The 72089-nt window shown below is 42.2% G+C and overlaps 1 long non-coding RNA gene across 2 annotated transcripts; it reads left to right on the top strand.

The window, feature by feature from the left end:
* The first annotated feature begins 38613 nt into the window (after positions 1 to 38613).
* Positions 38614 to 62317, top strand: LOC132379458 (uncharacterized). Of its 2 annotated transcripts, none has more exons than XR_009507432.1 (4): positions 38614 to 38692; positions 50299 to 50341; positions 51427 to 51597; positions 62075 to 62317. It is a non-coding gene; the product is annotated as an uncharacterized LOC132379458 (long non-coding RNA). The 2 variants fall into 2 exon arrangements; XR_009507439.1 differs by lacking the exon at positions 62075 to 62317 and adding an exon at positions 55939 to 56076.
* Positions 62318 to 72089: the final 9772 nt, after the last annotated feature.

Here is a 72089-nt window from a genome sequence, read left to right as displayed (position 1 = left end):
GTGTCTCTGTATAGTGCAGACTAGGGGTTATAGAGGTGGTTTCTCCAAGAGGACAAGTTCCTCCAGCAAGACTTCCTCCCAACTCTTTGTGAATTGTCTGCTTCTCTCCTTTCAACAGTTAGGCCCACTCTGAAGATCATCTTTCCTGACTATCGTTGGACCCCATTGACTACGATCTACAACAGTTCTCTGAATTCTCCGAATTCCATGGAATTAGAATCCCAATCCTAATGCAACTGGAGTCATACAGACATGGAGACATGCAGCATGGAAACAGATTATTCAGTTCTCCCAGCTCTGCCAATTCTCAAAAGCCCATTTGCAGTAATCCCACACGGGACCCATTTTATTCTTTCCACATTCCCATGTAGCATGGAGAACATTCTGACTATTAACTTCACTGTCTGCTATGGAGGCTCCAGTGCACAGGGTCAAAAATTGCTGCAGAGGGTTGTTGACTCAGCCAGCTCCATCATGGGCTCTAGCCCCCCTACCGTTGAGGACTTCCATAAAATATGATGTGCTAAGAAGGTGGCATCCATCATTAAGGATCCAGGACATGCCCTCTTCTCACAACTACCAACAGTGAGGAGGTACAGGAGCCTGAGGATACGCTCAATGCTTTAGGAACAGCTGCATTTCCTCTGCACCATCAGATTTCTGAACATTTCATGAACCCATGAACACTACCTCACTATTTTGCTCTCTTTTTGCACTATTTATTTATTCTTTATATATTTATTATTATTTTTTTATGTATAACACTGTACTGCTGCCACAAACACATTTCTTGACATCTGTCAGTGATATAAACCTGCTTCTAACTGAACTCCCCTCAGATTCCCACAAAAGTCCTGAAGGAACTCAGCAGGCCAGGCAGCATCTATGGAAAACGTACCGTTAATATTACTGGCTAAAATCCTTTGGCAGGACTGGAAAAACAAAGCTGAGGAGTAGATTTGAAAGGTGGGGGCAGGGGAGAGAGAAATACCAGGTGATAGGTGAAACTTGGAGGAGCATGGATGAAGCAAAGAGCTAGGAAGTTGATTGGTGAAAGAGCAGAAGGCCAAGGAAGAAAGAAAAAATGTGGGAGGGGGGTGGGATGGGCACCAGAGGGAGGTGATGAGCGTGCAATGTGATAACTTGAGAGAGAGACAAGCGGATAGGAGATGGTGAGGGGGGGGAGGCATTACTGGAAGTTTGAGAAATCGATGTCCATGCCATCAGAAGGGAAGGGAAGGGATGGGGGGGAGACGAGTAGACAAGGGAGTTGCGTAGGGACCACCCCAACAGCCTCTAGATCCAACGTACACTCTTCCCCTACCCCCCCCCCCCCTCCCAGCCCTTCCCACTAATCTCCCTCCTGGCACTTATTCTTGTAAACTAAACAAGTGCTAACCTGCCCTTACACTTCCTCCCTCACCACCATTCAGGGCCCCAGACAGTCCTTTCATGTGAGGCGACACTTCACCTGTGAGTCGGCTGGTGTGGTACACTGCGTCCGGTGCTCCCGGTGTGGCCTTTTATATATTGGTGAGTCCTGACGCAGACTGGGAGATTGTTTTGCTGAACACCTACACTCCGTCCGCCAGAGAAAGCAGGATCTCCCAGTGGCCACACATTGTAATTCCACATCCCATTCCCATTCTGATATGTCTATCCATGGCCTCCTCTACTATCAAGATGAAGCCACACTCAGGTTGAAGGAACAACACCTTATATACCGGATGGGTAGCCTCCAACCTGATGGCATGAACATTGACTTCTCTAACTTCCATTCATGCCCCTCCTCCCCTTCTTACCCCATCTCTGACATATTTAGTTGTTCGTTTTTTTCTCTCTTTCTGCCCATCACTCTGCCTGTTCTCCATCTCCCTCTGGTGCTCCCCCCCATCCCTTTCTTTCTCTCAAGGCCTCCCGTCTCATGATCCTTTCCCTTCTCCAGCTCTGTATCACTTTTGCCAATCACCTTTCCAGCTCTTAGCTTCATCCCACCCCCTCCGTTCTTCTCCTATCATTTTGCATTTCCCGCTCCCCCCACTACTTTCAAGTCTCTTAGTATCTCTCCTTTCAGTTAGTCCTGACAAAGGGTCTCAGCCCGAAAAGTCGACAGTGCTTCTCCATATAGATGCTGCCTGGCCTGCTGTGTTCCACCAGCATTTTGTGTCTGTTGTATTAGTGGGATGAACACTTTGGGATCTGTGACCCTATTTCTATTAAGTTTTAAATAGTTATAGAAAAAGATGGGACTTAACTACAAATTAAAACCCTATATTAGGCCAAGGGAAGTTTTAAAGGCTTTAGACAGGAACTTGTGAAGGGTGATTGGCAGAGGATGTTTGCAGGTAAAGGGACATTTGGCATTTGGGAGGATTTTTAAAGTGAGGCAGGAAAGTTCATATAAGAAAAAACATGGAACGAATTGCTAGTAGAAGATGTCAAAGTGGGTGCAATTACGATGCTTAAAAGATAAGCAGGATCATGAGATAAGTAGTTTAAAAGGATTTGGACCAAACAGAGGCAAATGGGTCAAACTCAGCTCGGCAACTCAGTTGGAATGGAAAAGTTGGATAGAAGGGCCTGTGTTTATTCTGTATTTCTCTGACTCAAACTTCCTAACACTCACCTCTGAGCTCAGAGGAGATGGAGCATTATGTTGAAGTTGTACAAGATGTTGTGAGGCCAAATTCAAAGCACTGTGTATAGTTCTGATCCCCTACCTACAGGAAGGATATCAATAAGCTTGAAAGATTGCAGAAAAAATTTACAAAGATGTTTCTGGGACTTGAGGACCTGAGTTACAGGGAAAGTCAAGTCAAGTCAAGCTTATTGTTTAACTATGTACACTTATACCGTCAAACAAGATAATGTTACTCAGCACCAGGGTGTAAAGCACGATAATATACATAACACGCAATAGCTTGTGAAAGTAAGGAGAAAATCTACAGCTGGATTACACATAAATAAACAAGCTAAAGTGCATAAATTAAATATTGTAGGGTACAGAACAGTTTAACCAGTGACTCTACAAATGCGATGCAGTTCAGAAGCCTAATGACCTGAGGGAAGAAACTGCTTCCCTTCCAGACCGCTCTTGTTTTTATGTATCGGAGTCTCCTGCCTAATGGTAGAATGTCAAAGGGGATTCTGCATGGACAAGTGGAATCCTTAATAATACGAAGGGCCTTGCTTAAGCAGCGCTCCTGACAAATATCCCTGATGGATGGTAGTGAGACCCCTATGATCCTCTTAGCCATCCTCAGTCTTTTGTAGGGATTTCTGGTCAGATGCTTGCCTGCTCACGTACCAGATGGAGATACAACTTGTCAGGACGCTCTCAGTGGTGCTCATATAAAATGCAGTTAAGATGGGATGGTGGAGGTTAAAGCCTTGCTTGCCTCAAACTCCTTAGAAAGTCGAGGTGCTGCTTTGTCCTCTTGTTCAGGGAGGTGATACTAAGGGATTAGGTGACGTCATCCATGATGTGAACTCCCAGGACCTTGGTGCACTTAACTCTTTCTACGGAGGGGCCATGTATTTGCAGAGGGGTATGGTTCATCTGCACCTTCCTGAAGTCCACAAAAATTGAATAGGTTGTGACTTCATGCACAGTTCTGAATGAGGTAAGTTCCTAAAGATGTATACAAAATTGTGAGGGGTATAAATAGGGTGAATGCATCCAGGCTGTTCCCCCTCAGGTTGGGTGAGACGAGACTAGAGATCATAGGTTTTGGGTGAAAAGTGAAATGTTCAAGGAGGATCTGAATGGAAATACATTCCCTCAGTGGCTGGTGAGAGTGTGGAACAAGGAAGCTGAGAAAAATGGTGTCCCTCCTCCTCCACCTTCCTCTATACCACACTCTGGCCTCTTACCTCTTCTCACCTGCTTATCATTTCCCCCAGTGCCCCCTTCCCTTTCTCCCATGGTCCACTCTCCTCTCCTATCAGATTCCTTCATCTCCAGCTCTATACCTTTCCCACCCCACTATCTATCACCTTCTAGCTGCATCTTCTTTCCCACCCCTTCACCTATCACCTTCTAGCTGCATCTTCTTCCCCTCCCTCACCATTTTGTTCCAGTTTTCCCCTTCCTTTCCAGTCCTGAAGAATGGTCTCGGTCCGAAAGATTGACTGTTTGTTCACTTCCATGGATGCTGCCTGACCAGTTGAGTTCCTCCAGCATGTTGCTTTTATATCACCTTTTACTACATTGGAGGCTCTATATAAGTAAGTTTCTGTGATATTATTATAGAGGAATATAAGGTGTGGAAGAAGCCCTTCAACAGTAGACTGGGGTGAAAACATTTACTTTTGATAAATTAAAGTGAAATATCTGTTCCTTGCTTCAGTGCACTGGCGACAAGGACTTGATTGGCTGGAGACCATTGGAAATTTATGTAAATTTCCATAAACAGCCTCTAATTAAACACTAGGCTGCACTCACACTGTCCTAATACCAGCTAAACACTGGAGGCCATTAAATCATTCACATTAGTGACTCAGCCATGTATAATAACGCTTTAGCTCACTTAATCAGAGTAAGTGCCTGAATATTGTAACTTCTCTGGTTCCAAGGCAACAGATCAATCACTGTTTCCCCAAGGGTGTTTGGTGGCCCCACCATTGTTAGACAATCTCAACCTGAGTCTGATCAGGTCCTATGAACATTAGCCCTCCTGAGAGCTTTGAAGTCAAGCCTCTACAGCTCCATCCAATGTGCCAACCCAGCTCTTCCTTGAAGCCTCTTCTTAAATAGGATCAGCAACCTTATGTTGTTCAAGCCTGATAATATAAGAGCATAGAACAATATAACACAGGAACAGGTCCTTCAACTCACAATATTTGCACTGTCAAATTAAACTGAATCTATTTTGCCTGCTCAAGATCCATATCCTTCCATTCCCTACATGTTCATGTACCTGGCTAATAGTCTCTTCAATGCCACTGTCACATCTGTTTCCATCAGTACCTCTGGCAGCCCATTCCAGGAATCTACCGTTCTCCATGTAAACTTGCTCTACAAATCTCCTTTACATTTCCTTTCTCACCTTAAATATACAGTATGTCCTCTAATATTTGAAATTTGTACCCAGGGGAAAAAATAAATCTGACTGCCTATCCCAAATATCCTGCAATTAATTTTATAAACTTCTATTAGGTCTCCTCCCAGCCTCTAATGCTTCAGGGAAAGCAATCTATGTTTGTCTAACATCTCTTTATATCTTCTACCCCCTAATCCAGGCAGCAACCTGGTCAACCTGGTCAACCCCTTCAAAAATCACCACATCCTTCAAAGTAAAGCTTCCAAGTTCAAAGTGAATTTATTTTCAAGGTACATATATGTCACCATATACAACATGAGATTCAATTACAGTAAATACAAGAAACACAACAGAATCAATGAAAGACCAACAACAGGACAGACAAACAGCTAATGTGCAAAAGACAAAGAGCTATGCAAATACAAAAAGAAAAAAAGAAATAATAATAATCTACAACATTTACAAGAAAGATACAAACTGAAATGCAAATTTTAGAAAACACTATATACACTAGAACACAACTAGAGGGCTTTTCCTGTGAGGAACTGGGCCATATCCATTACATTTTGGAGGTTTTTTCTGTACTCAATCTTATACTCAATGACTCTTATACTGAAACTTATACTCAATGCTCCAAAAATGAAACCTTTCTTTACCACCTTATTTACTTATATAGTCAATTTCAGGGAGCTATGGACTTAGTTTCCAAGACCACTCTTAAACATATTCATGGAGGGTCGAAGGTTGTAACAAGGACAATGGGAAACAAGTGGAAAGATGGAAATTCAGATCAGCTGTGAGCTTATAGACAAGCAGGATAGATTGGAGCAGGACATACTTACCCAAAATGGTCCTAACAAAATATGCCAACATTTTGCCTGCAGCTAACAAAACTTCTAACTACTCTATTATACTATTTCAAGACAATAATCACCACAGTTTTCAATCTGAAATTTCCCTTTGGGAGTTGTGCTTTTGAACCACCTGAACAAACTGGTATTTTTGGAGTAAACTACAGGAGTTGGAGAACTGGAGTGTTGAGAATGCAGGTACAGCTGCAATGGCCATTGCTAGAGCAGATTTTGGGTCAGATTGAAGTGGTGGAGCCTGGTGCCCGAGAACTGTGGAAGGAAACCAGAGTATGCAGACAAACCTCACATATTCCATGGGGAGAATGTACAGACTCCTTACTGTGGACACCACGTTTAAACTCCAAACTCCAATACACCAAGCTATAATAATATCGCACTAACCACTGTGCCACAGAGTCAGTTCAGCGCTGAGGCGAGTGCAGGAATCTTGACTGGCTGCACTGAACTGGCTCCATGGCAGTCGCCTCACTTTATGTTCCATGTATTACTTGTTTACTTCTTTACTGTCTGCACAATTTGTTCTTTTTTTCACACATGGTATTGACCGCCTTTGTTGTGTGGGACTTTTCGTGGATTCTATTGTGTTTCTTTGTTTTGAGGCTCCTTGCAGGAAGCTGAATCTCAAGGCTGTATATAGTATGAGAATGAAAGAACTCTGAACTTTGTATTTGGAATTCCTGCTCCTGCCTTCTACATGTGAAGTTGGGCTCCTAACCATCCAGAACAGCCTAGGAGACATCTGGAATTAAAAATATATCTCCACTCCTTCCCCTCACCTCCTTATACTGGCTATCTCTCCTCTCACTATCAGTTAAATGAAAGATGTTGATCTAAGATATCGACTGTCCATTATGCTCCAGAGATGCTGCCTGAGTTCTTCTGACATTTCAAGTGTTATTTCAAATTCCAACATTGGCAGTGTCTTGTGATTCCTCTCTATCTCTGACCACTTAAGTTTGAAAGGTAATTGGTTTATCATTGCTGCATGTACCAAGTGACAGTTAAAAACTTTTGGTTGCACACCCATCCAGCCAGTTCATTCCATACATAAGTACATTGAGGTCATACAATTGAAAACCAGCATGCAGAGGATGGTGTTACAGCTATAGAGAAAGTGCAGTAAAGGCAAACAGTAAGGTGCAAGGGTCACGATAAGTTAGACTGAGAGATTAGGAGCTTATCTTTGTCATATAAAAGGTCCATTCAAGAGTCTAGTAACAGGATCAATGCTGTCCCTGTACATGTTCCAAACTTGTGTATCTTCTGCACAATGGGAGGGGAGAAAAGGGCAAATGATCAGGGTGTGAGAGATCCTTGAATACGTTGGATGTGTTCCAGATACAGCAGGAATGTAGACAGAGTCCACGGAGGTGAGGCTGGTTGTCAAAATAGACTGGGCTGCATTCCAGCTCTCTGTGGTCTTGGGCAAACTAAGGTGTGGATAAGATACTCTCTGTGGTGCACCTGCAAAAATTGGCAAGGGTCATTGATGGTATACCAGATTTCCTAATTCACAACCCCTGAGTAGTGACATCTTTACTGAGGGCAACATATCCATCCTGTACATCTTATTGATGTACATTAATGTACATTCTAGTCAGCTCATTGGTCTGTGCTCCACAATCAACTTGCCACTCATTCTCCTTGTATGAAACTTTAAAATAGTCTTCTATAACTACAATTCACATGCCCCTGCAACATCCTCACATATTTCTACACCCAGAATCACATCACAATGAAGCAAACTGGATAGAATACTCCATTTGTGGCTCAGCTGGTGTCTGATACACCTTGAACTTCTCTGCCCTTATATTCCATGGCTAAGCCAATGAAATTGGTCCCCATAGCCCAAAAGGATGATTTGGCTCCCTTTCAAAGAAGCAAAGATTTCTTCCCTTCAAGCAGAGATCACTACTTGTGATATTTGCATTGTCTTGCATTTTGTAACATGAGGAATGAAGCCATTGTAAACATTAGATGCAATTAATTTGAACTACTTAACCTCAGCTTGGTACAAAGCCAGCCCTCAAATATCGCTCCCTACAGACTCACTTGTCCACTCGTCCTCCCCCCCCCCGCTATCCCTGACCTCTGATCTCCCTCCTGGCACTTATCCTTGTAAGTGGAACAAGTGCTACACCTGCCCTTACACTTTCTCCCTCACCACCATTCAGGGCCCCAGACAGTCCTTCCATGTGAGGCGACACTTCACCTGTGAGTCAGCTGGTGTGGTACACTGCATCTGGTCCTGGTGTGGCTTTTTATATATTGGTGAGACCCGACGCAGACTGGGAGACCATTTTGCTGATCACTTACACTCTGTCTGTCAGAGAAAGCAGGATCTCCCAGTGGCCACACATTTTAATTCCACGTCCCATTCCCATTCCGATATGTCAATCCATGGCCTCCTCTACTGTCAAGATGAAGCCACACTCAGGTTGGAGGAACAACGCCTTATATTCCGTCTGGGTAGCTTCCAACCTGATGGCATGAACATTGATTTCTCTAATTTCTGTTAATGCCCCTCCTCCCCTCCTCCCCTCCTCACCTCCTCCCCTTCTCCCTTGTTTGTTTGTCTGTTTGTTTGTTTATTTATTGTTTTATATATTTATATTTTTCTTCCTTTTTTTTCTCTCCTTCCCTCTCACAATCACTCCTTGTCTGTTCTCCATCTTCCTCTGGTGCTCCCCTCCCCCTTTCTTTCTTCCAAGGCCTTCTGTCCTATGATACTCCCCCTTCTCTAGCCTTGTATCCCTTTTGCCAATCAACTTCCCAGCTCTTAGATCATCCCTTCCCCCTCCCCCATCTTCTCCTATCATTTCAGGTCTCCCCCTCCCCCTCCCACTTTGAAATCTCTTACTATCTCTTTTTTCAGTTAGTCCTGATGAAGGGTCTCAGCCCAAAACGTCAACTGTACTTCTGGCCTGCTGCGTTCCACCAGCATTTTGTGTGTGGTGCTTGAATTTCCAGCATCTGCAGATTTCCTTGTGTTTGCATCCTTAAATATGGAATTTATTTTTTAGATTTTAACAGGTATTAATTTACCAGACTGGAGTATATGAAGATGTGCCCTGCTTTCATCTTTCACCAACTCTCCAGAAGGTCTTCATATGAAACTAAACTATCTCTGTAGAGACAATCAAGAATGCAGCACCCTGCATGTTTGATGAATGGTTGTCATGGAAATGATCAAACGTCATTATAAGAAGAGGTGTTTCGGAATGCAGTTGCAGATGACTGAAAGGACAAACAGCATGCTTCAGAGAAATGATGTTGACCTTTGATTGAAACTGGTGCCGGGATGGAAGTACTCACAGTATAATTTTACAATCATCATACTGATTATTTGCACTTGGGTCACCATCTGCTGTTTGGTTGCTTCAGTTTACCTTGGCAATGGATGCAGCAGGTACATTGTATTTCACAGAACAAAAGGTCTTCCCAGTGTTTAGAACATAGAATAGTACAGCACATTACAAGCCCTTCGGCCCACAATATTGTGCCAACCCTCAAACCCTGCCTCCCATATAACCCCCCACCTTAAATTCCTCCATATACCTGTCTAGTAGTCTTTTAAACTTCAAGAAAGTTTACAGAAAAGATGTGTAGCAGCCTCTCCCATTATAATTCACGGCTAATGAATTTCTTCTTTTTTATCACTAATTTTTATTGCAACACCAACAAATTACATTCAATACAACCAGTTGCTGATTACATTTTAACTGTTTAACCCAACCACCTCCCAACCCTCATCCCCATCCCCCTTCCCACCCCTCATCCTCATCCCCACCCCTCTCTCCCCCCCAACCCCTGTCTCCCCTCCACCAACCAACTGAATAGTAGTGCATAAACAGACAGAGCATTCCAATTTTAACAGAAGATCTTTTAAGTTAGATATCAAATTTGTTCACATTAAGATTGTGTTTGGTCGTGCATCATTTACTTCTGCTGATGATAATTCCAGGTAAGAAATGTCCAAAAAGCTCTGAAGCCGGTGAGTACTTGAAATATCATGAGGAGGTTTCCAACACTGGACTACAATCTTCTTAGCTGCAGTCAAGCCTGCCAGCCAGATTTTGCATGTCTTTTCCGTAAGAGAAAGATGGGAGTCATCATTTAGAAGATGTACTGCAGGGTCCATTGGTAATTGTACCCCCGTTAGTTCCCCCTTCAAACCAAAAACCAAAAACCCCTGGACATGCCCCCACAAACCAAAAACCCCTGGACATTCCCATACAACATATATAAAAGAGCCAATGGTTCTGTGGGGGAAAATTGAGCAATATGGGTCAGGAACAAGTCCCATTTGATGTCTAATTCTAGGTGTTAGATATAGACAATAGACAATAGGTGCAGAAGTAGACCATTCGGCCCTTCGAGCCTGCACCACCATTTTGAGATCATGGCTGATCAACTACTATCAATACCCAGTTCCTGTCTTGTCCCCATATCCCTTGATTCCCCTATCCATAAGATACCTATCTAGCTCCTTCTTGAAAGCATCCAGAGAATTGGCCTACACTACCTTCCGAGGCAGTGCATTCCAGACTCCCACAATTCTCTGGGAGAAGAAGTTTTTCCTTAACTCTGTCCTAAATGACCTACCCCTTATTCTCAAACCATGTCCTCTGGTACTGGACTCTCCCAGCATCTGGAACATATTTCCTGCCTCTATCTTGTCCAATCCCTTAATAATCTTATATGTTTCAATCAGATCCCCTTTCAATCTCCTTAATTCCAGCGTGTACAAGCCCAGTCCCTCTAACCTCTCTGCGTAAGACAGTCCAGACATCCCAGGAATTAACCTCGTGAATCTACGCTGCACTTCCTCTACAGCCAGGATGTCCTTCCTTAACCCTGGAGACCAAAACTGTACACAGTATTCCAGGTGTGGTCTCACCAGGGCTCTGTACAAATGCAAGAGAATTTCCTTGCTCTTGTACTCAATTCCCTTTGTAATAAAGGCCAACATACCATTAGCCTTCTTCACTTCCTGCTGCACTTGCTCATTCACCTTCAGTGACTGATGAACAAGGACTCCTAGATCTCTTTGTATTTTGCCCGTACCTAACTCTACACCATTCAGATAATAATCTGCCTTCCTGTTCTTACTCCCAAAGTGGATAACCTCACACTTATTCACATTAAACGTCATCTGCCAAGTATCTGCCCACTCACCCAGCCTATCCAAGTCACCCTGACTTCTCCTAACATCCTCATCACATGTCACACTGCCACCCAGCTTAGTATCATCAGCAAATTTGCTGATGTTATTTTCAATGCCTTCATCCAAATCGTTGACGTAAATTGTAAACAGCTGTGGTCTCAATACCAAGCCCTGTGGCACCCCACTAGTCACCACCTGCCATTCCGAGAAACACCCATTCACTGCTACCCTTTGCTTTCTATCTGCCAACCAGTTTTCTATCCATGTCAATGTCTTCCCCCAGTGCCCTGAGCTTTGATTTTACCCACCAATCTCCTATGTGGGACCTTATCAAATGCCTTCTGAAAATCGAGGTACACTACATCCACTGGATCTCCCCCGTCTAACTTCCTGGTTACATCCTCGAAAAACTCCCAACAGATTAGTCAAGCATGATTTACCCTTGGTAAATCCATGCTGGCTCAGCCCAATCTTATCACTGCTATCTAGATATGCCACTATTTCATCCTTAATAATGGACTCTAGCATCTTCCCCACCACTGATGTCAGGCTGACAGGGCGATAGTTCTCTGTTTTCTCCCTCCCTCTTTTCTTAAAAAGTGGGATAACATTAGCCATTCTTCAATCCTCAGGAACTGATCCTGGATCTAAGGAACATTGGAAAATGATTACCAATGCATCTGCAATTTCCAGGGCCACCTCCTTTAGTACCCTAGGATGCAGACCATCTGGACCTGGGGATTTGTCAGCCTTCAGTCCCATCCGTCTTCTCATCACCATTTCCTTCCTAATATCAATCTGTTTCATTTCCTCTGTTACCCTGTGTCCTTGGCCCATCCATACATCTGGGAGATTGCTTGTGTCTTCCTTAGTAAAAACAGATCTAAAGTACTCATTAAATTCTTCTGCCATTTCTCTGTTTCCCATAACAATTTCACCCAATTCATTCTTTAAGGGCCCAACATTGTTCTTAACTATCTTCTTTCTCTTCACATACCTAAAAAAGCTTTTGCTATCTTCCTTTATATTCCTGGCTAGCTTGCGTTCGTACCTCATTTTTTCTCCCCATATTGTCTTTTTAGTTAAGTTCTGTTGTTCCTTAAAAACTTCCCAATCATCTGTCCTCCCACTCACCTTAGCTCTGTCATACTTCCTTTTTTTAATGCTATGCAATCTCTGACTTCCTTTGTCAACCACTGTGGCCCCTTTCCCCCCTTTGAATCCTTCCTTCTCTCGGGGATGAACTGATTTTGCACCTTATGCATTATTCCCAAGAATACCTGCCTTTGCTGTTCCACTGTCTTTTCTGCTAGGCTATCTGTCCAGTCAACTTTGGCCAGCTCCTCCCCCATGGCTCCATAGTTTCCCCTGTTCAACTGCAACACTGACACCTCCGAGCTGCCCTTATCCTTCTCAAATTGCAGATAAAAACTTATCATATTATGGTCACTACCTCCTAATAGCTCCTTTACTGCAAGATCGCTTATCAAATCCTGTTCATTACATAACACTAAATCCAGAATAGTCCTGTCCCTGGTCGGCTATAGATATGCTCTATGACAAAATTTCAAGTGTATATACCGATGATTTGGGTTTTTTGAAGCACCGGCAGTGTTATCCCAAATCACATCCCAGTCTTGTCCCAATTCAGATGTGTCCCTATCCCAGGCTTTCATTCCTGATGTAGGCATATATTTCTCAGAGTTTAATTTATCATAGATATAAGACACTATCTGTCTTGGAGCACTCTGTATCCAACTAAAAATGGGATGGTCCTTTAAATCTGACCCCCAGGGAACCCCGTTGGCTTTACAAGCTGATCTTACTCCAAAGATGAAGAAAAGAGAGTATTTATCAATATTATATCGAGATACCAGTTCTTGAAAGCTAAGGACAGTACTTGCCCCATTAATATCTTGAAGAGTAGTAATATCTTTATCCTCCCAAGTGCTGTTAGCGAATGGTTCCCCCCAGATAGGAAATAATTATTGTTCCATAATGGAGATGATTTGCACCATACGCTTTTAAATTTTAGGAATTTTTCTGCTGCTCTAAACACTTGTAGCCAATGGATTAAAATTAGACCATAATACAAATCACATTTTTTGATAGACATACCTATAAGTAGAAAGTCCTTCAACCTCATTGGTGCTATTAGCTCTTGTTCTATATCTCTCCATGATGAAACTTTATCCTCCTCCATCCAATAGCTAAGACTTTTTAATACAAATGCCCAGTGATACAGTTTACAATTTGGACATGCCAATCCCCCAATTGATACATTAATACTACATCTCATTAATATCATAACCCCTTTCGTACAACTACCATCAGCTGATGCCACAATGGGTTTGTAAAAGCGATTTTGAACCTGGGAATATCATTAGGTTTGAGATGTGTTTCCTGTAATGTTGTGATATCTATTTTCTTTCTGCATAAAAAATTTAAAACCTTTGAATGCTTGTAGGGAGAGATTAATCCTCTAACGTTAAATGATACAATAGTAAGATTTTCTAATTTATCTGTGTTGCTCATCGTCCTCTGGATCTGTTGTAAGTTGGTGGTGAAGCCCTGAGTTACCCCCTTCCACCCCTTTCCCATCACCCCTCCCATTCAACCCTTTACTTTGTAACATCTGTGAGTGTCACTTAACAATGTCAGACACCGAACATTGACCCCCCCCCCCCCACCCAGCACCAACACATTAGAAAGGCAAAGCGGTTCTCATAGACAATCATATCAGAGAGACAAGAAAAAAAACCTGGTCAAACTCATTAGTCTATATAATTAAAACCATTCCCATCTCAAAAAAAAATATAGTACAACACATAATCAACACCCCAACAGCTCCCTTGCAGGAGACTGTTGCTTCACTAGACCGTCGCTCAGCGATGACGCCAGTGACGTCTTAGCTCGCGCCCAGAAACGTAAACAAGTCTACTGGAGAAATAACCAAAATGAACATATACAACTAAAGTTATTCAGAACAAACTGCTGTTTTGCAGCTTCATTCTTGATTAAGTATAACATTTGGATGTGTTGAATATCAGCTTAGAAAGTAAAAGATAAAAATTATATTCTAGGAGGACTTACATCACATTACCACGTTATCCTTGTACTAATAAGTTTACTGAGCCATTGCTTTAAAACGCTGACCTGCAATACTCAGAAACAAACTGGCCCCTTAATTAACAAAATACAAAAGTGCATCGAATGACTTTCCAATAAAAGAATAACCAGAAAACTTCACACCTAGGATATTAAATTGCCTGTGCCTGTTAGATTGCGCATACAGGCTGGTCCGAGCTCTTAATGCAGTTCAATCTCATCTTGAGGGGTGTGTGGACTTTGCTCAGGGCCTTCTTCCATGTCTCCCAGCACCGATGATTTCAGGGCTTCTTTCACTTCTTCTACCAAGTTAAATGATATCTTCATGCCCCTGATACTCATTCTCAAAATCGCCGGGTATATGAGGAACGAGTCGATCCCTTTCTGTCGAAGCTTAGCGCGAATCTCCTTGTATCCCTGCAGTTCCTGCATCATGCTGGGGCTGTAGTCGGTGAAGAACTGCAGCTCGTATCTTTCTCATTCTTGCATAAGCTAACCTGAATGTTGTGTATTTTGTTGAAGACCATGCTGAATATTTTAGCATGAATGTCCGCTTGCTCCTTTAACAGCCGGAGCATGTTGCCATTCTTTGTCAAATACTTCTGTATGGGGGCGAGAGCCTTTTCCAGGGACTCCTTTAGCATGTGGGTTACCGTTTCTTGCAGCGATTCCATCTCCGTTGTCATTGTTTGCTTAATTAGCATAGCTATTTCCTCAGATGAATCGCTAGCTTGGTGTCATCTGTTGGTATCTTGTTTCTTGGTTGAATTTGGATCTTTTTTTGAGGTCATGTCTTTAGTTAGATCTTTCTCCAACTCAAACTTGTATTAAAACCATCTATGAGCCCTAAAGAACGTGAAAAAGGAGGGTTATATGTCAGCGCTCAGTGCTGTGCTGCCATCTTGCCTCATGCCTCACTGGAAGTATCCTAATGAATTTCTTCTGAAGTTCCACACAGCAAGATTTGAAAGACAGCAACACGTTGAGAAGGAGATAATCTGACTCAACATCACAATTAGGTTTAATGTCATTGGCATATGTTATGAAATATGTTGCTTTGTGGCAGCAGTAAATTGCAAAACATAATACTAAGATCTATAAATTATAATAAGATACAATATATATACACAGTATATAATGTTCATGATGAAACTGGCTGAATTCCTTCAGCTTTTTCCAATCCTGTGCAGTGGCCCATCCATACCAAATGGTTAGGTTATAGAGTCATAGAATTATAGAACACTAAAACACAGGAACATGCCCTTCCACATTCCTAGTCCATGCTAAACCATTAATTTCCCCAATCCCATTGACCTGCACCCAGACCATAGCCCTCTATACCCCTACCATCTATGCACTTATCCAAACTTCTCGTCAATGTTGAAATCAACACTGTATCTACCACTTACATTGGCAGCTCATACACACTCTCATAACACTGAGTAAAAAAGTTACCATTCATCCTCCCCCTAAATATTTCACCATTCACCCTTAACCCATTACCTCAAATTATAGTCTCACCCAACCTCAGTGGAAAAAGCCTACTTACAGTTACCCTATCTATACCCCTCATAATTTTGTATACTTGTGTCAAATCTCCCCTCAGTCTTCTATATTCTAGGGAATAAAGTCCTAACCTATTCAATCTTTCCTTATAACTGAGGTCTTCAAGTCCTACCAACATCCTTGTAATTTTTTCTGTATTTTTAAATTTTATTTACATCTTTTCTACAGTAGGTGATGAAAATTGGACACAATACTCCAAATTAGCCCTTAACAATGTCTTATACAATTTCAACATAACATCCCAAATCTCATACTCGATACATTGATTTATGAAGGCCAATGTGCCAGAAGTTTTCTTTATGACCCTATCTAGCTGAGATGCCACTTTCTTGTTATTATGGATCTGTATTCTCAGATCCCTCATTTCTAATGCACTCCTCAATGCCCTACTGTTTTTCATTTAAGACCTACCTGGTTGGTCGACTGTACTTTTTTCCATAGATGCTGCCTGGCCTGCTGAGCTTCTTCAGCATTTTGAGTGTGTTGCCATTTTTCAGCCCGTTTTTGCAGTTGGTCCAAATCCTGCTGCAAACTTTGAAAGACTTTCTCAATGTCCATTACACTCCCAATCTGGGTGTCATTCGCAAATTTGCTGATCCAGTTAACCACATTATTTTTCAGATGGTTGATATAGATGACAAGCAACAACAGAACTAGAACCAATCCTTAGGGCACACCACTAGTCAAAGGCCACCAGTCAGAGAGGCAACCATTTACAACCAGCCTCTGGCTTCTTCTATGAAGCCAATGTCTATTCCAATTTACTACCTCATTTTGAATGCCAAGTGACTGAATCTTCTTGACCAACGTCCCATGCAGGACCTTGTCAAAGGCTATGCTAAAGTCCATGTAGAGAATATCTACTGCCTTGTCTTCATTCACTATCCTGGTAACTTACTTGAAAAACTGTATAATATTAGTTAGACACGTCTTACCACACACAAAGCCATGTTGACAATCCCTAATCTGTCCTTGTCTATCTAAATACTTATATGTCCAGTCCCTTAGAAAACCTCCCAATAGTTTTCCCACTACTGACGTCACACTCATCAGCCTGAAATTTCCTGTCTTCTTACAGCCTTTCTTCAACAACAGAGCAACATTGGTTATTACCCAATCCTCTGGCACCTCACCCATGGCTCAGGATGTTTTAAATATCTCTACTAGGGTCCCTGCAATTTCTGCACTAGCCTCTCACGGGGTCCGAGTGAACACATTATCAGGCTCCGGGGATTTATCCACCCTAATTTGCCTCAAGGCTGCCCTCCTCCTTTGCAATCTATAGAGGGCCCATGACCTCGCTGCTGCTTTGCCTCATTTCTACAGGCTCTGTGTCCGTCTCCTGAGAAAATACAGATGCAAAATCCATTTATTATCTTCTCCACCTTTTTTGGCTAGACACATAGATTACCACCCTGATCTTCCAGACAACTATCCTTTTGCTCCTAACCTATATGAAGAAGGCCTCAGGCTTCTCTATCACCTTGTCTGTTAGAGCAACCTCATATTTTCTTCTAGCTCTACTGATTTCCTTCTTAAGTGTTCTCTTGCATTTCTTCCACTCTTCATTTGTTCCTATCTGCCTCTACCTGGTGATACAATCTGTGTTTAAGAGGTTGGAGAAGAGCTTCAGTGAAGGCACTAGAACCTCAGTTTATAATTACATCTGACAAGCAACACCTTCAACTGTGCAGCACTCACTCAGCATTGCAGCTTCAAGTTCCAGGATGCCAACATCTCACAGGATCTATCCAGTGCCTAACGTATTGATAAAACCATCTAGGAAGTGTGACAGTGGCTATACATTAGGAGTTTGAGGAGATTTGGTAATGTCAGCAAAGTCTCTAGTAAATTTCTACAGACGTAGGGAGCTATGCATTTTGACTAGTTGCATCACTGCCTACTATGGGAGCTCCAATGCACAGCATCAGAAGAGGCTGCTGATAGTTGTAGACTCACCCAGCCTCCATCACAGACACAAATGTCCAACCATTGAGGACGCTTGCAAAAGGTAGTAATTCAAGATGTCGGCATCCATCATTAAGGACAGATCTTCAGATTTCTGAATGGCCCATGAACCCATGAACTTCACTGTTCTACTTTTGCAATATTTACTTACTTTTTTGTAGCTTGTAGGATTCTTATGTCTTGCATTGCTTTTCTGCCTCAAAACAACAAATTTCACAACATATGTCAGAGATAATAAACCTAGTTATGATTCTGAACTAAATGCCACAGGACTTAAACTACTCTCATCTGAGCCAGAGATAAACCGAATACATATGTTTAAATAATTGGATTGCAGTTATACCTACATTGTGACTGCAAGTACTGAAAATTCAGAATGTACTACACACATTTTATGTATAAATCCTACATCAAATCACTTTTGGATATGTTTTAATAGATTTGCTCGAATTTCTGGTTGAACTCCCACCCATCAGGAAATTGGACTGGGCTCTATAAGGTATGACTCACACAAGAATGCCAACCATTTTCACAAAGTTATTATTGCATACAGTGACATGATCAGTGTTTGTACATCACACCTACACTATGCTTCACCATCAGAAATTGGATCAATAAAGTGCAACCTAAGATATTCGTTCCTCAAAGCAGAAACAAGCACTGCAGACAGTTCCAAAACTGTTTTGAATTTCTGTAGCCTGAGACACAGATGTCTTGCTCTCTGCTGTCTTTACTGATGTGAATATTACAACTGTCATCATTGTCTTTCACAACCCCTAAGTCAAACTCGAGTTTATTGTCATAAGCACAAGTACATGCATGCACAAACGCAATGAAAACCTTCCTTGCAGCACCATCACAGGCACATAGACTCATATAAGCAGCATTCACAAGAGAAACATAAGCTACACACAACTTTTAAAATTCAATTAGAATTAAAACAAGTCCGTTTAGTGTATTGTGATCAAAATGTTCAAGGTGTTGCTGATCTGATGACTGGGATTGTGCCCGTTGGTTCAAGAACTGAATATTTGAAGGGAAGTAGCTGTTCTAGAAACTGGTAGAATGGAACTCCAGGCTTCTGTACCTCCTGCCCAATGGTAGCTGTGAGAAGATGGCATGGCCAAGATATATCTTTGATGATATTTGCTGCCTATTTGAGGCACCACCTCCTGTAGATACTAACCACGGTTGGAGGGATATGCCTGTGGTTCATTCGGTTGAGTCCCTACTCTCTGCAGATTTTTACATCCCTGTGCATCCAAATTCCCATACCAGAGCATAACGTGAGCAGTCAGGCTGCTTTCAACAGTAGATTTGTTCAACTTCGTTGGAGTGGTTGATGATAAGCTGTACCTCCTTAACCTCCTACAAAATTAAAGACACTGGTATACCTTCCTAGTGATTGTATAACTGTGTGGGGCTCAGGACAAATCATCCAATATGCTTAAGCCCAGAAATTTAAAGGTATTGACACTGCCCACCAGCAATCACCCAATATAGTCGAGCAATGTAGAATGATTAATGAATATAATTCCAGCACTTACACATGCTGTGAGCTCTTCAGAGTGAAGGCTAGGGCTTTTTTTTCCCTGGAGCGAAGTAGGCTGAGGGGTGACCATATATAGGTAGATAGTATCATGAAGGACATAGATAAGGTCAATGGTTGCATAATTTCCTTCAGCATTCAGGAGTCCAAAATTAGGAGCATTGGTTTAAAGTGAGAAAGTAAGCATTTAAAAGACCATATAACCATTAGATATAGGAGCATAATTAGGCCATTTGGTCAATTGTGTTTGATCCGATGTTTGAACAAGGCTGATCCATTTTCCCCTTTCAGCTACAGTCTCCTGACTAATCAAGAATCTATCAACCACTGTTTTAAATACTGTATAATGTGACAATGAGTTCCACAGATTTATCACTCTCTGGCTAAAGAAATTCCTCCTCATATCCATTCTAAACGGATATCCTTTTATACTGAAACTGTGCTTTCTCATCTTAGATTCCTCCAGCAGAGGAAACATCCTCTCCACTTCCACTCTATCAAGGCCTTTCAACATTCAATGGGTTTTAATGAGACCACCCCTCATTCTTCTGAATTACAATGAGTATAGACCCAGAGCCATCAAACATTCTTCACATAACAAGACTTTCAATCCTGGAATCATCTTATAAACCTCCTTTAAACCTTCTCCAATGTCAGCACATCCTTTTTTAGATAAGGGGCCCAAAACTGCTCACAATACTCCAAGTGAGGCCTCATCAGTACTTTATAAAACCTTAACATTACATCCTTGATTTATATTCTAGTGCTCTTGAAATGAGTGCTAACATTGCATTTACCTTCCTCACCGATGACTCAACCTGCAAATTAACCTTTAGGGAATCCTGAACAAAGATTCCCAAGTCCCTTTGACCTCAGATTTTTGAATGTTCTCCCTGCTTAGAAAACAGTCTGCACTTTTATTTCTTCTACCAAAGTGGATGACCATAGCTTTCCAAAACGGTATTCCATCTGCTACTTCTTTTCCCATTGTCCTAATCTGTTTAAGTCCTTCTGTAGCCTCTCTACTTCCTCAAAGAATCCTGTCCCTCCACCAACTTAACCACAAAGCCGTCAATTCTGACATACAAGTCATTGACATATAACATCATAAAAGCAGTCCCAACACAGACCCATGTGGAGCACCAGTAGTCACCACCAGCCACACAGAAAAGGCTCCCATTATTACCACTTTGCATTCTGCCAATCAGCCAGTGCTTTATTCATGCTAGGATCTTCCCTGTAATACATTGGCTCTTGAATTGTCAAGCAGTCTTATGTGTGGCACCTTGTCAAAGGCCTTTTGAAAATCCAAGTACACAACATCCATCGATTCTCCTTTGTCTATCCGGCTTATTATTTCCTCAAAGAATTCCACCAGATTTGTCAGGCAAGATTTTCCCTTAAGGAAACCATGCTGATTATGACTTACTTCATCATGTGGCTTCATGTGCCCCAAAACTTCATCCTTAACAAATCGACTCTACCATCTTCCCAACCACTGAGGTCAGACTAACTAGCCTATAATTTCCTTTCTCCTGCCTGTCTCCCTTCTTGAAGAGCGGAGTGATATTTGCAATTTGTCATTCCTCCAAAACCATGCCAGAATTAATTGTTTCTTGAAAGATCATTGCTAATGCCTCCACAATCTCTTCAGCCACCTCTTTCAGAACACTGGAATATATACTATTTGGCCGTGTGACTTATCTACCTCCAGAACTTTCAATTTCCCAAGAACCTTCTCTCTGACAGCTTCGCACACTTCTGCCCCCGACTCTCACGAACTTCCAGCATGTTGCTACTGTCTTCCACAGTGAAGAAGGAAGCAAAATACTAATTCAGCTTGTCTGTTATTTCCTTGTCCCCCATTACTACCTCTCCAGCATCATTTTCCAGTGGCCCGGTATCTACTCTTACCTCTCTTTTACATTTAATGTATCTAAAAAAGCATTTGTATCCTCTTTAACATTATTGGCTCGCTGACCTTCATATTCCATCTTTTCCTCTTAATGACTTTTTAGTTCCCTTCTATTCATTTTTAAAAGCTTCCCACCACTCTAATTTCCCACTAATTTTTGCTCTATTATATACCCTCTGTTTAGCTTTTACATTGGCTATGACTTCTCTTGTTAGCCACAGTTGTATCATCTTGCCCTAAGAATAAGGGGGAATGGATAGGACATGAAGGATGTAGATAAAATGGATGGCTATAGTCTTTTCTTCAGCACAGAGAAGACCAAAATTAGGGGTATTGGTTTTAAGTGAGAGGGTAAATATTTAGATGGGTGCTAAGGGGCAACTTCTTCACTGAAGGGTTGGTGGGTATATGAAATGAGCTGCCAGAGAAAGTGGTTGGGTGGCTATAATTATTTCCTGACAAAATGACACCTGCATACAACTCTCCTTCGATCGACATCTCCCGAATAGATCATGAAACCATATATTTCAATTACTTCCTGTCTTTTGCATTTGTTTTTCTTCTTGGATGTGATTCTGGACCTGTTGGAGCTTGTGGTATGCTATTTGGAGATCACTGGGGTGTTCCAGCACTCTGCAGTTTCTGAGAGGATTCCCAGAGGCAGGGGCAGCGTGCAGGAACCTCACGGTGGGCTGGCTGCGAGCCAATGCTTGACTTCATCTCACCAAACAAATCCTCCATTGTTTGCCGATTAAAGCAACAAGGGAGATTGAAACATCGAGGCGAATGCAGAAGTTTGGAGATTGTTTGGGTGTTTCAGTGCTGTGCAGTCTCTGAGAAGATTCTGGGAGATGGAGACAGTGTGTGTGTACTTCATGGCAGGAATGCTGCAGGATGGGGCACAAGCCATTGTTGGACTCCATTTCGCCAATTGAAGCTTCCATTGTTCGCTGGTTAAAGCAATGAGGGACATTGAAACATCAAAGCGAGTGCGGAAGGTGAGCGCTAGTTACCTGTCAGAACAGTCTGCTACAGAGAGGGAAAAGTCTGCACCTGGCCCTGGGCCCAAAGAGTGGTGCCCAGGTTTTCTGTGTTTTGGATGTGGACATGGACTATGGACATTTTTTTCAGTCTTATAATTTTTATATTCTGTGTTTTTCACCCAATCTTTCTTGTTTTTTTGAGCAGGGAGGAGGGAATAGGGGGTCAATGTGCCTGTCCCATTTTGTCTGTTTTTTTAGTGTGGGGAGGAGGGAATTGGGGTTGATATGCCTGTTTTATTAGTACGGGAGGAGGGATTTGGGGGTCGATGTGCCTCTTCCATTTTTGTTTGTTTTTTTGTGCAGGGGGGAGTATCTTGGGTGTTGATGACAATGCTGCCTTTCTTTCCTTTCTTGATTTCATGTCTACCTGGTGAAGAAGAAGTTATATACCTTGATAATAAATAAACCTTTCAACCTTTGAACTATTTATAGTGTTTACAGGATATTTAGATAGGTGCATAGATAGGAAAGATTGGGATATAGATCAAATTGAATCGGGAGCAAGTTACAGCTTGTGATTCAGCTGGGAGCTCAGAGAATTTGACCGTTGTAGGTAGGATTTCAGCCTACCTAGTCAATACCTGTGGAGGAGGGGGAACTGCGCAGGCGCGAGTGACGTCAGCGTCGAGCGCGCACTTTAAAAGGCAGGACTTCTTGTCAGAGCGGGCAGCGGAGTCCGTGGAAGCAGAGTCCTTGGCTTTGGCTAAGTGGGCTTCGGCAAGCTTGTGTGATTGCTCGCTGAGGGGAAGAAGGTAAGGTCGCTAGGTGCTTTTTAGACTTATTCTATTAATCCAGTTCAGGTATGGGGGAGACAGTCAGAGCAGTGGTGTGCTCCGTATGCAGTATGTGGGAAGTCAGGGTCAACACAGTTGTCCCTGATGACCACACCTGCAAAAGGTGCGTCCAGCTGCAGCTCCTATCAGCCCGAGTTAGGGAGTTGGAGCTGGAGCTGGATGAACTACGGATCATTCGGGAGGCAGAGGCAGAGATAGATAGGAGTTATGAGGAGGTAGTCACACCAAAAATCCAAGAAGTAGGCAGATGGGTGACGGTCCAGAGAGGCAGGGGGAGCAGGCAGAGAGAGCAGAGCACCCCTGCGGCCATTCCCATTAACAATAAGTATACCGTACTGGATACTGTTGATGGGGATGACCTACCAGGAATGAGTTGTAGTGGTCCTGCCTCTGGCACAGAGGTTGAACCCTCAACTAGAAAGGGGAGGAGGGAAGAGAAGAGAGCGATAGTTTTAGGGGATTCTATAGTCAGGGGGTCAGATAGGAGATTGTGTGGGGCAGATCGGGAGTCTCGGATGGTATGTTGCCTCCCTGGTGCCAGGGTCCGGGACATCTCAGATCAGGTGCAGGCTATTCTTGAGAACGAGGGCATGAACCCAGATGTAGTGGTCCATGTAGGGACCAACGATGTAGGTAAGGTGAGTGAGGGGGTCCTGCTTAGAGAGTTCAGGGAGTTAGGAGTGAAGCTGAAAGGCAGGACCTCCAGAGTGACAATCTCGGGATTGCTACCTGTGCCACGTGCGAGTGAGGCGAAGAATAGAATGATTATGCACATTAATATGAGGCTGAGAGCATGGTGCAGGAAGGAAGGGTTCAGGTTTTTAGATAATTGGTCTTTGTTCCAGGGACATTGGGATCTGTTTCGAAGGGACGGTCTACATCTGAACCGGCGGGGTACTAACATTCTTGCAGGAATGTTTGCCAGTGCTGCTCGGGCGGGGGGGGGGGGGGTTAAACTAGATGTGCAGGGGGCAGGGATCCAGATCCAGAGGGTTGGTCAGAAAGAGCATGGGGTTAAATGTGTAGAAGGTTTGGGTGATCTTGAGAAGGTCATCAAAATTCAAGGTGCAATTAGCCCGATGGAAGTTCAAGGAGCTGGGTTAGGTACAATAGACAGTGTTTTAAGCAAAGAGAGGAGGAATGGGCTAAGAATTCTATTCTTGAATGCGCGTAGTGTCAGAAATAAGACAGATGAGCTTGAAGCTCAGATGAAAATGGGGAACTACGATATTGTTGGGATAACGGAGACATGGCTGCAAGGGGATCAGGCCTGGGAATTGAGTGTACCAGGGTATACGTGTTATCGTAGAGACAGAAATATGGGAAGAGGGGGTGGGGTGGCCCTGTTGGTGAGGAATGAGATTCAGTCCTTAGCAAGAGGTGACTTGGGAACAGGGGAAGTAGAGTCTGTGTGGATTGAGCTGAGGAACAGTAAGGGTAAAAAGACCCTAATGGGTGTTGTGTACAGGCCCCCAAACAGTAGCGTGGATATTGGGCACAAGTTGATTAGGGAGTTAACATTGGCATGTGCTAAAGGTAATGCAGTCGTTATGGGAGATTTCAACATGCAGGTGAACTGGGAGAATCGGGTAGGTGCTGGACCCCAGGATAGGGAGTTTGTGGAGTGTCTAAGGGATGTATTTTTGAAACAGCTTGTGCTTGAGCCAACCAGGAACAAGGCTATTTTGGACTTAGTGATGTGTAATGAACAGGAATTGATAAGTGATCTTGAAGTAAAGGAGCCATTAGGAAGTAGTGATCATAACATGATAAGTTTTTATCTACAATTTGAGAGGGATAAGGGCAGATCAGAGGTATCAGTGTTGCAATTAAATAAAGGAGACTACGGAGCCATGAGGGAAGAGCTGGCCAAAGTTAAATGGGCAGATGCCCTGGCAGGAAAGACAGTGGATCAGCAGTGGCAGATATTCTTGGGGATAATACAAAAGATGCAAAAGCAGTTCATTCCAATGAGAAGGAAGGATTCGAAGAGGGGGAAGGGGCCACAGTGGTTGACAAAGGAAGTCAGAGATTGTATAGCATTAAAGAAAAAGTATGACAGGGCTTAGATGAGTGGGAATACAGATGATTGGGAAAGTTTTAAGGAACAGCAGATCTTAACTAAAAAAGCAATACGGAGAGAAAAAATCTGGTATGAGCTCAGTCTAACCAGGAATATAAAAGGGGATAGCAAAAGCTTTTTTAGCTATGTGAAGAGAAAGAAGACAGTTAAGAACAATGTTGGCCCCTTGAAGAATGAATTGGGAGAAATTGTTATGGGAAACAGGGAAATGGCAACAGAATTTAATGCGTACTTTAGATCTGTCTTCACCAGGGAGGACACAAGCAATCTCCCAGATGTATGGATGGGCCAGGGTTATAAGATATCAGAGGAATTGAGACAGATTGACATTAGGAAAGAAACTGTGATGAGTAGACTGGTAGGACTGAAGGCTAATAAATCCCCAGGTCCAGATGGTCTGCATCCAAGGGTTCTAAAAGAAGTGGCTCAGGAAATTGCGGATGCATTGGTAATCATTGGTGTTCCTTAGATTCAGGATCAGTTCCTGAAGGTTGGAGAGTGGCTAAGGTTATCCCACTTTTCAAGAAGGGAGGGAAGGAGAAAACGGAGAACTATCGCCCTGTTAGCCTAACGTCAGTCGTGGGGAATATGTTTGAGTCCATTATTAAGGACGAAATAGTGGCACATCTAGATGGCAGTAATAGGATTAGGCCGAGCCAGCATGGATTTACCAAGGGCAAATCATGCTTGACTAATCTGTTGGAGTTTTTTGAGGGTGTAACAAGGATGTTAGACGAGGGTAAGCCAGTGGATGTTGTGTACCTAGATTTTCAGAAGGCATTCGATAAGGTGCCACATAGGAGATTGGTGAGTAAAATCAGAGCTCATGGCATTGGGGGCAGGGTTTCAACATGGATAGAAAACTGGTTGGCAGATAGAAAGCAAAGGGTAGCAGTGAATGGGTGTTTCTTGGACTGGCTGGAGGTGACTAGTGGGGTACCACAGGGCTCTGTATTGGGACCACAGCTCTTTACGATTTATGTCAACGATTTAGATGAGGGCATTGAAAACTATATCAGCAAGTTTGCTGGCGATACTAAACTGGGTGGCAGTGTGACATGCAAAGAGGACGTTAGGAGAATACAGGGAGACTTGTATAGGCTGGGTGAGTGGGCAGATACTTGGCAGATGTCATTCAATGTGAATAAATGTGAAGTTATCCACTTTGGAAGCAGGAACAAGAGGGCAGAGTATTGTCTGAACAGTGTAAAGTTAGGTAAGGGAGAAATGCAAAGAGACCTAGGAGTCCTAGTTCACCAGTCAATGAAGGTGAATGAGCAAGTGCAACAGGCAGTGAAGAGGGCAAATGGAATGTTGGCCTTTATTACAAGGGGTATTGAGTACAAGAGCAAGGATGTCCTTTTGCATTTGTACAGGGCCCTGGTGAGACCACACCTGGAATATTGTGTACAGTTTTGGTCTCCAGGTTTAAGGAAGGACATTCTGGCAATTGAGGAAGTGCAGCGTAGATTCACTAGGTTGATTCCTGGGATGGCAGGGCTGTCTTACGCAGAGAGATTGGAGAGATTGGGCTTGTACACGCTGGAATTTAGGAGATTGAGAGGGGATCTGATTGAAACGTATAAGATTATTAAGGGATTGGACAAGATAGAGGCAGGAAATATGTTCCAGATGCTGGGAGAGTCCAGTACCAGAGGACATGGTTTGAGAATAAGGGGTAGGTCATTTAGGACAGAGTTAAGGAAAAACTTCTTCTCCCAGAGAGTTGTGGAGGTGTGGAATGCACTGCCTCGGAAGACGGTGGAGGCCAATTCTCTGGATGCTTTCAAGAAGGAGCTAGATAGATATCTGATGGATAGGGGAATCAAGGGATATGGGGACAAGGCAGGGACTAGGTATTGATAGTGAATGATCAGCCATGATCTCAGAATGGTGGTGCAGACTCGAGGGGCCGAATGGTCTACTTCTGCACCTATTGTCTATTGTCTAAACGTGGTGAACTGGGGCTAGCTCAGGTAGACAATAGGATCAGCATGGAAAGTTGGACCAAAAGGCCTGTCAATGACTCTGATTCTATTTAGTCTCTTTCAACTTGGCTCTGATGATCAATAGCATTTAGAAAAACATTAACTCTTTATATAAAAAAAATCAAGAGCATTAATTCTACATGGACAAGAGTGAGATAGATCAGCTGGCTGAGTGGTGTCACAACAGCTTCAAACTTAACATCAGCAAAAGCAAGGAATTGATTATGGAATTCAGGAAGGGGAAATTGTGAGAACACACGCCAGTCATCACTGATTTACCAGCGGTGGAAAGGGTGAGCAGCTTCAGTTTTCTGGGTGTCAACATCAAGGAAGATTGATCCTGGACCCAATACATTGATGTAATCCTGAAGAAAGCACACCAGCAGCTCTGCATTGTCAGGAGTTTGCAGAGATATGGTATGTCACCAAAGACTCTAGCAAATTTTCGGAGATGTACTGTGAAGAGCATTCTGACTGATTGTATCCAAGAAAAAAAACAAAGCAAATTTTATTATGTAAGTACATATATGTCACCCTATATAACCCTGAGATTTATTTTCTTGTGGGCATACTCAATAAATCTATAGAATAATAACCATAACAGAATCAATGAAAGACTGCCCAACTTGGATGCATCAGACAACAAACTGCAAATGCAAAATTAAAGAAATAATAATACTAAATAAATAAGCAATACATACTGAGAACATGTGATGGAGTCCTTGAAAGTAAATCCAGTAGATGTGGGAACATTTCAAGGATGGGGCAAGTGAAATTATCAAGTGAGTGAAATTATCCCCTTTGGTTGAAGAGCCTGATCACTGAGGGTAGCAACTGTTCCTGAACCTAAGGCTCCTGTACCTTCTTCCTCAATGCCAGCAATGAGAAGAGAGCATGTCCTGGGTGGAGGTCCCTGGTGATGGATGCTGCTTTCCTGTGACAGCGTTTCATGGAGATGTGCTCAGTAGTAACAAAGTCTTTACCCACGATGAACAGGACAGTATCCACTCCCCTTTTTAGGATTTTCTGTTCATGGGCATTGGTGTTTCCATACTAGGCTGTGATGCAGCCAGTCAATATACTCTCCACTACACATCTATATAAGTTTTTTTAAATTTTAGATGTCATTTGCAAACTCCTAAGAAAATAGAGGTGCTGCCGTGTGTTCTTCCTAATTGCACTTACATGCTGGACCCAGGACAGGTCCTCTGAAATAATAACACTGAGGAATTTAAAGTTGCTTATTCTCTCCACCTCTGATCTTCCAATGAGGACTGGCATGAGGACCTCTGGTTTCCTTTTCCTGAAGTCATTAATCAGATCCTTGGTCTTGCTGACATTGAGTAAGAGGTTGTTGTTATGGCACCAGTCAGCCAGGTTTTCAATCTCCCTTCTGTATGCTGATTCATCACCACCTTTGATTTGTCTGACAACAGTGGCGTCATCAGCAGACTTGAATATGGCACTGGTGCTGTGCTTAGCCACACGGTCACAGGTGTAAAGCAAGCAGCGTCTAAGCACATAGCCTTGTGGTGCACCTGTGCTGAGGGAGATTATGGAGGAGATGTTAACAAACTGAACTAAATGGGGTCTGCATGTGAGGAAATTGAGGATTCAATTGCACAAGAAGGTTTTGAGAGCAAGGTCTAGGAGCTTATTGATTAGTTTTGAGGGGATGATTGTATTGAATGCTAAGCTATAGTCAAAAAAGAGCATCCTAATGTATGCATCTTTGCTCTCCAGATGTTGCAGAGTTGAGTGAAGAGTTAGTGAATTGGCATCTGCTGTGGACCTGTTGTGACAGTAGGCAAATTGGTGTGGATCTAAGACACTTCTCAAGCAAGAGTTGACGTTTTCATCACCAACCTCTCAAACACTTCATCACTGTGGATGTAAGTGCTGCTAGGTGATAGTCACTGAGGCAGGTCACCATGTTCTTCTTGTGCTCTGGTATAATTGAAGCCTGTTTGAAGCAGGTGGGTGCCTCAGTCTGCCAAAGCAAGAGGTTGGAGGTCTCAGCAAACTCTCCATCAGTGCATCACAGCCTGGTATGGAGATCAAATGCACGGCTTTGCAAGAGGATGCAGATGGTTGTAGACTCAGCCAGCTCCATCATGGGCACAAGGACATCTTCAAAAAGTGGTGGCATTCCTCATTAAGGACTCTCGCCATCCTCTTATTCGTTATTCAAATCAAGCAGAAGGCACAGGAGCCTGAAGACCAACACTCAATATTTTATGAATAGGTTCTTCCTCTCTGTCATCAGATTTGCTCCAGATTCCAGTATCGGTAGTCTCCTGAGTGTCCAGTGGAAATAATTTGTTATGGGAAGGAATGGAAGATGAGAGACATAATGAGCTTCCTCAGAGAATAAAAATTTTTAAAACCTACAAATGCCAGAAATCTGAAATAAAATGTCAGGTGAGCTCAGCAGGTCAAGCAGCATCCACGGAGAGAGAAGTAAGAGTTGAGGATTCACATCCTGGACATGTCATCATAACTGGGGAAGAGGGAAAACTAGTTACCTTTTCATTGCAGAGAAGGTGATGGAGAGTTAGAGAGGACAACATGAATATCTTCCATAGGATTCCATGTCAAAGATAAATTTACCCACAATGCCCCATCCCGTAAGATGGTAGCACCTACAGCCATGTGAACAATTCAAGGCAAAGGATGCTGCATTTTTGGGAAAAATATTAAACAAAGGTCCCAAGCTGACCTCTTGAATGGATTCAAGAAAATTCAATTGCATTCTTTCACTGCTGATACTCTGGTGTACTCCAGTGCCCTGGGCAATTTAAATCACTTGCTCACAAATAAAGCAAATTAACTGTTCATCATTACATTGCTGATTGGAGGAGTTAACTGGTAAGCTTTCATATTGTGTCAGAAGCGCTTCAATGTAAAAAGTGCTTCAGGATGTCTTGAAAGGTGCTTTGTAAATGCAAGTTTTTTTTTTCAACTTCCAAGTAATTAAACTAACCATATTAAATTAAATCTGGGAAACTGCTTCAAGGAGAATTGCTAACAATGTAGCCCTCATGTAAAATGTTTGATATTGATTAAAATCATGCAAATGGAATCTGACTGTCAAGGAAGTAATGATTCTGTCATTTGTAATTGTGTTCAAATCTGTGTGTGTATAAGGTTGTGTGTTCTGGAGTCTGCACTCTGATGTATTGTATGCGTGTGACTGCTCCGTGTGTTATGGTGCACATGTGCTTTCTGGCGTGCATTTATAAACGTGCCACTTTGGGTGTGAATGTGTATTTTTCACTGTCCTGGATGTGGGTGCCATATGCCCAATTGTGTGATCTTTTGCTGCATTGTGCAGGTAGATGGGGTGGTAAAAAAGGCATGGGCATAAACATGGGCATGGGGTTAGTCTGCATTTGAAGTATTGTGCGTAATTCTGGTCACCACATTACAAGAAGGATATGGAGTCTTTAAAAGGGTACAGAAGAGGATGTAGGATGTTACCTGGATTAGAGAGTTATAGCTATAAAGAGAGGATGACCAATCCTGGATTATTTTCTCTGGAGGTAGAGGCAAAAATAGAGTCCATAGCCATATACTAGTGGAAATAGCTTTAAGGTGAGAGGGAAGAGAGGGAGAGGTGAGAGAGAAAAGTCTAAAGGAGACAAACACAGAGAATGGCAGGAGTGGGAACGGGCTGCAGAGGTGCTGGTCAAAGCCAATACAATAGCAAAATTTAAGAGTCACATGAAGAGGCAGGTAATGCAGGAATACAGGCCACACGCAGGAAGATGGAATCAGTTCAGACTGGCATCATGGTTGGCAGAAACATTGTGGTGGACCCAACAGCCTATTCCTGCATTGTGTTGTGTTTTATATGCATGTCAATAATTGGGCAATAGGGTTTTTAGTGAGTTTTTCAGTCCTTTCCTTCACTTAATACAGCACGCTAACCACCACAGAATTTGGACCTGCCCTGTAGACCATAACCACTTAGAGGGTACCACTAGAGGACAGGACAGGGACTGGCATTAGCATTATCTTCAAGAAGTGTCTACATTGCAAAGAAATGCATGATTTAATGATGGGAGGTGCAAAGACCTGATGTCTAGCATTTGTTATACATTTTAATTTTATGCAAACCTTCTTGATCCATCTTAAGTTACTCCTTTACATTCTGTCCTAGGAGCTAAAGATCCTATGTTGTGCAATTTAGATTGTTCCTATCTTAATTACCATGTTGGCTTGCACTGATATCAGTTTATTATGAGAGATTGAATTCATTTTGCTTTTCATTCATGGCATGCAGATAAAAGGTCTCAAACCAATTCAGCAACTATCCATTTCCTTCCATAGATATTGCCTGTACTGCTGAGTTCCTCCAGCAATTTGCCTTTTGAGAGTTACTTTATAGTCCATCCCTAATCATTATAGAGTCTCAGCAGGATACAGTGCAGAAATAGGTCCTTTGGCCCATCAAGTGCATGCTGGCCATCAGCAACCCATTTGCCCTGAGCCTACATCATCCTTTTTCAATCTCAGTCCCCTGCTCTACTCCCTGTACACTAATGACTACTCTAACTCCATCTTCAAGTTCACAAATGATACCACTGTAGTGGGCTGCAGCTCAAATAATGATGAGTCGAAGTACAGGAAGGAGATAGCTTAGTGACATGATATCACGGTAACAACTTTTTCCTCAATCTCAACAAAGTCAAAGTGCTGATCATTGATCTCAGAAAGGGGGTTGCTGCGCATGTTCCTGTGTACATCAATGGTGCTGAGGTCAAGAGTGTTGATAGCTTCATTCCAAGGTGTAAATATTACAAAGAGTCTGTCCTCATCCATAGAAAGGATGTTTCCAATTGTGGAGAGTTTCGGACCAGAGGACACACCCTCAGGATAGAAGGATGTCTCCTTAGAACAGAAATGAACAAAAGTTACTTTAGCCAGATGGTGGTGAATCTGTGGAATTCATTGCTGTAGATGGTTGTGGAGGTCAAGTCATTGGGTATATTTAAAGCACAAGTTGATATGTTCTTGATTAGTAAGGGTGTCAAAGGTTATGGACAAAAGGCAGGAGAATGGCGTTACGAGGAAAAATAAATTAGCCATGATCAAATGACAGACCAGACTTAATGGGCCAAATGGCCCAATTCTGCTCCTATGTTTTATGGCCTTATGGTTTTCATAGTCACTGTTACTGAGTACTGTTACGTCCACACTACACCAGATAAATCTGTAACCAAAGCTTTTTCTCTTCGTTTTTACTCTCCATTCACACTAAAACATCATTTTCATCCCCCAAAACCAGAGCTTTTCAGAAATGCTCTCCAAAGTGTGTATTTTTGAAAACACCTGATTGGTCGGAGCAGTGTGGACGGGGTAAATGGAGAAATCTGAAAATGCTGTCAGACGACAGCGCGCCATTTCATTGTTTTCTTGAACGCAACCTAACAATTTCAGAACAGACAGCAACAAGACTGACGCCAGAAGAGTTAGAAATGCACTCACCAAAAACTTTGACCCATAACTTACTGAATAAATAAGTATACTGTACTCACTTGGCCCTGTTATCTGTCCTTGCTTGTATGAAGGTGGTTTACCTATTTATGCAAGTACTTCTCTGACAATAGATGTGTAACAGCTTAATGTAACATTGTATGGAAATACAAGATAACACTGTTGCTGACATGTTTTATACATTTAACAAGGTGCTTTATTAATGCAATAGAGTCCGTCAGTTTTTCAATATTCATCATCAGCCGGGTCAATCTGTCCGTGAACTCCCTGTCGGTTGCCTTGTACACTCCAGTATTTGTATTTTTTACTTTTAAGTTCTCCTGCACAAGAGCCAACAGCTGTCCGTCATTTTAAGTTTTTCTAGTCATTTCTAGTCACAAGTGAAAAGGATCTTGATCAGGATGAGGTTGAAGTAGAGCGGGCCTATGTGCTGGACAATGTGGAGATTAAGGAAGAAGTGCTGGATCTTCTTAAAAACATTAAGATTGATAAATCCCCAGGGCCGGATATGATACACCTCAGGTTGTTGTGGGAATTAAGAGAAGAGATCGCAAGAGCATTAGTTATGATCTTTGACTCCTCTTTGGCTGCAGGGGAAGTGCAAGAAGACTGGAGAATGGCAAATGTAGTTCCCTTGTTTAAAAAAGGTAATAGGGAGAAACCTGGGAACTATAGACCAGTGAGTCTTACATCGGTGGTCTGCAAACTACTGGAAAGGATTCTTAAGCATAGGATCTATGAGCATTTGGAGAAGTACAGTCTACTCACGGATAGTCAACATGGTTTTGTGAAGGGAAGATCGTGCCTCAGGAGCCTGATTGAGTTTTTTGAAGAGGTAACAAAAGAAATTGATGAGGGTGGGGCAGTGGATGTGGTCTACATGGACTTTAGCAAAGCATTTGACAAGATCCCTCACGAGAGACTCATCCAGAAAGTCATGAGGCATGGGATAAGTGGAAACTTGGCTGTTTGGATAAAAAATTGGCTTAAAGGAAGAAAGCAGAGGGTAGTTGTGGAAGGAAAGTATTCTGCCTGGAGGTTGGTGACTAGTGGAGTGCCGCAGGGATCTGTCCTGGGACCCCTGCTATTTGTGATTTTTATAAATGACCCGGATGTAGAGGTGGAAGGATGGGTGAGTAAGTTTGCAGATGACACTAAGATTGGAGGAATTGTGGATGGAGCTGTAGGTTGTTGAAGGTTACAAGAGGAGAGAGATGGGCTGCAGAGTTGGACAGAAAAATGGCAGATGGAGTTCAATCCGGACAAGTGTGAGGTGATGCATTTTGGAAGGACAAACCAGAAGACTGAGTACAGGATTAATGGTCAGTTACTTAAGAGTGTGGATGAACAAAGGGACCTTGGGATTCAAATCTATACATCCCTCAAGGTCGCTGCACAGGTTGATAGGCTAGTTAAGAAGGCCTGTGGGATGCTAGGCTTCATTAACAGGGGGATTGAGTTCAAGAATGGAGAGGTCATGTTGCATTGAGTTCAAGAGTAGAGAGGTCATGTTGCAACTCTACAAATCTCTGGTGAGACTGAATTTAGAGTATTGTGTTCAGTTCTGGTCACCTCGTTGTAGGAAGGATGTGGAAGCTATAGAGAGGGTGCAGAGAAGATTTACCAGGATGTTGCCTGGTTTGGAGAACAAGTCATATGAAACAAGGTTAGCAGAGCTGGGACTTTTCTCTTTGGAGCGTAGAAGAATGAGAGGGGACTTGATAGAGGTCTACAAGATTATGAGAGGCACAGATAGGGTGGATAGTCAATACCTGTTTCCCAGGGCACCAATAGCAAACACCAGAGGGCATAGGTACAAAATTAAGGGAGGGAAGTTTAGGGGAGACATTGGGGTAAGTTTTTTTACACAGAGGGTTGTGAGTGCCTGGAATGACTTTCCAGGGATGGTGGTGGAGGCTAAAACAGTAAGGGTATTTAAGAGCCTCTTGGACAGGCACATGGATGAAAGAAAAATGGAGGGTTATGGGGTAGTGTGGGTTTAGTACATTTTTTAAGGATTATATGGGTCAGCACAACAGGGAGGGCTGAAGGGCCTGTACTGTGCTGTAGTGTTCTACGGTTCTATCTTTCTATAGTCTGTAACTTCACAAACGTGCACTTTCATGGCGAGATTCAACACCAAACATGACACTTGTTTTCAGTAGATGTGTCCTGCACATGCCCAGTAGGAGGAGATTCGCCGAAATCTCCATTTCAATGTGGACGGAGATATTTTCAAAAATGCATAGTGTGGACGTCTATCATTTTTACATGAAACCGACGTTTTCAAAATTATCCAGTCTAGTGTAATTGTAGCCTCAGACTGAAACAGAAATGCTGGATGATCTCAGCTAGTCAAGGAGTGTCTGTGGAAAGAGAAACACCACTGAATTAGTTTTTTATTCCAAATATACTTAATTACTTGAAGTTAAACTCCCAAGCCGGATGGTGTAATTTGAAATCATGTCTTATCATTTGCCACTTCATTAAATTAACTATTCAGTGACCACATCTTCATCTTACCTATTGAGTTAAAAAATAAGCAGGTTAGTGAATTTATAAACATCATTGTATTTCTTTGAAGTTAGTAAGGCTGTTGGTCCTCCAATCAGCTCGTTGTTAAAGATTACACTGTGTAGATAACAACATTTGGTTTATGAAACGTCTCAGTAACTGAAATGAGGTCTTCAATACCTTCGGGCCAGAAATCAAATTAAGTTTCACCCCTTCTCTCTAGGCATGTTTTATTTATAGCAGGCATGCTCGACTCGAATTAAAATTTAACATCAAATGGGAGGAGTTATCCTGCCATGATTCATTTGTCAATAGATCTGCTGAGAGTGGAGGTCTACATAAGCAGCAAAGACACAAGCAATGCCGATCAGTGTATGGGATGTGCCGGTCTGAATCCCATATGGAGATGTCCAAGGGTTCTTCACAATTCCTCAAGGAAGGTGTGGCCACCAATCACATCAGGATCAAGGGGCAACTCTGTGGAGTGGGAAGGCAGTACTTAGTTTATATTTATTCATTTTAGGAAAGTGAGCAAGGCCAGCATCTACTTCGTCATGTATAGGAGCATAATTAGGCCATTTAGCCCATCAATATCCATGAAGGTATAGATAGGGTAAATGCAAGCACTAAGGTCGGGTGAGAATAGAACTAGAGATCATGAGTTATGGGTGAAAGGTGAAATGTTTAAGGGGAACATACAGGGGAACTTCTTCACACGGGAGACTTCCCATTAATATGGCACTACCAAACATGTGCGACTGCTCCCTGGTAAACAAAAAGCTAAGAAATCCCTGGCTAAAAATAACTTTTCTGAGGTAAATTGTGTTAAATTATCGCTGCAAACAGCGAGGGGGCGAGCGAAGGCGAGGTGAGTTCAGGGGATGAGCCGAGATGGTGTATTGCAGAATCGTTACAGATGGAGTTCTGGGAATGCCTGTACAGCTGGCCCGGCAGTGTGGTTGGATTGCTCTGGGCACCAAAAGGAGAAGTCGGAACCTGGGCAAAGAAGTTCCAATGCTCATTCAACTGGCCCAGAAGCAAGGCTAGATCACTCTGGACCCCAATAGTCCATAATCAATCAATCCCTGAACCTATCCACTCATATTATGATTCACTTGCATTATTATGGTGTTCCTTTACAATGATTCACTTGCAGCTCTTCCAATCTAATGCAAAGCAATTAGTGTTCTGCATTTGGAAAAATCAAATGCTGATTGGATGATCAACACACACAAAATGTTGGAGAAATTCCTGAAGTCAGTCAGAATCTAAGGAAGGGAATCAACAGTTGATACTTCAGGCTGAGAGTCTTCATCAGGACCAGAAAGGAAGGGGCAAAACCCAGAATAAGAAGGTGGGGGGGGAGGGGAAAGAGTACAAGCTGGCAGATGATGGATCAGACGAGGGAGAGATGGGTGGGTTGGGGAAGGGGTGAAATGAAGTAAATCTTTAACTGTTTATTCCCTTCCATAGATGCTGCCTGACCTGCTGAGTTCCACCAGCATTTTGTACATGTTGTTCAAAATTTCCAGGATCCACATAATCTCATGTTACAGATCAGATGTCAGATGGAGGAGGCATATCTCCTCCGTACACTCTGTAATGGCAGTCCTGAGGGTCCAGTTACCTGGTAATTTAAATTACTATCCCACTCACACCAACGACAGACACCCCCTCCAGCTACATTCAACATGGAGATTTAAGAGACAGCAGACACTGGGATCAAGAGCAACAAAAAATTGCTGTTGGAACTCAGCTGGTTGACTAATATATGTGGAAGGAAGCAAACTGTCAATGTTTCATGTTTAGAGTCTTCACCTGGACTGAAAAAAAAATAGAAATCAGATTGTTGTACAGGTTTCCCCCGCTATGCGAAGGTAGGGCATTCCTATGAAACCGTTTGTAAGCTGAAATGTCATAAAGTGAAGAAGCAATAACATTAAATTATATGGGAAAAATTTTTGAGCATTCCCAGACCCAAAAAATAACCTACCAAATCAAACCAAATAACACATAAAACCTAAAATAACATGAACATATAGTAAAAGCAGGAATTATATGATAAATATACAGCCTGTATAAAGTAGAACTATAGTATGTACGGTGTAGTTTCACATCAGAATCGGGAAGACAGCGCGCCAAAATTGATTTGGAGAAAAAAAATCAGCACATACACACATGCGCACACAACTGCCCACACAAGGCTTCAAGGTCGTGGTAGTCTTTCTCGGGGTAAACACACGTATAAAGCGGGCGTCTTTTTTTCATGAAAGCAAAAACCCTCTTTGGTTAGCGAAAACAGGAACTAATGTAGGTCTTTCGTAACAATGAGCTGGTGTAAAGCGAAAAACGGGGGCCACCTGTATTTATTATTACCACATACAGCGGTAATAATATTCTGCGTGCTTTATGAGAACAAGACATTTTTGTACACCGTAATGTATATGGCCACAAACTGGAGGCTAGATTAGGGTAGGGTGCAATGTTCACAAGGGTTGCTCAAGAAATTGGCCCTTTTCACCACCATTCTCAAGGGAAATTAGGGATGTGAAAATGAATTTTAGATTTGTTAGTCACAGGAGCGACTGTCCTCTGTACAAAGAGAAAAATGAAACAAGAATTTGGCAGAATTAGCTTGGAGAATATAGATTTAATTCAAGAATCAGAATGGGCTCAATAGTTTTTAGCATAGTGACATTCAATGATTCATATAAGATGCTTCATTAATTTAAGCAGAGCTAATAAGGACTTCACAGATCTGCAGTTTCCTATCTACCCAGCCATTGTTTTTGTTACAAATTGAAAACAAGATTCCACGCTCCAGTTCCTTGGCACGACTCCACACTTAGCAACCTGCTATGACATTTGACACGGCGGGACCCATTTCATTTAGCATCTCCTGTAATGGGATATTGTAGAATCAATTATGAGAATTTTGTTTTTATTCAGCAGTCTTCTCTTTTTTATGTTTGGGACTTCTATGATTTATTTCTTCTTTGTGCTTTACAGATTTCTATCAATAAAACAGAAAGCAATCATCAAATAAATTTTTAAACAGTGATAAAATCTCATTAGATTCTGCCTGTTTATTGCAATTCCCATGTACATGGCTCATGTGACCATCTCTCCATTGTTAACCTTCTATGTTGCTCATATGGTGTTAGATCTGACATCTCCACAATGCAGATGTTTTGTGTGAATATTTACTCATGTCGTGCTGCTGAGGTTTGAAAACAATAACTTTTTTAGTTAGCTGAAAATGGAAGGTGTGGCCAGAGGGCCTTTCTCAGAAGTACTTCTGACAATCAACAAATATTAACTTATGCACAGATTCTCAAGAGAACTTCCTTCAAATGTCAAGACCATGAATGGTATGTGGATAAAGAGCATCAATTGCCAACACCATGTTATTTTAGCAGGGGCTGGGGGTAGTGGGAGTATTGTGTTACTCTCCAGTTATGATCAACTCCAAAGCAAATAAAGATGTTCCTTTTTTAGTAGACACTCCACCGAGAGAGACAGGAAAACAAACTACAGCAAAGTCATCTAAACAAAGGAAGTAATTTCTTCAAGGAAAAGTTGTGGTGAGTTGCAACTGTATAAATCTTTATTTATGCCCCATTTAGAGTAATGTGTGCTGTGCCAGTTACCCCATTACAGGGGAGATATGGAAGGATGCAGAGGATGTTGTCCAGGATAGAGACTATTAGCTATAAGCAGAGGTTGGACAAACTTGGGGGTGTTTCCTCCAGAGCATCAGAGGCTGAGTAGAGACCTGATAAAAGATGATAAAGTCAAGAGAGGCATAGATAGGGTAGACAGTCAGAATCTTTTACCTGAGATAAAAAAGTCAAATGGACAAATTGAACAAACAGCATGTTCCAAGCTTTCCCTGGTGGTGCTCCCCAGCTTTTTCAATGCTACAATGACAACAGAACTGGTGCTGCTTCATGCACCCAAGGTGAGCTCAGCAATTTCATCAATTTTGCCTCCAACTTCCACCTTCCCCTTAAATTCATTTGGTCCATGTCTGACATTGCCCTCTCCTTCCTGTCTCTTGGTATGTTTTATAAACCCACTGATTCCTATGGTATCTTGGCTATACCCTTTCCCACCCTGTCTCCAGTTAAAATGCCATTCCCTTTTCTCAGTTCTTTCATCTCTGCCACATGTTCTCCGAATGAGGTTTCCTTTTCCTGAACATCAGAGATGTTCTCCTTCTCCTAAGAACAGGTTTTCTCCTCCTCTACCATTGATGCTGTCCTCAGCTGCATCACCTTCATATTCCAGACATCTGCGCTTACCCCATATTCGCGCCGACGTAACAGGAATAGAGTTTGTCCTGGACTCATCTAGCACTCCATGAGCCTCTGCCTCCAACATGTCCTTCACCACTATTTCCACCATCTTCAACAAGACCCTACCACCAAATATATCTTTAACCCTCCCACCAACTCTCCGCTTTCCACATCTCTCTCCACTAATCCCACTGCTGACACTTACCCCTGCAAACATCTGCCCATTCACCTCCTCTTTCACCTCCATTCAGAGCCCCAAGTAGTCCTTCCAGATGAGGCACCACTTCAAAGGCAGATCTGTTGGGTGGTCTACTGTATCCGGTGCTCCCAGTGTGGCCTCCTCTATACTAGTAAGACCCGACATAGACTGGGGGACCGCTTTGTCAATCACCTCTGCTCTATCAGAAAACAGTAGAATTTCCCAGTGGCCAATCATTTCAGTCCCTATCCCCATTCCTGTTCCAACATGTCAACTCCTCTACTACCTCAGTGAGGCCATGCTCAGAATGGAGGAGCAACACTTCATATTCCATCAAGGTAGCTTCCAACCTGATGGCATGGATATTAATTTCTTCAAATTCTGGGAGATTTGCTTTGCTCCTACCCCTTCCCTCTTCCTCATTACTTCACTCTGTCCTCTTACCTCCTCTTCTCCTCACCTTCATATCAACTCCCCCTGGTGCCCCCCTTCTCTTTCTCCCATGATCCTTTCCTCACCTCTCCTATCAAATTCCTTCATCTCCAGTCCTTCACTTTTCTTCAACCCAGCTTCTTACTTTATCATCGTCCCCCCCACCACCCACCAAGCTTCACCCATCACCTTCTCCCCCTCTCTATCTTTTTAATCTGGCTTCTTCCTTCTTCCTTAACAGTCCAGATAAAGGGTCTTGGCCCAAAATGGCAACTGTTTATTCCTTCCCATAGATACTGCCTGACCTACTGAGTTCTACCAGCATTTTTTAGGTGTTGTTCTGGATTTCCAGCATCTGCAAGATCTCTCGTGTTTATGGGCAAAAATCTGTTGGATTTCAATGTTATTCTAAATGGGGCATTCTTCACCTTTGTGTCAAAAGGTGGGGAGTTCATGTTCCACTCCTGACTTGTATAAAAGATCTTAGCTACCATTTCACTGCAACAGCAAGGCGATGTTAAATTGCTGGAGGGGCTGGACTTTGGATAATCAAAGTTTTACTCGTCCTTTCAAATGACCATAAGTCATACCATGTGGTTATATAAAGAAGAATCATGGAGCATGTCCTAGTCATTGTACTCTCTTCAATCAGATGAATACCAGTGCACTATCAGATGCATCAGATCAGGACTAGCAATTCCAACACACTGTAAGGTTTCACCGCTAATTAATGGCCTCTCTGTAATGTTCCACTGCTGAGGTAATAGTTTCTCTGTAGCAGCAATGTTCGGGTTATGACTAGAGATAACGGGCCAAGCTAGCCAATGAGCCGAATGTTGTTCTTTCTTGTGTGTCTGGGAACCGGGAATTCGCAGTCTTTTGCCAGGGAAAGATGAGAAGAGGACATGAATGGAGGGAGTTGGTAGACCTCAGACAGAGTGGACTTGGAGCGAGGGTCCGAGGGTCAGCGACGATCGGATTAGATTGATCAGTGAGCTCCCACATTGTGCATGAGACTGTTTCATGAGAATGGGCCCTTTTTCTTTCTTTTGTTTTCTTTACTAACCATATAGTCAAATTAAGAATTATAAAGCTCAATCATTCAATCGCATATTGTCTACAGTTTGTTATTTTGTAACTGATTTGTAACAGGGGACACATTGCGCCGCATCCACTCAAATGAGATTTCTTAACTTTGGCCAGGCCAGTGGATGGGGAGGGTTATCATCCTTTATGTTAAGCTGTAAATTGAAGTGAGATTCACACAATCATTTTGTTCTCCTTTATACTCGTGTACTGAAAAATGGCAATGAACAAACTTAAATCTTAGATATTGAATTTAGAGTCATAGAATTAAACAGCATTGAAATAGTCCCTTCAGCCCAACTGGTCTATGCAACCATGGATCTAAGCTAGCTTAATTTGCCCAGATATGGACCATATCCATCCATTTCTAACCATGTACCTGTGTAAATACTTTTTAAATGCAGTTAATATACCTGCCTCAACCATTTTTTCTGATAGCTCATTCAATATATTAACCACTCTCAAGATGAAAAAGTGACCCACCAGGTTCCAATTAAATCTTTCCCTTTTCACCTTAAACCTATGCCCTCTCCTTCTTGATACTCCAACCCTAGGAAAAGGACTCCATGTATTGACACTATCTATGCTCCTTGTGATTTTATACAACTCTATAAAGCCACCCACCATTCTCATTCTCCTAGGCTCCAATGATAAAAATCCCAGCCTCCAAAACTCTACCTCTCATGTTCTGGCAACATCCTTGTACATCTCCTCTGCACAATGGTACCTTTCCTCTAGCGAGGTGACCAATACTGAACACAGTATTCCAAATGTAGCATCACTAACGTGTTGTACAACTCCACTCACTTGATTGCTCTTTATGGAAACTTGATGTGCAAAAAGTGGCTACTGTGTTTTCTACATTACAATAGTGTACTCTTCAAAGGAAAACAAAAACCAAAACTACAGCATAATAACCAAATTTTATGTCATGCCATTTACATTCTGGGCCAATTAACATTCCTGGCACAGCACAGGAATGCTCCCAGTAGCCCAACTTTATCATGTTCCATGCTGCAGTCAATTATCTAGCTCTACTTATCCTTCAAACCCTCAATCCCAATGTTAATGAAATATTCATCCAGTTCTGTGTAAAGAATCATTGACATCCTATTAAATATTGCACCTGGGATTCTTCCAACACACACAATTCTTGTTAATTTTATACTTATGCCTTTTAGTTTTGTGTTCACAGACCAAGTTAAATAACGTGCTTGCCTCTACATTTTCCATCCCCTTTAACACTTTGACAGAAATGTGCCATGATCCTTCTTAATCTTGCTTCCTCCAAGACAATCATGTTTAGTCTTTGAAGCCTCCCTAGGTAGCTTCAAGTTCCAGGTTCTAAAATCACCCTCACTTCTCTTTCTCCATATTCCTCCACATCACAGTGTCTTATTGAATGGCTTCAAACGCCACATAACAAAATCTGGTTTGCCAAATTATCCACATAAGAAAGATTGTATTTATATAACTTTATATATAACTATTTATATAACTTATATAACCTATCATTTGATAACATCCTGAACAGCTCTATAGTCAATATTGTAGTTTTGCAGTTGGCATTGCATTGCAGAAAATTAAGAAGGAGAAGGTTATTCGACCCTTCAAGCCTGCACCGTCTTTCAAACTTTCACTTCCCATCAGACATAAGTTACAAGAGCCTGAAAGCAAGCATCAACAGGCTTAAGGACTGCTTTTATCCTGTTATAAGTCTAGTACAATAAGATTGTGACCTCACAATCTGCCACATCACGGCCTTGCAATTTATTATGCGCCTACACTGCTCTTTTTCTGTAACTATAACACTTTATTCTGCATTGTTATTGTTTTTCCTTGTAATACCTCAATGCACTGTTGCAATGTATCATTTTGCTTGCGAATGGCATGCAAAACAGTCTATCTCTGTACCTCAGTAACTGCAACAATACTAAATCAATTTCACTGAATATAACTGTCTGACCACCCAGATCCAACACTTCTCCAGCTTCCTTCCCAAATCTCATGTTCCCTGTAGCCTCAGAAAAATAGCCAACCTCTTCTTGAATAATCCTTAAAGATCTGGCTTCAGCAGGTTACTGTGATAGAAAATGCCATAGTTTTCTCTGTTAGCTAAGTTAGAACAACCCATTGTAAAGACAGCCCAAAGGCATTGAACAGCTAGTGTCTGATTAGCTTTATTTAAAGTGGAATATCTTATGTTTATTTTAGCAATATCCAAAGCCAGCATTTATTGTCCATCCCTAAATGTCTTCCCAGGTATTTTCTAACACTATAATGATGCATGTGATCAGGAAGGGAAATACAGGCTGAAACCGTCAGCACTCTGTGGTCCTGCAACTCCTGTGGTTTGGAGTGTTTTGAAACAGTAGTGTGGATCTGTATCGACTTGTACTAATTAACTAACTCTAATTAAGATCAAACTGAGATTTAAAGTTCATTAAGATCTGTTAACTAACCTGTGGCTGATTAACCAGCCAATCCAATTTAGAAATCTCATCCAATAGCATTTCTGACTTAAGGAAACATCATGTCACAGGGAGTTCTATAACCTGGGGAGTTAGAAAGGACAGTGTCTTGCTCAGAGGAGGACAACTGGGGGTAATTCTGGGGTCCAGATTTTCTGTCGTCTGAAACTAATTAGGCCCCAAGGTAACAAACAATCTGCAGGAGGAACTTGGCAGGTCCAGCAACATCAGTGGTAGAGTGTTTCCAGCAGATTGTTTGTTGCTCCAAGTTTCAGCATCTGCTGCCTCTTGCATCTTCAAGCTGTATATCACTTGCCCCCTATACCTGATTCATATTCAACATTTGTGATTAAGACTTTGCATTCTTACCTATCACCCCTTTGCTGATCAAGACTTCAACTATTTCTACATTTAAAAAAAGTCCAATAGCTGCCTCCAGCTCCCTCTGAGCAAGAGAAATCCAAAAACAAACAACCCTCCAAGGGAGAGAGAAAAATAATTGCTTCCCTGACATCAGGCTGGAAGGCTTAAGTTAAAAAGAGAGACTAGATCGAATGGTATTGTTTTCCCAAGAGGAAAGAAGGATTGAGGACTGATCTGATAGAGGTTTATGAAGTCATGAGAGGCACAGATAAGTTGGATGATCAAAGTACTTTTCCCATGGTAGCAGAATCAAAAGCTAGAGGACATGTACTTAAGAGAAGAAGAGGAAAGACTTAAAGGGAACGTGAGGAGTAACTCCTTCACACAGAGGGCAGTACCACATGCAACAAACTGCCATGGAAGGTGGTTAATCAGGGTCATTAACAACACAAAACAAAACTTTGGGACAGATACATAGCTAGGAATGACTTAGAGGGAGATACTAAATCGATGTCCTCTTTTTTTGTCTACCTTTGATAAGGGGAAAGAGTTCCTGCAGTTTACCCTATCTATGCCCCTCTGGATACATACAGTCATAGAAAAATACAGCACAGAAACTTCTGAACCATTTAAACTGCCTACTCCCATCGACCTGCAACGGGACCATAGCCCTGACATCCATGTACCTATCCAAACTTCTCTTAAGTGTAGAGATCGAGCTCAAATGCACCAGTTGCACTGGAAGCTCATTCCACACTCTCATGACAGCTGAGTAAAGAAGCTTCCTCTCATCTTCTTCTTAACTGTTTCACCTTTCACCCTTAGCCCATGACCTCTAGTTGTAATCTCACCAAACCTCAGTGGAAAAAGCCTACTTGCATTTACCCTGGTTGTACTCCTCATAATTTTGTATACATCTATCAAATCAATCCTCAATCGTCTACTTTCCAAGGAATAAAGTTCTAACCTATTCAATCTTCCCTTATAACTTAGGTCCTCCAGTGCCAGCAACATCCTCGTAAATTTTCTCAGTAGTCTTTTAGCCTTATTTACATCTTTCCTGTAGGATGGAATATATTCTGCCTGGAGGTCAGTGACCAGTAACGTTGCACAAGGATCTTTTCTGTGACTCCTGATCTTTGCCATTTTCATAATTGACTAGGATATGAAGTGGAAGTGTGGATTAGTAAGTTTGCAGATGACATGAAGATTGATGGAGTTATGGATGGTGTAGGTTGCAATGGGACATTGTCAGGATGCAGAGCTGGGTTAACAAGTAGCAGGTGGAATCCAGCCTGACAAAGTGGGAAGTGATTCTGTTTGGAAGGTTGAATGGGTTAACAACAGGATTCTCAGAGGGATCTTGGGGTCCACATCCATATAGCCCTTAAAGTTGCCACAGAAGTTGATTGGATGATTAAGAAGGCTCATTTGTCTTCACTGGTGAATGACTGAGTTTAAGAACTATGAGGTAGTATTGCAGCTTTATGAAACTCAAGTTTGATACAGTCGTAATATTGTGTTCAGTTTTGGTCATCTCATTATCGGAAGGATGTGGACACTTTAGAGGGGGTACAGAGGAGATTTGCCAGGATGCTGCCTGGAAAGCATGGTGGTGTTGGTGTAGGTGGTGAACTTCAGGAACATGAAAACACCCTGTATTCCCATCTCCATCAAGGGAATGGATGTGGAGGTTGTCCAAGACTACTAATACCTGGGAACTCATCTAGACAATAAACTGGACTGGACTAAAAATACTGAGGCTCTGTACAAGAAGGAACAGAGCTGACTGCACTTCCTGAGGAGGCACCAGTCATTCAACATCTATAGTACTATGCTGCAGATGTTCTACAACTCAGTGGTGGCCAGTGCTCTATTCTATGCTGCAGTCTGCTGGGGCAGCAGGGCGCGAGCAGCTGACAACAAGAAGATTGATAAGCTCAGCAGGAAGGCTGGTTCTGTTTTGGGGTGCAACTAGATTCTCTGGTGGTGCATGGGGTACCTTATCAAATGCCTTGCTGAAATCCATGTGCGCTACATCCACTGCTCTACCTTCATCAGTGTGTTTTGTTACATCCTCAAAGAACTCAATCAGGCTCATAAGGCACAACCTGCTTTTCACAAAGCCATGCCGACTATTCCTAATCATATTATGTCTCTCCAAATGTTCATAAATCCTGCCTTTTAGGATCTTCTCCAACAACTTGCCCACCACTGAAGTCAGACTCACTGGCCTATAATTTCCTGGGTTATCTCTATCGCTTTCTTGAACAAGCGAACAACATTTGCAACCCTCCAGTACTCTGGTACTTCTTCCATCCTTTTTGATGACACAAAAATCATTGCAAGAGGCTCAGAAATCTCCTCTCTCACTTCCCACAGTAGCCTGGGGTATATCTCATCTGGTCCTGGTGAATTAACTAACTTAATGCTTTTCAAAAGCTCCAGCACATCCTCTCACTTAATGTCTATATGCTCAAGTGTTTCAGTCTGCTATAAGTCATCCCCACAATTGCCAAGGTCTTTTTTTCCTGGTGAATACTGAAGCAAAGTATTCATTAACTACCACTGTTACCTCCTTGGACTCCATGCACACATTTCCACCATCACACCTGATTGGTCCTATTATCACACGGCTCATCCTCTTGCTCTTCGCATTCTTGTAGAATGCCTTGGGGTTTTCCTTAATCCTGTCCACCAAGGCCTTCTCATGGCCCCTTCTGGCTCTCCTAATTCCATTCCTAAGCAACTTTGTAACTTCCTAGACCTCTAATAGTACCTAGTCTCTTGAACCTTTCATAAATTTTTCTTTTCTTCTTAACTATATTTTCTACATCCTTTGTACACCATCGCCCTTTAACCCTACCATCCTTTTCCTGCTTCAATACCTATGCAGAACTCCATGCAAATATTCCCTGAACAGTTGCTACATTTCTGCCGTGCATTTCCCTGAGAACATCTGCTCCCAATTTATGCTCCCAAGTTCCTGCATCATATTTCCCCTTACCCCAATTAAATGTTTTCCCAAATTGTCTGCTCCTATCCCTCTCCAGCACTATGGAGAAGGAGATAGAGTTGTGGTCACTACCTCCAAAATGCTCTCCCACCGAGAGATCTGACACCTGACCAGGTTCATTTCCCAATACCAGATCAAGTGCAGCCTCTCGTCTAGTTGGCTTATCTGCATATCATGTCAGGAAACCTTTCTGAACACACCTACCAAACTCCACCCCATCTAAATCCCTTGCGCTAATGAGATAACAATCAATATTAGGGAAGTTAAAATCTCCCATCACAACAACACAATTACTACTGCACCATTCCAGAATCTGCCTCCCTATCTGCTCCTCGATATCCCTGTTACTATTGGTCTAAAAAAAAACACCCAGTAGAATTATTGCCCCTTTCCTCTTTCTGACTTCCATCTACACTGACTTAGTAGACCATCCCTCCACGATTTCCTCCTTTTCTGCTGCTGCGATACCCTAATTAGCAATGCCACACCCCCACCTCTTTTGCCTCCCTCTCTGTTCTTTCTGAAACATCTGAAGCCTGGCGCACTCAGCAGCCATTCCTGCTCCTGAGACATCCAAGTCCAAGATCTTATCTTACCTTATGAAGATAGATTGAACTAACTAAGGTTTTTCTCTTTAGTGTGAAGAAGGATTTGAGGTGTCTTGGTAGAAGTGTGCAAGATGACAAGAGGCATAGATTGAGTGGATAGCCTGAGACTTTTTTCCTACAGCAGAAATGGCTAATACCAGGGGCTATAATTTTAAAGTGATTGGAGGAATGTAGGATGTCAAAGGTAAGGCTTTTTTTACACAGAGTGGAGGTTGCATAAAACACCCTGCCAGGAATGGTGGGAGAGGCAGATACACTAGAAATATTTAAGAAATGCTTGGATAGGTACATGGGTGATCTAAAAATGGAGGGCTATGGAGGACAGAATGGTTAAATTGATCTTAGAGTACATTAAAAGGTTGGCACAAAATTATGGGCTGAAGGGCTTGTACTGTGCTGTTCTATGAAGCTCCTCCACCCTGTGGAGAACAGACTGAGCTTCTCAAGTCTCTCCTCTTGACGGAAATCCTCGATCCCTCTAGCATTATCACATCCTTCCTCAGTGCGGCGCCAAAACCTGCCCATGTTGATTTGACCATAGTTTTATATAACATCCCTGCTTTAATGTTTCGTTCCTTGCCTCAGTTCTTCAGCAACATGAGTTTAATCCTGACCTTGGACTCTGACTGTGTGGCGTCTGCACATTCTCCTTTTGACTATATGCATTTCTCCCAGCTGCTCTGGTTTCCTCCCACATCCCAAAGATATACCTGTGGAATAGTTGGCATCTACACAAAAAAAAAGATGCTACTGGTGTAGATAAGTGTGAAGGAGAACTGGAGAGAGCAATAGACATCCGGGAGAGAAGAGGGAACTCAAGAGGAATGGGTCAAAGGAATTGCTCAGATGGCTAGCATAGAACTGATGGACCAAATGTCCTCCTGCTTTATAAAAATATATGAAATGCCTCTTCTTAAATCCTTTTGAATCTCCTCCATTACCTCTCTAGTGCAATCACTTATTTCCTGTAATGTGGGACCAGAACTGTACATAATAATTAAGCAAATAGCTTAACAACTATCATGTACCATTCTAACATAATTTCCCTGGTCATATGTACAATGCTGTCACTAACTTATAACTGTTTTACATAAGTTACCTGCTATACTACATCCACCCTTCATTAAGAAATCTAAGGGTCTTCTGAGAAGACTTCTTTATAAAAGCTTGCTCAACGTCCTGTCAAAACCTAATTTCTCTGTTCCTGCATTGTGTTAAATTCTGCAATGCCTTTGTATTGTCTCTTAAATAAATAGAAGTGACATCAATGGAAAGTTGGACTGCTAAATTAAAGTCTATTTAGAGGAAGCATAATTTACTCTCTGTTATTTAACCTGACAACCACAACCCTTACCAGTTTGAGCTTTTCAACTCTCTTTCAATAGTGAAATGCATGTGATATTGAGAGAACTGATAAATGTGTTTTACCATCAATAGGAATTAGCTCTGTCCAAATACCATTACATTTTAAAGTAACAGATAATTTCAGCTTTTCCAAATAGTACTTGAGAATCCTTTTAACTTTCTGCCCTGTTTCCATTGTGTAAACATTAATGTAATTCACATTACTTCCTCAACAAATAACACGGACTAACACGTACTCAGTCACAATCACAAGTAGTTTGAAAGCTACAAATGCTCACAGGGGGCTTCCCACATAGTATTATTGCTCTTCAAACATCTATTCTCAGCCCTCATGATTGCATGATTGTTCTTGGACCAGAAATGCTCTCTTTCCATCATTCTGCTTCTCCCTCCATAGATGCTGTCAGACCCACTGGGTGTTTTTGACATTTCCTGTTTTATTTCAGATAAGCAAACAATATTGGTAACTTGGTAAACTTGTAAATTGGCTTATCATTATCACATGTACTGAGGTACAGTGGAAGACTTCATTTTCCATGCCATCCAGACAGATCATGGAATCAGCTCATTGCATTGAGGTAGTACAAGGGAAAACCATAACAGAGCACAGGCCAATGTGTTACAGTTACAGAGGGTTAAAATAGGGAGAAAGAGTAGATTATCTCCCCACTGTGGAACAAGCTTCAATCTTCTTTCTCTTGTACTATTGAGCCACTTTGTCAGGAGATATTTTCCATGGTTGCAGAAGAAGTCCTATTTTAAGCCAATTCAACTGTGGACTCCTCTTAGTTAAGTGTATCACAATTGCTGGGGATATTCAAGAATTCTGTTCACTTCAAAGTTGAAAAATGTTCTTGTCATTCAATCCTATCATTACTGTATGACTACAAGCAACAGTTACAATTCGCTTTTAAAGTGAACAGTGCAACATCCGTACACTCTTAAATGACAACTGTTATGAACTCATGCTGACAGTGCTAAGAATTAAAATGGTGCCATTGTAAATTGTAATGTTTAATCTGTTGTGGATGGAAGTTCAGTGCTAGTCAGCTTGGACATAAGTTGGAATGAGCAATTGCTAATGCCTATAGAGGTTACTTAGGTTAACAACTATTAAGTAATTGTTCAAACATAATAACACATAAGATGAACTCATTAAAGAATTAATTGTAATGCAACTGGAGAACATGATACCAAGCCACTTATCATCCACCTTCACACTGGACCAACACCATATTGCCATTCAGACACTCCTGCCCTTCTCATCGTTCTTTAGTTCTGTCCACCCATCCTCCACAGTCCTAATGAAATAACATCTGAATAAAATATCAACTGTCTTTCTCTCTCCACAGTTACTGCCTCACCTTATACGAGAACACAAGGAAGCAACCAGAGGTAGGTCACTCAGCCTCTCAATCCTGCCCCACCATTGAATACGATCAATGCTGATCTTCATCAGGAGTCAACTTCTCTTCTGTGCCAGTTCTCCATAACTCACAATCACCCAATCATTCAAAATTGTATCCACCTCCACTTTAAAGACACTTTATTCTGGGACAGAGAGTTCCAGGGAGACACAAGAGACTGCAGATGTTGGAAATGGACACTCAATATACAAGGAAATGGACACTCAACGGTTCAGGCTGGGACCCTTCATCTAGACTGAAAGGTAGAGGGGAGATAACTGATATAAAGAGGTGAAGTTAGATCTGGTAGTGATAGCTGGATCCAGGTGAGGGGAGTGAGGTGGGTAGGCAGAATGGGGACATGAGGGAGGGAAGATTATTTCACAACTCTCTGAGAGAAAGAGATTCCTACACATTTCAGATTTAACTGACCAGCCCCTTGTCTGGAAATAATGTCTCCAAGTTTGTGACTGAGTAGTGAAAACATCTCAACATTTCCCCTGCAAACCCTCTTTAGAATCTTACACATATCAATCAGATCACACTTCATTCTTCTCAATTCCAAAGAATATAGATCTACCTTTACAACCCTTTCACCAAAGGAGTTAGCTTAGTGACCTGTTTTGGACTACCTTCAATATCACTATATCCTTTTTCACCTAAGGAAGCCAAAACTGTGCACTGTACTCCAGGTGCAGCCTCACTAGCTCCTGTACAATTGTAATCATCGGCAGTAGTTTGTGCTTTATTGCATACTGCCAGCACCTTGTCCCAGGGCTGCAATGGACTGAGGACATCTGTTTAAGGTGAGTGCAGGATAGTTTAGGGGAGAAGTCAGCGAAAGGATTTTTACATAGGGAGTGATGGCTTCTTGGAGCACACTGCTGGTGCTGGTGGTAGAGCCTGAAACAATAGGAGCATTTAAGAGATTTATATCAGACACATGGATATAGGAAAAATTGGAGATATTGGGCTGTTTAGGGGCTTATGAGAATCACTGGCGCCTAACGGTGACTCCTTTGCTTGCATCTTCGGAAACGGCTCTAATTTAATATCTCTATTTTTCCCTTTCAGGGTTCTTTTGAAGATCCTGACCTGGAATTTCATGCTGACTTCAGTTTTTTGCGGGAATGGGACATGCTCTCAGGGTCTCACGGCTTTCAATATACCAAGGACGCAGCCTAGAAGATTAATGTACCTTCGGAGTTCCGGGATTTCGTGGTTCTGGAGGCAGGCGGACTCGAGGTCAGTGCCTCTGCAGGAAATCAGAGTGTTGTGGGAGACGGGAGATCAAAAGCAGCGAGCTAGATGCAGGCTGTGTGCCCAGAGACCTGAGTTCTTTGGGCACAGAGCTCAGAAAAAGTGAAACAATGGACTTATAACATAGTAAATCAGTGAGTTATTTGTTATGTCTCCCCTCTCACTGTGAAAAAGGGACACCTCTTTTTCCCTTATTAGGGAGAGAGAGCGCCTATGGTATGTTAAATACCGGGTGAACAAGTAGTAATTAGGGTACTGCAGGTTTGTGTCTTTATTGATGCTCTGCTGCACACTTGAGTGCTCAGTGTGGGGGGGCGCTGATGCTTTTTGTTACTGGTGGGGTTGGAGGGATTGTTGCTTTGCTGCTGCTTACGCATGGGAGGGGTAGAGCTGTGGGGGGCCTTGGGGTTCTAATGTTTAACTGTCATTCATTCTTTGGGGTATTCCTCTGTTTTTGTGAATGGTTGCAAAGAAAAAGAATTTCAGGATGTTTTTGAAATCTGTGTGTAGAATGGAAGGGTTAGATGGAACAAAGGGCTCGTATTGTGCTGTCTAACGTAGTTGCTCAGCTTAGTTCTCATTTGCTGCCTTACTCCTCCATGAAACCATTCCAAGTGTCAAAATGATTCAGCAGAAGGATTCTTATTTATACCTCTCATATTACTGCTTCTGATTCCAAACACTTGCACAGAAATGACATCTGAATATTGCAAGAGACAGGTCTTAGTTCACGCACATTAACGCATGCCATTGATTGCCCTCCCATACACGTGGGTGCCATGGGAGGGTGATGGTTGGCGCAACGCCACTACAGCTCGTGGCATTCCGGAGTTGAGTGTTCAATTCCAGGCGTCTCTATGTCTTCCCAGTGGCATGTGTGGGTTTTCCCTGGGTGCTCCGGTTTCCAAAGATGTACCAGTCATTGAGATTGAGATTGATCAGTCATTGTAAAAATTGTCTCATGAATAGGTTAGGGTTAATCGGATTTCTCGGGGTTGATGGGGCAGCAAGGCTCAAAGGGCCAGAAGGGCCTTCACCGTGCTATAACACTAAATATATAAATAATACACATTCAACTCTGTCCTCTTCAGCGGGCCCAGATGCACAAAGCAACTGTGGTGACAGAAATAGAGTTAACATTTCAGGACAATATATAGTCTCCAGAACTGGGAAAATTTTAAAAGAATACCTTCTTTTCTCCATTCAGGTATTGGTGAAGAATATTGCATTTACTTTTATTTATTATGCTATAGGAAAGATGTAATTAAGCAGGAAAGAAAGCAAAGGAGATTTATAAGAATGTTGCCAGGACTTGAGGGGCTGAGCCATAGGGAAACATGGGATAGTCGACAACTTTATTCATTGAAGCATAGGAGACTGAGAGGAGACCTTACAGAAGTGTATAAAATCATACAAATCATGACAGAGAATCAAAAATGAGAATGCAGAGGTTTAAGGTGAGAGAGGAAAAATTTGAAAAGGGCTTGAGCTACAACATCTTCCTGCAGAAGGTGATGCATATATGGAATCAGCTGCCAGATGAAGTGGCTGAGGCAAGTACAGTATCAACATTTATCACGGGTAAGAAAGACCTAGAGAGATACAGGTCAAATTTGGGCAAATGGAACGAGCTTATGTGAGCGTCTTGATTGGTAGAGTTTCTATATTGTTCTCTGACTGTATGGTTCTTGCAGCCAGAATATGGATGTTGATGGCAAAGCTACCATTTAAATGCCTACACAAGGAAATCTGCAGCTGCTGGAAATTCAAACAGCACACACAAAATGCTGGTGGAACACAGCAGGCCAGGCAGCATCTATAGGGAGAAGCGCTGTCGACGTTTCGGGCCAAGACCCTTCGTCAGGACTAACCGAAAGGAAAGATAGTAAGAGATTTGAAAGTAGAGGGGGGAGGGGGAAATGCAAAATGATAGGAGAAGACCGGAGGGGGTGGGATGAAGCTAAGAGCTGGAAAGGTGATTGGCGAAAGTGATACAGAGCTGGAGAAGGGAAAGGATCATGGGATGGGAGGCCTCAGGAGAAAGAAAGGAGTGGGGGGGAGCACCAGAGGGAGATGGAGAACAGGCAAACAACTAAATATGTCAGGGATGGGGTAAGAAGGGGAGGAGGGGCATTAACAGAAGTTAGAGAAGTCAATGTTCATGCCATCAGGTTGGAGGCTACCCAGCCGGTATATAAGGTGTTGTTCCCCCAACCTGAGTTTGGATTCATTTTGACGATAGAGGAGGCCATGGATAGACATATCAGAATGGGAATGGGACGTGGAATTAAAATGTGTGGCCACTGGGAGATCTATCCCTAACTGCCCTTGTGAAGACGATAGTGAACTGTTGCATTGATGATGGTGCTTTCACAGCCTTGTTAGGCAGGAGTGTCAAGATTTATATATTTACAATGCTAATCAGGAACACTTGAATTGGTTTCACTTTGGCATCTGCCCTGTCCCCTGGACCTTTCTGTAAGCCAGCAGAGTCATTTTGTGACAATAATTGAATTTTCACCCCTTCTCACATGTTGTCCATCCTTTTGATTCATTTTTGAAGGCTTCTTCCTCATTGCTCTATCATTTGGCTGAATCATCCTATCAGATTGCTCCTCTAGCCTAAGAGTAAAATCAATGCCAGTGAGCACATTGGGAACCTCACCTGCTTGGTGCTTGGGTTCAGTAGTGTTGGAGTAGTGGACAATAAGAGTTGTAAAGAAAGGTCCAGTCTGATGAGAAGAAGGAGGGCAAACACAACAACTTAAGAAGATCTCATAGTCGGAGGTGCCATTCTTTACAATGCAGCTGTATGATTTCATTGACACCCAACTGCAATTTTACCTGGTAGTGTGACGAGATAATCTGACAAGGTTGAGAAAGGACCAGAATCAGAATCAAGTCTCAATCTTTCATGCAAGTCAAGAAACAAAAGAACTATTTTGCACCACAGTTTCCTTTCATAATTCAGCAAGAGCTTCATTCCTTGAGGGAGAGAATCCATGAGGCAGATTCTAAAGCTACTGACATGAGATTTACAATGTCCAGGCTCCCAAAGTGCCAAAGGAGTTGTGATTCTAGAGAAAAACACACAACACGAGGCAGCAGACACATGCTTGAATGTATGAAACATTGAAAACTCTGAAGGATTTCGATAAAGGACACAAAGAGGAAATATTTCATTGGCAGAAGGCTTGTTAACAAGAGGACGAGATTTCAGTTAATTGGCAAAAGAAGCAATGGGGGAGTTGAGGAGACATTTATTTCTTGCCACAAGTAGTTTCTCCCTGGAATACACTCATTTTAAAAGAAGATCTGAACCGATGCAATAGCCATATTGAAAATGAAATTGTAATATGCTTAAAAAGTTGCAATGTAATAGGTAAAGAGCAGGAACAGTGATTAAACTAAATAGTGTTTTCAAGAAGCCAGCATAGGCAAACAGGCTGACTAATCCCTTTTGTAATATCCTGTATTTCCAAAATAGAGAACTGAGTGGCGTGGTATCTAATCAACAACCTCTCCCTCAACGTCAGCAAAAACAGAGCTGGTCATTGACTTTATGGAGTGGGGTGAAGCACATGCAACGATTTGTACCAATGATGCTGAGGTAGAGCTGTTGCAGAGATTCAAATTCCCATGTGAACATGTTACCAACCACTTTTCCTGGTCCATCCATGCAGCCAAGAAAGCATGCAAGTGCCTTCATCTCCTCAGAAGGCTAAGGAAATATAACATACTCCTGATAACCCTCACCAAATTTTTCATAGGCACCATCAAAAGCATCCCACCTAGGTGCATCACAGCTTGATATGGCAACAGCTCTCCCTGTGGCTGCAAGAGGCTGGGGAGAGTTTTGAACACAGACCAGTCTATAATACAAACCAGCCTCCCCTTCACCGACTCTGTCTACACTTCCTGCTTCTCAGGAAAGTAGCTAACATAATCACGTATCCTTCCAGGGCAGTTTCTTTTTTCTTCTCCTCCCTCCCGGATAAATGATACAAAAGCTGAAGAACATATACCAGCAGGTTAAGGACAGCTTCTATTCTGCTGCTATATCACTCCAGAATAGACTTCTTCAATGATAGATAAACTCTTGATCTCTCAATCTACCTCACCAATGCCTTAGTGCTTTACTTGTCTGCCTGTACTGCACTTTCTCTGTAAGTATAACACTATGTTCTACATTCTGTTAATATTTATGTTTTTATACAGCATTATCTACCAGGATGGCATGCTAACAAAACTTTTCACAATATATGTGGCAATAATAAATTATCAATCTTGGAATGTAGAAGCTGTGCATTTTCCTTCTATTTGCAGGTGCCGCAGGCAAAGCCAGCATTTATTATACATAGAGGTGTACAAGATAATGAGAGGCATTGATCTTTCCCAAAGGCTGGAATGGCTAGCACGAGAGGGCATAGATTTAAGGTGCTTGGAAGTAGGTACAGAGCAGATGTCAGGGGTAAGTTTTTTACGCAAAGAGTGGTGAGTGCGTGGAATGGGCTGCCAGCGGCGGTGGTGGAGGCAGAAACAAAAGGGTCTTTTAAGAGATTCCTGGTTAGGTACATGGAACTTGGGAAAACAGAGGGCTATGGGTAAGCCTAGTTAGTTCTAATGTAAGGACGTGTTTGGCACAGCTTTGTGGGCCAAAGGACCTGTATTGTGCTGTAGGTTTTCTATGTTCTTTCTATCCTAAATGCCCACAAATAGGTGGTAGTCAGCTGCCCTGCTGAAGTAACCATAAGACAAAAATGCGTAGAACCATAGAACACTGCAGCACAGAAAACAGGCCATTTGGCCCTTCTAGTCTGCGCCTAAACTTTGTTCTGCTAGTCCCATTGACCAGCACCCGGTCCATAACCCTCCAGATCTCTCCAATCCATCTGTCGATCCAATTTATTCTTAAAACTTAAGAGTGAGCCCATATTTACCACATCAGATGGGAGCTTGTTCTGCACTCCCACCACTCTCTGAGTGAAGAAGTTCCCCCTAATGTTCCCCCTAAACCTTTCCCCTTTCACCCTAAAGTCATGTCCTCTCGTACTTATCTCTCCTAATCTAAATGGAAAGAGCCTACTTGCATTTACTCTGTCTATACCCCTCATAATTTTGTAAACCTCTATCAAATCCCCCCTCATTCTTCTACACTCCATAGGAGCAGAATTAGGCCATTTGGCCCATCAAGTCAGCTCCACCATTTGACCATGCCTGATCTTTTTTTTAACTTCTCCTCAGCCCCAGTCCGTGGCCTTCTCCCTGCAACTTTTGATGCCATGGCCAATCAAGAACCTATCAATCTCCACCTACATACACACAATGGTCTGACCTCCACAGCTGCTTCTGGCAATAAATTCCACAAATTCACCACCCTCTGGCCAAAGAAATTTCTCCACATCTCTGTTTATAATGGATGCCCCTCTATCCCGAGGGTGTGCCCTCTTGTCCTAGACTCTCCCACCATGGGAAACATCCTTTCCACACCTACTCTGTCTAGGCCTTTTAACGTTCAAAAGGCTTCAATGGGATCCCGTCACATCTTTTGAAATTCCAGCAAGTACAGGCCCACCCAGAGCCATTAAATGTTCCTCATATGATACCCCTTTCATTCCTGGGATCATCCTTGTGAACTTCCTCTGAACCCTCTCCAATGCCAGCACATCTTTTCTTAGCTAAGGAGCCCATAAATGTTCACAATGCTCAAGGTGAGGCCTCACAGTGCCTTATAAAGCCTTAGCATCACATCCCTGCTTTTATATTTTAGACCTCTTGAAATGAATACTAACATTGTATTCCTCACCACCGACTCAACCTACAAGTTAAGCTTTCAGATGTTCTGCACAAGGACTCCCAAGTCCCTTTGCGCCTCAGATTTTTGGATTTTCTCCCTGTTTAGAAAATATACTGCATATATTCTTCTTCTACCAAAATGTGTGACAATGCATTTTCCGACATTGTATGTCATTTGCCACTTGCTTGCCCATTCTCTTAATCTGTTTAAGTCCTTCTGCAGCCTTCCTGTTTCCTCAACACTACCCGCCCCTTCACCAATCTTCATATCATCTGCAAACTTGGCAACAAAGCTACCTATTCCATCATCTAAATCACTGATATACAGCATTAAAAAAAAACGGATCCTGCACAAATCCCTACGGAACACCACTAGTCACTGGCAGCTAACCAGAAAAGGATTCTCGTATTCCCACTCACTGCCTCCTACCAATCAGCTGATGCTCTAACTATGTTAGTAACTTACCTGTAATTCCATGGGCTCTTTACTTGGTAAGCAGCCTCATGTCTGGCACCTTGCAAAGGCCTTCCAAATTCCAAATATATAACACAGACTGTATCTCCTTTACCTATCCTACTTGTAATCGCCTCAAAGTATTCCAACAGGCAAGATTTTCCCTGAAGGAAATCATGCTTATCTTGTCCTGTGACACCAAGTACTCCATAACCTCATCCTTAACAATTGACTCTAACATCTTCCCAACCACTGAGATCAGGCTAACTGGTCTGTAATTTCCTTGCTGCTGCCTCCCTCCTTTCCTAAAGAGTGGAATGACATTTTCAATTTTCCTGTCCTCTGGCACCATGCCAGAGCCCTATGATTCTTGAAAGATCATTACTAATGCCTCCACAGTCTCTACCACTATCTCTTTAAGAACCCTAAGGTGCAGTTCATCTGGTCTGGGAGACATGTGCCTTTAGGTCTTTCAGCTTTTTGAGCATCTTCTCCCTTTTTTAGTAACTGCACTCACTTCTCTTCCCTCACACCCTTCAACACCTTGCACACTGCTAGTGTCTTTCACAATGAAGACTGACGTAAAATACTCATTTAATTCATCTGCAACCTCCTTTTCCCCCATTATTATTTCTCTGGCAAACTTGAGGAAATCTGCAGATGCTGGAAATTCAAGAAACACACACCAAATGCTGGTGGAACACAAAAGGCCAGGTCTGGCTCTCAACTTCACCCCACCCCCTCTGGTCTTCTCCCATCATTTCACATTTTCCCCTCTCCCTCCTACTTTCAAATCTCTTACTATCTTTCCTTTCAGTTAGTCCTGATGAAGGGTCTTGGCCCGAAACGTCGACGGCGCTTCTCCCTATAGATGCTGCCTGGCCTGCTGCGTTCCACCAGCATTTTGTGTGTGTTGCTTACTATTTCTCTGGCCTCATTTTCTAGTGGTCCTATATCCACTCTCATCTCTTTCATTTTTTTATACTTGAAAAACTTTTTGATATTGTTTGCTAGTTGTTTTCATATTTCATCTTTTCCCTCCTAATGATGCTTTTAGTTGTTTTCTGTAGATTTCTGAAAGCCTCTTAATCCTCTATCTCCGCTAATGTTTGCTTTGTTATATGCCCTCTCATTTGCTTTTACATTAGCTTTGACTCCCCTTGTCATCCACAGTTGTACTATTTTGCCATTTGGATATTTCTTTGTTCGTGAATATATCCATCCTGCATCTTCCTCATTTTTCACAGAAACTCATGCCATTGCTGCTCTGTTCATATCCCTGCCAGTATCTCTTTCCAATTTACTTTGGCCAACTCCTCTCTTATACCACTGTAATTTCCATTACTCCACTGAAATACTGCTATGTCAGACTTTACCTTCTCCCTATCAAATTTCAAATTGAACTCAATCATACTGTGATCACTTCTCCTAAGGGTTCCTTTATCTTAAGCTCAGGCATCACCTCCAGTTCATCACATAACACCCAATTCAGAATAGCTGACCTCCTGGTAGGTTCAATGACAACTTGTTCTGAAAAGCAATCTCATAGGCATTCAACAAATTCATTCTCTTGAGGTCCATTAACAAACCTGATTTTCCCAGTCTAGCTGCTTGTTAAAATCTCACATGATGATCATGACCATCATAACATTGCCGTTTTGATATGCCTTTTATATTTCCCACTGCCAGATGTGTGGTGGAGACCCTCTCTGAGAGCTGATGGGGAGAGACGTCCTAGGGTTTAGACTAAAGGATGACAATGCCAGCAACTTGATAACAGAACTGGTTTCACTTAAACAGCACTTAACCAACAAAGGTTACAAATCTATCAGATAGTGTGAATTTCTTCAAATATATGGAACATTTCCAAAGATATGGTGCCCTCTGCTGCTTTGTAACTCTCTGTAAGTAGCCACAGATGTAAATACAATGGTAAAAAAAGGAATGTGGCATACCTGACTTCACTGGTTGGGGCATGAAGTATTAGTATCAGGAAGTCATGTTAAAACCAGAAGACAAAAGAGAGAATTAGTCCATTTGTGTCAATCATGGCTGATTTATTTTCCCTCTCAACCTGGACCATAAGATATAGGAGAAAAATTAAGCTATTTGGCCCATCATGTCTGCTCCATATTTCATCATGGCTGATCCATTTTTCCTCTCAGCTCCAATCTCCCACCTTCTCACCATATCCCTTCGTTATCCCTTCTGTCAATGTCTGCCTTAAATAAAGACGGCATCCACAAATTCCACAGATTCACGTAAAGAACTTCCTCTTCATCTCCATTCTAAAAGAACATCCCTCTATTTTAAGGCTGTGTCCTCTGGTCTTAGACACACCCACCAAAGGAAATATTCTTTCCACATTCACTCTATCAAGGCCTTTCACCATTCAATAGAGTTCAATGAGGCTACCCCTCACTCTTCTGAATTCCAGTGAATACAGGCCCAGAACAATTGAACACTCTTTATATGAAAGCTGATTAATCCTAGAATCATTATTGTGAACCTCCTCTGAATTTTCTCATTTCAGCACATCCTTTCTAAGATAAGGGGCCCAAAACTGCTCACAATACTCCAATACACCGGTGCTTTATAAAGTCTCAACATTACAACCTTGCTTTTATATTCCAGTCCTCTTGAAATGAAGCTAACATTGCATTCTGAGCCTTCCTTGCCACAGAATCAACCTACAAAGTAACCTTTAGGGAATCCTGCACAAGGACGCCCGAGTTCCTTGTACTCAGTTTTTTGTATTTTCTCTCCATTTACAAAATAGTCAATCCTTTCATTTCTTCTACCAAAGTACATGAACATACTGACATTGTATTCCATCTGCCACTTATTTGCCCATTTTCCTAATCTGTTGAAATCCTTCTGTAGCCTCTCTACTTCCTCAAAACAGTCTGTCCCTCCACTTATCTTCATATCATCTGCAAACTTTGCAACAAAGACAACAGTTCCATCATCCAAATCATTGACATATAACATAAAAAGAATCTGCCCCAACACAAACCCCTGTGGAACACCACTAGTCACCAGCAGCCAGCCAGTAAAGGCTCTCTTTCTTCCCACTCTTTGCCTCCTGCTGATCAGTCACTGCTTTATCCATGCTAGAATCTTTCCTGTAATAGTAAGGGCTCATAGCTTGTTAAGCAGCCTCATGCATAGTACCTTGTCTAGGGCCTTCAGAAAATCCAAGTACACAATATCAACTAATTCTCCTTTGTCTATCCTGCTTGTTACTTCTTTGAATGATTCCAAAGATTTGCCAAGCAAGATTTTCCCTTAAGGAAACTATGCCAACTACCAACTATTTTATCATGTGCCTCCAAGTACCCCAAAACCACATCCTTAACAATCGACTCCAACATCTTCCCAATCACTTAGGTCAGACTAACTGGCCTGTAATCTCTTCTGCCTCTCTCCCTTCTTGAAGAGTAGTGACATTTGCAATTTTCCAGTCTTCCGGAACCATTCCAGAATCTAGTGATTCTTGAAAGATCATTACTAATGCCTTCACAATCTCTTCAGCCACCTCTGTAAGAACCCTGGGGTGCACACCATCTGATCCAGGTGACTTATCTACCTTAAGACCTTTCAGTTTCCCAAGAACCTTCTCCTTAATAATGGTAACTTCACATACTTCATGACCCCGATTCCTGGAACTTCCATCATACTGCTTGTGTCTTCTACAGTGAAGACTGATGCAAAATACTCATTCAGTTCATCCCCTATGACTACATTTCAAGCATCATCTTCCAGTGGTCTAATATCCACTCTCGCCACTTGTGTACACTGGTGGAATATCAACGATGTTGGCATCTGACCTCCAGCACATTATATCTGTCCATGCTGCAAAGTGCAAGGGTGGAGATTGGGAATGCATGAATGCGTGACCTGCAAATGGGTGGTTTCTGGTGGGCGGCTTGGTAATATAGTGGTTAGCACAATTGTTTTACAGCACCGTAATCACTCATTGTGGTTTGATGTCTATAAAGACTTTGTATATTCTTCCCATGATGCAGGATTTCCTCCCATATTCCAAAGACATACAGTTAGGGTTAGGGTTAATAAGTTGTGGCACCAGAAGCATGGTGGCACATGTGTGTTGCTCTTTGTTGATTTGAACCAAATGACATATTTCACTGCATGTTTCGATATACATGCAACAAACAAATCTAATCTTTATCTGACTTCTTTATCAACCAGCACTGACAGCCTCATCAAACCACTCCCTCAAAAGCAAAAACAGGAAATCTGGAATGAAAACAGGGGACATTGGACATACTCAGCAGGCCAGGCAGCATCAACGGAGAGAGAAACAGAATCACTGCAGTGGAGCCACATGAGACTGTCGATGTTGGAACTTGGAGCAACAAACAAGCTGGTGGAGGAACTCAGCAGTCAAGCAGCATCTGTGGGAGGAAAGGAATTGTCAGAGCCCTGCATCAGGGAGGTTACTGCTGTGTTAAACTTGCACACTTCACATTGGTTTCTGTTTTCACAGTTCTCCACCACCCCTGCCCCACCTGCCTCACGAGCTTCTCTTGTATAGTCAGTGATCCCTATGAAAAGCAGAAAATGGGGTGGACGGAAGTCACAGAGAATGATATTGTTTGGTGGTTATCACTGACAAAACTAATTTCATAGTAACAATTTCATAAAATCCTAATAGTAACTGAATTTAAGTTAAACAACTAGCATTACAGAAATTTTCAAAACTGAAATGGAATTTACTGTCATGTGCACAGGTGCAATGAAAACCGTATTTGCAACAGTATCACGGGCACTTAGACCCAGATACAAAACACTTACAAGAAAAACATAAGTTAACAATTTAAGTTATACAAGAAAAAACACAATTAGGGAAACAAAAAAGGTCCATTGGAGTGGTCAAAGTTGTCATAGTGTTGTGATACTGAGATGCTGCCTCACCTATTGAGTTCATCCAGCATGTTGTGTGTGTTGATGCAGGTTTCCAGCATGTATCCCATCTGAATGTGTGGAACTTCAGGCCTCTGTACCTTCTGCCAGGTGGCAGCTGCAAGATGCCATGGTCAGGGCACACAACATTAGAGAAATGACATTCACAAGGAAAACATAAATAAAATCATATAAAATTATCCAAAACTCTGGATTCTAGCTTGTGAGTTAAAGCTTCTGGCTTACTAGCCCATAATTAGTTGTTGTGTCAGCACCTCAACAGTCAGCAACTAGCTTGTTGCTGTTACTTTCCATGAGCTACTGCCTGCTAATTAAAAACAGAGCTATCAATGGCACACATTGAAATGGATGGTTTATGGATCATTGACCAATCCTTATTGCAAAGGAAACAAGGATCTTCCCTTTTTACTGTACTTTCAGAATTCTTCATTCTTGCCTGTTCTTTCACTCCTACCGATTGTCCACTTACTTCCTCCATTTTATACAGGTATAGAGAGAGCATAGAACAGTACAGCCAGGAACAAACCCTTTGCTCCACCATGTCCATACCGAACACCATGCTAAATTAAACTGAATTTCTTCTGCCTATCCCTGATTCATGTCAAACGTTTAAAGGTTCACAGGTCCAATTTAATGTCAGAGAAATGTATCTAATATACATCCTGAAATGCTTTTTCTTCACAAACATCCATGAAAACAGAGAAGTGTGCCAAAGAACGAATGACAGACAAAGAACCCCAAAGTACCCCCCCCCATCTCCCCTCCCCCTCCGTTGCAGAAGTGGCAGCGAGCAACAATCCCCCCTCACCCCACCAGCAAAAAAAAAGCATCTTTCTCTGTACATTCATGAGCCTACCTAACAGCCTCTTACATGACACTATTGCATCTGCAGAGTAACCAACCAATCTGAACAAGCAACTGCAGAAATTTAAAATCAAAAGCTGAAAATGCTCTCATCTTCTAAATGATGACTCCCACCTTTCTCTTACAGAAAAAACACGCAAAATCTGGCTAAGAAGATTGTAGTCCAGTGTTGGAAACCTCCTCATGATATTTCAAGTACTCACCGGCTTCAGAGCTTTTTGGACATTTCTTACCTGGAATTATCATCAGCAGAAGTAAATGATGCCCGACCAAACACAATCTTAATGTGGACAAATTTGATATCTAACTTAAAAGATCTTCTGTTAAAATAGGAATGCTCTGTCTTGTGTATGCACTACTATTCAGTTGGTTGGTGGAGGGGGGAGGGATGGGGGAGAGAGGGGTGGGGAGGGAGGGGGATGAGGAAGAGGATGAGGGGTGGAGGGGGATGGTGATGAGGATTGGGGGTGGTAGGGTTAAACAGTCAAAATGTAATTGGCAACTGGTTGTATTGAATGTAATTTGTTGTTGCTGCAATAAAAAACTAGTGATAAAAAATCTGAAAATGCTCTTAAATCTGCTTCCACTGTTGTATCAGGCATTGTATTCAACTTGCAACAACTCAAAGAATATAAACATTCAGCATATGTTCATACTTCTATCCCCAGCTAAAGTTTGCTTTCCAATTATCTCTTTCCCCTGGTTCCTGACCCCTCTGGTAGTGGAAGCAGTTTCTCCACATCTACTTTATCAAAGACATTCATAATTTTGAACACCTCTGTTAAATCTCATTTTATTTCCCCAAGCAATCTTCCTTGGGATGTGCCTGAGTGAGATTAGCAATTAATGCAAAATTATGCGCTCTACAATCACATCTGGTTGGAACTCTCACCTGATGTTGTCAAAATAATCTGTTCCATCTCATAAATATTTTAAATTTGAAAGTTTTACAAAAGATTACTGTCTTCAATCATTTTCCAACGCAAATAATAAAACTGTTAACAGACAATTTAAAATCAAATCTCTGGGAGAGAACAGATAACATTAAAGCCTGAAGAGTAACCTCTGCATACTGCAGTTGTCTGAGTTGGAGACAATCTCAGAGAGAATGAGAGCTGGTTAGTTGTGGGACAAGTGAAAGAAACTCTAATTAGCTGGTTGGAGAACAGGAAGGAGCTGAGTGCAGAAGGCCAGTCTCAGAACCTGTGAAGTAGAAGAAATGCATCCTTGAGCGATTACTGATTTGTTCAATCAGTCAAGGATTTGTCTTCTCTTAACAGAACATGGATTATTTCTTCGCCGCTGTTGCTTCTTTGTGATCAGAGACATCCACAGAGCAGAAAGGTGTAATTAGAAGATAGCAGCTCTTATAGACCTCTGGCTCACTGCTTGGGTTGTATTTATTTATTTTTATTTAAAGATGCAGCACATTAACAGGCCAATAAATCTGTGCAGCCCATTCATCATTGGAATGTGCGAGGAGACCAGAGCACTTGGAGGAAACACACGTTATCACAAAGACAACATACAAACTCCTTCCCAACAGCAACAGAATTGAATTATAGAATTGAATTCAGGGTTCAATTCACTGTGATACTACTATGTGAATTGTAATGCTACCATGCCACCCCCTTCCTGCTCTGTGGGTGGCTCTGATCACAAAAGAAAACAACAGCATTAAGGAAATGATCTGTGAAGCAAGGCCATTTGTTAATGATCTTGACTTCATCTATTACCAAGACAAACAAATGAATATGTATGGCTGGAAACTTGTCCTGGCCAGTCAATGTTAAACACACCACACAACCACAATAATCTTGCTTTCTGAAATGTGCTTCCATGGAAATGGAGCTACATTTCACAAATGATGTAAAATGAGCAACAAAGAGCAAGTGACCTTTGCACTGAGGTGGGCAAGGAGACTTGTGTTGGATGAATACCCTGCTCCCCCAAAAGTTGAGGATCTCCATATGGTTTTACCCTCAGTCAGAATCAGAATCATTATCCAAGTTCAAAGTAAATTTATTATCAAAGTCACATATACTGTAGGATGAAGAATTCTTGTAAGTGAATCAATAAAGTTGAGTGAAGTTATCCCCGCTGGTTCAAGAGCCTGTTGGTTGAAGGGTAATAACTATTCCTGAACCTGGTGGCAAGAGTCCTGAAGCTTCTGTAACTTCTTCCTGATGACAACGTGAGAAGAAAGCCAGACATGGGGATCCCTGATGATGGATGCTGCCTCCCTGTGATAGCGCTCCACGTGGATGGACTCAGTGCTGGGAAGGGCTTTACTCCTGATGGACAGACTAATATCCATTACTTTTTGTAGGATTTTCTGTTTAAGGGCATTGGTGTCAACATACTCTCCACCACACATCTACAGAAGTTTGTCAATGTTTTAGATATCATGACAATTCTAAGGAAGTAGAGGTGCTGCTGTTCTTCCATTGTAATTCCTGAGCCCAGGACATGTCCTCTGAAATGATAACACCTAGGAATGTAAAGTTGCTAACCTCTAGTCCCCTGATGAAGACTGGCCGATGAGCTTCTGGTTTCCTCCTCCTGAAGTTCCTTGGTCTTGCTGACATTGAGTGAGAGGTTGTTGGTGTGACACCACTCAGCCGGATTTTCCATCTCCCTCCTAAATGCTAATTCATCGCCACCTCTGCTTTGGCCAACAACAGAGGTATCAACAGCAAACTCACGGACTTACATGACATGAAATTTGCTGTTTTGTGGCAGCAGTACAATACAAAGACATAAAGCTATAATGTACAAAAGTAGATAAATAGGGCAAATGAAAGTTATAACAAGTTAGTTTTCATGAGTTCATGGACCATTCCGAAATCTGATAACAGAGAAACTGTTCCTAAAATACTGAGTGTGAGTCTTCAGACTCCTATATCTTCTCGCTGATGTAGTCATGAGAAGGATGCATATCTCAGATGAGAACTTCTAGTTCCCTGATATAATGCAACAAATAGATCAAGCTCATTCAGTCCACCCTTTTACAGTATATGTTTCCCGCATGCAATCATCTCCATCTATGCTTTAGATAGATGTGTTAATTAAAGCAATTATAAGGAGTTGGAAACCGATACAAAGAGCCAATATATAGAAGTGAAAGGGAACCAAACGTGAGCAAGGGAGGAGCAGGGTAGAGACAGAGACTTCATCAGGACTGGAAAAGAAGGGGGAAGAAGCCAGAATAAGAAGACAGGGTGGAGAAAGAATACAAACTGACAGATGATAGGTGAAACCAAGTGAGGGGTAAGGTGGGTGGTTGGGGGAGGGAGTTATAAGCTAGAAGGTAACAGGTGGAAAAAGAAAAGAGCTGAAGAAGACACAATCTGATAGGAAAGGAGAGTGGACCATGGGAGAAAGGGAAGGAGGAAGAGCACCAGAGGAAGATTAATGCCAGCTGATGAGATGGGAAAGGGTAAGACTGGAGTCAGAAAGGGGAATGGAAAGCAGAGAGAAAGGGAAGAGGGGAGAATGTTCTGAAAGTTAGAGGAATCAATGTTTATGACCTCAGGTTGGAGGCTGCCCAAATGGAATATGAAGTATTGCTCCTCCAACCTAAGAGTAGCCTCATTGTGGCAGTAGAGGACTGACATGACAGAATAGGAATGGTAGGAGCTCCCCATCTCCTTCCATCTGCCCGTTATACATCCCATGCGCTTCCAGAATATTCTTGAGTTCCCCATCATCACAGACTCCAATCATCAGACAGTTCAATTCATTCACATAATGGCAAGAATCAACTGAGAGTCTTGGAAAGTCTCTACACTCATGACTATATGGCTAGGCACAGCCCAAGTGCCATCTATAAACTTGGTGATGATGCTACTGTGGGCAGAATCTTAGATGGTGATGAAGAGGCATACAGATGTAAACTATGCATATTGGCTGGTTGGATGGAGTCAGCTTCAAACTCACCATCAGCAAAACCAAGGGATTGATTAGGGACTTCAGGAAGGGGAAGTCAGGAGAATACACACCAGTCCTCTTTGAGGGATCAGCAGTGGAAAGGGTGATCAGTTCCAATTTCCTGGGCATCAACATCTCTGAGGATCTATCCTGGGCCTAATAAAGCAATGTAATCATGAAAAAGGCATGTCAGCAGCTCTACTTCATTAGGAGTTGAGAAGATTTGGTAAATCACCAAAGACTCTATCAAATTTCTACAGATATACTGTCGATACCATTCTGTCTGGTTGCATCACTGTCTAATATGGAGCCTCCATTGCACAGGATCTGTTCCAAATTGCATAAAGACACAACAGATAAACAATAGATGCCATTTCATTGGCTCTTCATTCAGTTCTGGAACAGCTGAACAGTGAAGATGCAAACATCAGGATGCTCGTTATTGACTACAGTTCAGCATTCAATACTATCAGAGGTGATAGTGGGAAAGTGTGCATGGAGTTGGAAAAGGAAGCAGAGGTAGTTAATGAATACTTTGTTTCAGTATTCACCAGGTAAAAAGACCTTGGCAATTGTGGGGATGACTTACAGTGGACTGAAACACTTGAGCATATAGACATTAAGAAAGAAGATGTGCTGGAGCTTTTGAAAGATATTAAGTTAGCTAAATTGCTGGGATTAGATGTGATATACCCCAGGCTACTGTGGGAAGTGAGGAAAATTGCTGAGCCTCTGGCAATGATCTGTTCATCATCAATAAGGACAGGAGAAGTACCAGAGGATTGTAAGTTTACAAACCAGTGAGTCTGACTTCAGTGGTGGGCAAGTTGTTGAAGAAGATCCTTAGAGACCGGATTTATGAGCAACTGGGGAGACATAATCTGATTGGGGATAGTCAGCATGACTTTATCAAGAGCAGGTTATGCCTTACAAGCCCGATTGAATTCTTTGAGCATGTAACAAATACATTGATGAAGGTAAAGCAGTGGATGGACTGCATATAGATTTCAGTAAGGTATTTGATAAGGTTCCACATGCAATGATTATTCAGAAAGTAGTGAGGCATGCAATCCAAGGAGACCTTGCTCTGTGGATCCAGAATTGGCTTGCTCACAGAAGGCAAAGAGTGATTGTAGATGGTTCATATTCTGCATGGAGGTTGATGACCAGTGGTGTGCCACAGGGATCTGTTCTGCGACCCCTCCTCTTTGTGATTTTTATAAATGACCTAGATGAAGAAGTAGAAGGGTAGGTTAATGCAATGACACAATGGTTGCGGGTGTTGTGGATAGTCTGGAGGGCTGTCAGAGGTTACAGTAGTACATCAATAGGATGCAGAACTGGGCTGAGAAGTGGCAGATGGAGTTCAACCCAGATAAGTGTGAGGTGGTTCATTTTGGTAGATCAAATTTGAAGACAGAATATAGTATTAATGGTAAGACTCTTGGTAGAGTAGAGGATCAGAGAGATCTTGGGGTCCATATCCATAGGACACTCAAAGCTGCTGCACAGATTGGCAGTGTTGTTAAGAAGGTACATGGTCCGTTGGCTTTCATCAACCATGGGATTTAGCTCAAGAGCACTGAGGTAGTGTTACAGCTATAGAAGACCTTGGTCAGACCCCACTTGGAGTACTGTATTTAGTTCTGGTCACCTCACTGCAGGAAGGATGCGAATACTATAGGAAGACTGCAGAGGAGATTTTCAAGGATGTTGCCTGGATTGGAGAACGTGCCTTATGAGAATAGGTTGAGCAAAGGAGGATGAGAGGTGACTTGATTGAGAAGTATAAGATGATGAGTAGCATTGATTGTGTGGATAGCCAGAGGGGTTTTTTTTATTGCAGAGCTGAAATGGCTAACACGAGGGGGCACAGTTTTAAGGTGCTTGGAAGTAGGTACAGAGGGGATATCAGGGGTAAGTGCTTCACACAGAGAGTGGTGGGTGCATGGAATGCACTGCCAACAATGGTGGTGGAGGCAGATACAATAGGATCTTTTAAGAGATTTTCAGATAGGTACATGGATCTTAGAAAAATAGAGGGCTAAGCAGTAGGATAATTCTAGGCAGTTTCTAGAGTAGGCTACATGGTTGGCACAATATTGTGGGCCAAAGGGCCTGTAATGTGTTGTAGATCTCTATGTTCTATGTTCAATGCCCTATCATCCCCTCAAGACTAATCAATAAGCTTCAAGACCAAAGCCGCAATACCTCCTTGTGCAGCTGGATCCTTGATTTACTCACATACAGACCCCAGTCAGAATGAATTGGCAACAGTGTCTCATCCACAATCACCATCAGCACAGGTGAATTACAAGGACATGTGCGTAACCCCCTCCTCTACTTATTTTAACCGTGAGGATAAGTGCAGGTCCAATGCCATACTTAAGTTTTCTGACAACAACACTGTTGTTGGCTAAATCAAAGGTAGTGAGAAATCGGAATATAAGTGGGAGATTAAAAACCTGGTTGAATAGAGCCACAACAACAACCTCTCACTTAACGTCAGCAAAACCAAAGAACTGAATATTAACTACAGAAGGAAGAAATCAGAGGCCCATGAGCCAGTCCTCATTAAGGGATCAAGGTGGAGATAGTCAATCTATTTAAATTCCTTAGCATTTTCATATCGAGGATCTGCCCTGGGAGCAGCACTTAAGTGCCCTTACAAAGACAGTGCCTCTACTTTCTGAGAAGTTGCTGCCGATTCGACATGTCATCTAAAACTTTGAGAAACCTCTATAGATGCACAGTGACTGGTTGCATCACTGTCTGGTATGGAAACGTCAATGTCCAAGAACGGAAAAGTCTACAAAAGATGGTTGATACATTCCAGTCCATCACAGGAAAAGCCCTCACCACCATTGAGTATGTCTACAAGAAGCACTGTCACAAGAAAACAGCATTCATCATCAAGGACCCCAACCATCTAGACCATGCTCTCTTCTTGCTGCTGTCATCAGGAAGGATGTATAGGAGCCTTAGGTACAACATCACAAGTTTCAGGAATAATTATTACCTTTCAAATCACCAGGTTCTTGAACCAGCTTGGATAACTTCACTCACTTTCACTCTGAACTGACTCCACACCATATGTACTTGCTCTCAAGGACTCTACAACTAATGTTCTCAGAATTATTCATTTATTAATTATTATTTATTTTTGTATTTGCAGTTTGCCTTCATTGCATGTTGGTTGTTTGTCAGTCTTTAAGTTTTTCATTGACTCTTGTATTTCCTCGTTTTACTGTGAATGCCTGCAAGAGAATGAATATCAAGCTAGTGTATAGTGATATATCTGAGAATGAGTCTAAAGCTTCCATTGGTCAGAGTTGACCATGAATGCTGTGTCTTAGCTGTCCAGATACTCAAGGCTGAGAGCACAATATGATAGTACAATATATAGTACAATATGAGAGCAAGCTGTTGCCCATGTAGCAAGCTCCCTTTCTCCATGCATCTGATGAACCCAAAGGAACCGAGACCGATACAGTTTGGGACCAGAAGCGTGGCAAGAGTTGCCAGTCAGCATCGAACTCAATATAGATGCCTTAGGGACTCCAGCTCCAGATTTTCCCTTGGCGTTTACTCCCGAAGCCTTCCCCATGAGTGGGTATAGCCTCAAGGCAGCAGACATTTGAGATCAGAGTTTTCCTTCTCCTAATGAGCTGTCAACCACAGCTGAGAAGCCCCATCTGACCAAAGTGGCTGGTTTTAAGGCACCAGTAACCCACTTTTCCCCCTTCTGTCAGGAGAAATGGTTCTGCTGGGCTTAGTAACTAAGCCACTCATGAAGGCCAGGAGCTGGACTTGGTTGTCAGAGGCCATTTGAGGTGCATGCCATTGGGGGTATTTAATAGGCAGTGGGAGCTTGCCCTATTAGCATCTATAACAACCTTAAGGTGATATATACATACTCTGAAAGTAAATTTAGTTTGAGCTTTGAAATTGTGACCCAAACAAGGTGGTAGAGGATTGTAGACTCAGCCAGTTCTATCATGCACACGACCCTTTCCACCATTGAAGATACCTTTAAGAAGCGATGCTTCAAGATGGGATAATTCACCATAAAGGATCCTTACCAGCTGGGATACGTCCTTTTCTCATTACTACCATCAGGGAGGATGTACACAAGTCTGAAAACCCACGTTCAATGTTTTAGGAGCAGCTTCTTCCCCTCCATCATCAGATTTCTGAACAGTCCATGAACCCATGAACACTACCTCACTACTGCTCTTCTGAACTATACATATAGCAGCCATTATATGAAGTACCTGCTGACATAACAAAGTGGCCACTGAATGTACATTCATGGTCTTCTGCTTCTGTAGTCCATCCACTTCAAGGTCCAATGTGTTGCTCATTCAGAGATACTTTTCTGCACACCACTGTTGCAACATGTGGTTATCCTAAGTTACTGTCACCTCTCTGTCAGTTTAAACCAGTCTAGCCACTCTCTTCTGACCTCACTCATTATCACGGCATT

Source organism: Hypanus sabinus, chromosome 1, assembly GCF_030144855.1.
Source record: "Hypanus sabinus isolate sHypSab1 chromosome 1, sHypSab1.hap1, whole genome shotgun sequence".
NCBI classification, from domain to species: Eukaryota; Metazoa; Chordata; class Chondrichthyes; order Myliobatiformes; family Dasyatidae; genus Hypanus; species Hypanus sabinus.
This window is presented reverse-complemented; position numbering and strand designations above follow the sequence as displayed.